Source organism: Moschus berezovskii, chromosome X (assembly GCF_049115385.1).
Source record: "Moschus berezovskii isolate FMDL1 chromosome X, NW_MosBer_1.0, whole genome shotgun sequence".
Classification (NCBI taxonomy): Eukaryota; Metazoa; Chordata; class Mammalia; order Artiodactyla; family Moschidae; genus Moschus; species Moschus berezovskii.
The window spans coordinates 52,131,702-52,203,790 of NC_142488.1; the positions used below are offsets into that span (position 1 = coordinate 52,131,702).

General features: G+C 43.4%; 2 protein-coding genes and 1 non-coding gene across 8 annotated transcripts in view; 2 read left to right on the forward strand and 1 right to left on the reverse strand.

Moving 5' to 3' along the window:
• LOC129563880 (melanoma-associated antigen D4) overlaps window positions 1–1,432 on the reverse strand; it is a 7,552-nt gene extending 6,120 nt beyond the window's left edge. For 2 of the 3 annotated variants that reach the window (XM_088833787.1, XM_088833789.1), the window contains exons 1-2: window positions 1,333–1,432; window positions 151–361 (exon numbers count right to left, since the gene is read on the reverse strand). In XM_088833787.1, the coding sequence (XP_088689913.1) occupies window positions 151–360 (210 nt within the window). In that variant the 5' untranslated portion in view covers window position 361; window positions 1,333–1,432. Of the gene's footprint in view, window positions 1–150; window positions 392–1,332 lie in introns of all 3 variants that reach the window. The other variant, XM_088833788.1, reaches the window with a different exon arrangement.
• A 21,061-nt stretch (window positions 1,433–22,493) lies between these two features.
• On the forward strand, window positions 22,494–30,045 carry LOC129534981 (melanoma-associated antigen D4). Of its 4 annotated transcripts, none has more exons than XM_055393520.2 (13): window positions 22,494–22,593; window positions 23,565–23,775; window positions 24,128–24,961; window positions 25,323–25,529; window positions 25,639–25,702; window positions 25,943–26,022; window positions 26,422–26,513; window positions 27,161–27,240; window positions 27,329–27,371; window positions 27,782–27,844; window positions 28,792–28,906; window positions 29,220–29,662; window positions 29,835–30,045. In XM_055393520.2, exons 2-12 carry the CDS (start codon window positions 23,566–23,568, stop codon window positions 29,652–29,654), a joined length of 2,223 nt encoding a protein of 740 aa, XP_055249495.1. In that variant the 5' UTR covers window positions 22,494–22,593; window position 23,565; the 3' UTR covers window positions 29,655–29,662; window positions 29,835–30,045. The 4 variants fall into 4 exon arrangements, with proteins under 4 accessions (XP_055249495.1, XP_055249492.1, XP_088689908.1 ...); XM_055393517.2 differs by having other exon boundaries at window positions 29,220–29,650; XM_055393519.2 differs by having other exon boundaries at window positions 22,506–22,593; window positions 23,535–23,775; window positions 29,220–29,650.
• Window positions 28,419–28,545, forward strand: LOC129535349 (small nucleolar RNA SNORA11). The gene has a single exon (XR_008681624.2). It is a non-coding gene; the product is annotated as a small nucleolar RNA SNORA11 (small nucleolar RNA).
• Window positions 30,046–72,089: the final 42,044 nt, after the last annotated feature.

The following is a 72,089-nucleotide window of genomic DNA, read 5'->3' on the forward strand; positions in this document are numbered from 1 at the left end:
CGCTGCTCCCAGTAGGAGAGGGAAGGTTTGGGTAAGCTGGGCAGTCCCTTCCCCTTCAACTCCAGCCCTCACCGGCCCCCTCCTCCCATCCTCCCTGACGTCACAAGAGAGAAGGCCCAGGGCTAGCAGGTGGCCGAGGAGGGCCCTCACCGCTAAGATGCGAAAGCCTGGACCCAAGCTCCCAAAGGCTCTGAGGATGCGGATGTCAAAGCTGGTGAGGGCGCCGTAGCCTCCGAAAGCACCAAATTCTTCATAGTCGTTGCCTTCAACCATGTCTTCCTCCCCGACTTCATCACTACCCTCGTCCATGTCTTCAACGTTGTACCCTTCAGATTCCTTGCGGTAGCTTCCCTCTGCCATGCTGGGGGTCCCAAGGAGAACAGAGCTCAGCCTGAGAGGGATGAGGAGGCCTCTTCAGGGGGAGGGGGCGGGATCCAGCAGGAGGCGGGATCTCTCAGGAGGTGGAGGGCTGCAGTCACCGGGTTCCCAGGCAGTGTAAGGTTGGGGCGGGGGTGAGGGCTGCTGGGGTAGATTCCCTCAGAGACAGAGCCCTAGGAGAAGGACAGAGGAGGTCGGAGGAGACCCTGCACTGAAAGGGCAGTTTAGGTCACACAGGCTCCCTAGACCAGCGGCTGGATTGGAACAAGGGGTAGACTGGCGGGCTTGGGTCCAGAGAGTCCCATAAGAGACGCTTTGAGAGAGGGGAAATAAAGCGCCTCGATTTAATGGCTGGAGCAGGGGACCAGGATGCTGGGGAGGAGAAGACATGAGAAGGCTCAGACAACGGGGACCGCTGGAAGCTCTGGGAAAGTGAATCCCAGGGACCCTCTAAGTCGCGGTGGCGGGGATTCGGCTGATTCAGGTCTAGGCTGGGCTCATACAGGAGCGCTCAAGATGGATGGAGTGGGGGGCGGGGTGGCGGGGAAATCCTCGGACTAGGTGAGGCTCGAACTGGAAGTGCTGGAGGTCTCAAAGGCCAGGATCGCAACTCGGGGAAGGGGGCAAAGCGGTCAGTGGGGCTGCACCGGTCTCAGAATGGTTGGAGTGGGGGTGGGGCCTCCGCGCTAAGGCAGCTCAGCACGGAGCACACGCGTCTGTTAAAGGTGTTCAGATGGTGGGCTCCGGTGTTAAGCAGGGCTCGAATCGGGGAGCCTGGGTCTGGTGGACGTGGTGGGGGGCGGCTCCTTTGTTGACCACGGGTCTAGTGGGGTTCAAGTTCTGCGTGCTTGGGCTTTGTTCACATCCGGGGGCGGGGGTGGGGTGGGGAGGAAGGGCACAGCGTACCGGGTTCCACTTGCCCTCTCCCGGTCCTGTGTGGGGCTGGATCCTTACCTTCCCTGGGGCTCCAATGGCGTCCGTCCTCAGCACCAGGAACCCCGCAGCCGCGCCCTCGCCTACTGCTGCCAGCACAGCAGCTCCCACCACCCCGCCCCTTTTCTCCCCGCACCCCCCCACCCCCCGCGGCTGGGCAGCCTGCGCATGCGCGGACCCCTCCAGCCGGCCCGCTCTCCCAACAAAAGCCTTTTCCACCAGGTCCCCTGTGCGCATGCGGTTCGGCCAGTGGGTGGGCGGGGTGGGGTGGGGGCGTTTTCTCCCTCCTGCCAGATTCCCCTCACCATCAACCCCTCCGCCCCCGCGACACCGACGGGGGACGCGGGCACGCACGCCCTGTATTGCGGTTCCAACCCATCCATCATATACCCTCAGTCCCCCCACTTTTGCACAGTGCTTCTCAGCGCTGCCCTCCCCCTTGCCTCTAAGCTCCTCCGGTGTGGTCTGGAATACTTCCCCAGCATGAATGACCCCTAGGTCACCAATACAGAGGTCTCTAGCCCGGTCGGTAACTGCAACAGGAGAAATGGAAATGGCGAGAGGACACCAGTTCCCTGTGTGTTCTCCTCCACTATCCATCTCTAGGGCCCCCAGACACACTGGGAACATCTGCTTCCCCAACCACTCTTCGGGCCGCTTGTGTGTGCTGGGCATTATCTTCCTCTCACAGCAGCCCTGGGAGGTGGATGTCAGCACCCCCATTTTACAGATCAGGAAGCTGAGGCACAGACAGACGCATTGCCGTGAACTCACTCGACAAGGCCACAGAGCCAGTGAGGTGAAAATGCAGCATTTGGGCTCGGGTCTTCTGACTCCGAAACCCGTGCTCCATTAGCACTGGCCCCGGGGCCGAAGCACCCTCCCCTCTTCAGTTTGAGCAGCAGATCCGCTCCACCTCCCCTGCCCTGTCAACATCTGTCCCAACAAACCGGGTTTCTGTTCTCTGAGACCTAAGCTCATGCTCTGCATCCCAGGGGGAACAGGTGGGGGGCCCCAGGCCCACCCCTTGCCTGCCCTATGTGGGTTCATCCAGGTGTGCGAATTGCTCCTTGGGGTCCACTCCCTGCTCTGACTGGCAGGCCCCTTCGCTGTGAGTGGCACAAATGGGTTGTCCCTGAGGCCTTCCTGGTGCCCACTGGAGCGGCCAGGACAATCAGGCACTTGTGTGTCTGAGTCATGGCAAGCCCTGATTCAGAGTAAATGTTTGGCCTGGTTCCTTCCACGCCTGGGGCCTGGGGCAGCTGTGGTCTTGTGGATAGAAGCTCTCGGCTGGACTTCCAAATTCCAGGGATGGAGTGCTGGGTCAGTCTGTCGCTAGCTGTGTGAGCCCACTCGGGTCACTGGACATCTCTGAGCCTGGTTTCTCAACATGCAAAATGGGAAGCAAAAGGAGAACTTACTGGTGTCCCACCCAAGGGCGTACATGCTCCAGAATGACTGAAGAAAATGCTATGCTCCCATTTCAAATTGCACCTCTTTTTTTTTTTTAAACAAACAAACATAGTGGACTTTTATATTCGTTTTTATATCAGCCTCTCCAGGACCCCTGTGTCTGAATGGAAGCTATTGCTAGCACCAGAGCTTTCACTCTCCAGTGACCAACATCAATTCTGCCTGGCTGGATGGCTTTCCTCAGCTGTTGCATAGCAACCTTCCCTGTCAGCTAGCTGCTTGTGTCTCTCAGCCCTTCTTGTGTAACACGTTTCTGTACGACGTGACCAGACCTTTGAAGTGAAAGTCTTGACGAGCCGCTGTGCGCTAATAGAAAATGCTATGTTCCCTTCTCATTTTGAAACTGTGCTTTTTTTTTTTAATAAAAAACAAAATCCATAGTGGACTTTTACACTTGCTTTATTTTATTTTTATTCTTATTTTTTCTCTTTCTTTTTTTTATGGAGTTGTAATTGACATTGACCATTGTACTACTTGCCATCTCCATGTGGGTGTCTCAAGGGCTCCTCACAGTGAGTCTGTCTCACTGTGGTATTGGGATTGCCACCCATCCCACACACTCACATCCCCCATCTCTCTTGTTTTTAAAACTCCTGTCTTCACAATCTCAGTCCATGGCACCATGATGCACACAGCTACTCACTCCAGAAAAGGGAAGTCAACCACCACCACTGCCCTTTTGTCATACACTGCACCCAGGTGGGAGACCTCTGCAGCTCTCCAGCACTACCTCTCTGTGCAGCTCTCACCCCTCCATTACTCCCAGAATATTCTAGTCACATTGGCCTCTTGGAATTCTCAACTCTGTCTCCTTCACTCATTGAGCTCTGATTGTGTTCAGTCTTTCTGTGCTGCAGCCTGGGAACTCTATCCAGGCAAGAAGTTGGGGTTGGGGGGAATTGGACAACCCAGGGGATCACCTTGTTAATTTCCCTTATGTTGGGGGGTCCCCTTATCCTGTTGTGGCTCATGGTGCCATGATGCAAAGCTTTATAACATTTTTGATTTATAGATGTTTAGGTGGCAGAGCAAATCAGATTCCTGTTAATTCATCGTGGCCGGAAGCATGATAAATTTTTCTTACATTCAAATGTTTTAACTGTGAACTGTGCTTTTAAAATGTATCCACTCTGCTACGCATAGTCTCATTCTGTCTACGTGACCCACAGGAGTAAGTAACACATAGTGTGCATGCATGACATTTTACTTATCTGTTCCCCCAGGGACAGGCAATCATATTTCTCATCTAAGGTAATAAACACCCATTCAAGATTTCTCAGCAGGGGTTTGTCATATTGCGTTTCAATGGTCGCTTTTTAAGAAAGAATTTTTTGAAGAAAAGTGGAGAGACTAGTAGAGGGCAAGGATAGAAACATCCAGAAACCAGAGTATCTGTTGTTCCATCATACTGATGAGAAATAATTGTGAGTTGTTCAAGGGAAATGGCAATGCTTGTTCCCCGTTCATTCCTTGTTATCACTTTGTTAATTTCCATTATCTTGAGGACCCCTTTTTCTGTGTGGTACATGAAACCATGATTTAAGCTTTATAACATTTTTGATTTATAGATATTTATTTGACAGAGCAAATCAGATTCTTGTTAACTTTGTAATATCTGGCAGTATAAGTATCCATCCTGGCTTTTAATTTTTTTTTCAGTTATTGTTACGCTTTTACAATTTTATCCAAATTGCTATTGTCAACTGTAAATTGCTAGTGTCACTTGCTGTGAGCACTTGCCATCTACCTCTACAAGGATTAAATCATGTGTTTCTGCAGGTGACCTTCAACATGTCCCGAAATAGTTCAGGTTGGCGATCAGAACTGAGGCCCTCTGTGCTTTGGGAAAACTCCTAGAACAGGTCTTCATATAGTTAGGCATTTTCACAAGTTGATTTTATGAGACCAGTCCTTGCATCTTCTCATATCCAGAAAAGCACTAACTCTCTTCATCTGACATCAGCTCCTCATGACCAGCAGAAAACTTTTGTAAAGATAAGTACTTGATCATATGAAGTCCCCTTTCACCAAAATCATGTATATTGACCTTCTCCACCATCTCTTTGCAGCAGTTTCTCAGAGCTATCTGAGGTGCTATCTCCTGTGCTATGGCTCTCAAATAAAACTTGCCCCAAATAAAAGTTAATGTACAACTTTTACATTGTGCAATTTTAAAAGTCAACACTATGTAAAGTTAATGCATGAAAAGCATTCATGATATTTTTCAATCTCCTTACCCCAGGGTTTAGGTTTTACCTTTATTCCTAGACAAGTATAAAATGAGAGAAGTATAGACTCATCAAGAGGACCAAAGGCAAGAATTAGAGGACACTTCATAAGGAACAACGTAAGTCAGAAGAAAGTGGCATACCATGTTTAAAGCAATAAAACAATAAACATCTACTCAGAATTTTATGCTCAATGAATATGTTTTAAAATGATGTTGAAATAAAAGGTTTTATACATATTCAAGCTGAAATAATTCATCACCAATAGATTTGCCCTATAGGAGATGTTACAGGATGTCTTTCATGCACAAGAAAAATGACTATAAATGGAAATATGGTCTACACAAATGAGTAAACAATACTGAAATGGTAGATATGAAAATAGATATAATCGATTAATTTTTACATTTAAGAATAGTCTATTATTAATGACGTAAAGCAAAAATTCATAACAATACATTATTACTGTGTATGTATGTGCTTAATTGCTCAGTTGTGTCCTACTCTTGCAACTCCATAGGCTATAGCCTGCCAGTCTCCTGTGTCCATGGGATTCTCCAGGCAAGAATACTGGAGTGGGTTACCATTTCCTTCTCCAGGGGATCTTCCTGACCCAGGGATCAAAGCCAGGTCTCCTGCATTGACGTCAGACTCTTATAATAAGTCATGTGAAATTAATTTCTTGGGAAATAATAGCACAAGGACTGGGGGGGTGGAATATAAGTGTACATAAGATTCTAAATGTACTTGTGAAGTGGTATAATATTATTTTAATTCAGATTGTTATATACTAAAGAAGCATGAAATGTAAATACTAACGTACCTATCAAAAGAATTATGGCTCAGTTCAGTTCAGTTCAGTTCAGTCGCTCAGTCGTGTCCGACTCTTTGTGACCCCATGAATCACAGCACGCCAGGCCTCCCTGTCCATCACCAACTCCCGGAGTACACTCAAACTCATGTCCACAGAGTTGGTGATGCCATCCAGCCATCTCATTCTCCATCGTCCCCTTCTCCTCCCGCCCCCAACCTTTCCCAGAATCAGAGTCTTTTCCAGTGAGTCAACTTGTCGCATGAGGTGGCCAAAGTATTGCAGCTTCAGCTTTAGCATCAGTCCCTCCAATGATGGGAGATAATGAAATCATGAAATGCTCATTTAATTTAAAATGTTTTAAAGAGATAAAATGAAACAACAGATGACCAAATAGAAAAAAACATGGCAGCCTTAAATCCAACCATATCAATAACAAAATACAAATTGTCTAAACATACCAATTAAATTTAGAGGTTGAGAAATCGGATTCCTTTTTCTTTTAATTGACCTTATTTTTAAAAGCAGTTTTAGGTTTGTATCAAAATTGAGCAGAAGTTACAGAGCCATCCCATATACCTCCTGCCCCAACAGAGACAGAGACTCCCCCCACTATCAACATCCTGTGCTAGAGGGGTGTACTTCTTACAATCAATGAACCTGTATTGACATATCATTATCACCCAAAGTCCACAGTTTACATTCCGTTCCGTCGCTCAGTCGTGTCCGACTCTTTGCGACCCCGTGGACTGTAGCCTACCAGGCTTCTCCGTCCATGGGATTCTCCAGGCAAGAATACTGGAGTGGGTTACCGTTTCCTTCTCCACAGTTTACATTAGGAATCACTATTATACTTACTATGGGTTTGAACAATATGTAGCCAACATTATAATATCATACAGATTAATTTCACTGCCTTCCAAATCCTCTTGCTCCACATAGTTACCCCCCACTCTCTCCTAAGTGCTAGCAACCACTGCTTTTTAAAAACTTATCTGCATAGGTTTGCCTTTTCCAGAATGTCATATAGTTGGAATCATACAGTATGTACCATTTTCAGATTGGTTTCTTTCACTGGGTAATATATATTTAAGCTTCTTGAATGTCTTTTTAGGGCTTGATAGCTCATTTCTTTTTAGTGCTGAATTATAGTCCATTATCTCACAGTTTGTTCATCCGTTTGCCTACTGAAGTACATCCTGGTTGCTTCCAAAGTTATGGCAATTATTGATAAAAGTGCTGTAAACATTAATATGCAGATTTTTGTGTGGACACAAATTTTCAGCTCATTTGGGTAAATACCAAAGACCATGGCTGCTGGATTACAAGGTTAGAATAAGTTTAATTTTGTAAGAAACTCTCAAACTGTCTTCCAAAGTGGTTGTATGGTTTTGAATTCCCACCAATAATGAAAGGAGAGTTCCTGTTGATACACATCTTTGCAGGCATTTGGTATTGCCAGTGTTCTGGATTTTGGCCATCCTGATGGGTGTGTAGTGGTATCTCATTTTTTTAAATTTGTATTTCTCTAATAACATACAATATGGAGCATGGAAAATTGGATTTTAAAAAGATCCACCTATATGCTGTTACATGAATCCCACTTTAAATGTAAAGGTACATATAGGTTAAAAATAAAAGTATGGGAAAAGGTGTATCAGGCTACTAAAAATCAAAACAGGGTTGTAATGGATATATTAATATCAGATAAAGCAGATTTCTTAATCAAATATATTGTCAAGGATAAGAAGATTTATAAGAAGATAAGATCGTCTATATTTATGATTGCCTGTGCTGTTCTTAGTCGCTCAGTCATGTCCAACTCTAGGACCCCATGGACTGTAGTCTGCCAGGCTCCTCTATCCATGGGAATTCTCCAGGCAAGAATACTGGAGTGGGTTGCCATGCCTTCCTCCAGGGGATCTTCCCAACCCAGGTATTAAACCCAAGTCTCCTGCATTGCAGGTGGATTCTTTACCATAGGGCCAATTCATCAAGAGGGCATAAAAATTCTAGATATTTATACATCTATGAATGGAATTTAGAAATAAATGAAAGAAAGGAAAATCCACAATTAGGGTCAGAGATTTTAAGTCAAACAAGTTGACAAAAAAATCAGTTAGTGTATAGAATACTTGAAAATGCTGTCACTCAAATTAATCTAATTAACATATATTTTTAAATTTTATTGGGGTAAAATTTATTTACAATGTTGTGTTAATTTCAGGTGTACAGCAAAGTGACTCTGTTATACAAATACATATATCTATTAGATTCATTCCTCATTAGGCCATTATAGAGTATTGAGTAGACTTTCCTATACAATAGGTCATTATTAGCTATCTATTTTATATATAGTAGTGTGTATGTGTCAATCCCAATCTTCCAATTTATCCCTCTTCTCCTTACTTGCCCCCAGTAACTATAAGTTTATTTTATACATATGTAACTCTATTCAGTTTTGTAGATAAGATCATTGTCTTACCTTTTTATAGATTCCACATATAAGCAATATCATGATATTTGTCTTGTACTTCACTCAGTATGATAATTTATAGGTTCATCCATGTTGCTGTAAATGGCATTATTTTGTTCTTTTTTAAAGGTTAAAAAATATTCCATTGTATGTATGTACCACATCTTCTTTATCCATTTCTCTGTTGATGGACATTTAGGTTGCTTCCATGTCCTGGTTATTGTAAATAGTGCTACAATGGACATTGGGGTGCATGTATCTTTTCAAATTATGTTTTTCTCTGGATTTATGCCTATGACTTGGATTGCTGGATCATATGGTAGTTCAATTTTATTTTTTAAGGAACCTCCATACTGTGCTCCATTTTAAGGACACAATCCCCAACAACAACAACAACAAAATATTGTTTTCATATGTACATGAAAATTTACCATGATAGACAATATTCTGGGCCATAAATACATCTTACAAATAAAAGGATTAATATCACCTAAAGGATTTTCCTGAAGGACAATGAAATTAAGTTAGATGTAAATAACAGGAATGTATCTGCAAAATTCCCCAAATATTTGCAAATGACATAGCATACTCTTCAATAATATATGGGTGAAAGAAAAAAGAAGTTTACAAAGTAATTATAACTTAATGAAAAGTGCAACTTATTAAAATTTGTAGGATGCATTTAAAGCGGTCTTTAGAAACCAATTTATAGCACAAAATGCTTATAGTTTTTAAAGTTAGAATTAAATCAAGTTTAATATATATTAACAAGAGCAAACCCAAATACAATTAAAACTGAAATAGCAGAAGAAAGTAAATATGGGAAAGTGTAGAAATCACTGAAGTAGACAACAACAACCAAAAAAAGGACAGGAAATTAAAGAGATCAAATCTGATCTTTATGAATATAAATACAATTGACAAGCCTCTATCCAAAATAATTAGAGAAATAAAAAAGAGAATGCATGAATATCAAAATTAGGAAAGAGAAAATTACTGTTAATTATATCACTAATATTAAAAATCTATGTCAATATTCAATAACTTTATTCTAGTCAATGGGCATTTATGCAACAGAAACAATCAAGAAAATGGAATTTTAAATACCATTTCCAATAGCAAAAATACCATTTACTAGTGCATAAAAAGAAGAATTACATAAGGGAGATGTGACAAAAATTGAGCGACTCTTTACTTGGAAACATTAAGACATTGCTGAGAACAATTAAAGAGGACCTAGATAAATGGAATATATAATTGTACATTTATATGGAAATACAAAAAATTTTCAAATAGCCAAGCAATTTTAAGAAAGAAAAATGAAACTGAAGGTATCACAGGCTGTGATTTCAAACTATACTACAAAGGTACATTCATGAAGATACTACAGTACTGGCACAAAAGCAGACATATGGAAAAATGGAACAGAATAGAGAGCCAAGAAATAAAGCCACAGTTATACGGGCAATTAAACTATGACAAAGGAAGTAAGAATACATGATGGGGAAAAGTCAGGTTTTTCAATAAATGGTGTTGAGAAAACTGGAGAAATAAATGTGAAAGAATCAAACTGTTAATTTTCTCACAGCATATATAAAAATAAACTCAAAATGGATTAAAGACTTAAATGTAAGACCTGAAACCATAAAACTTATAAGAAAAACATTGGCAGTACAGTTTTTAATATCATTCTTAGCAATATTTTTTAGGATACACTACCTAAGGCATAGGAAACAAAAGCAAAAATAAACAATTGGAACCACATGAAACTATAAAGGTTTTGCACAGTGAAGGAAACTATCAACGAATGAAAAGGCAGCCTGCTCAACTGGAGGGAGGAGATATTTGCAAACAATATATTGGATATGGGGTTAATATACAAAAATATATAAAGGACTGATACAACTCAACATCACAAAAGAAAAAAGAAAACCCTAACAACTCAATTAAAAATAGGCAGAGGAACTGAACAGATATTTTTCCAAAGATGGCCAAGAAATGTATGAAAAAATGCTCAATGTCAGTAACAATCAGGGGAATACAAGTCAAAAAGATGATGAGATATGACCTCACACTTGTCAGAAAGATAACCATCAAAAGACAACAAATAACAAGTGTTGGCAAGGATATGGAGAAAAGAAAGGGCTCCTTGTGGACTCTGGTGGAAATGTAAACTGGTGCAGCCAATGAAATACAAAGTCCTCAAAAAAATTAAAAATAAAACTACCATATCATTCAGTAATCCCATTTCTGGGTATTTTTTCAGAGAAAACAGAAAAACTAATTTGAAAAGAACCCTATGTCCGTTGGAGCATTATTTACAACGGCAAAGATATGGTAAAAACCTAGATGCTCATCAACAGATGAATGGATAAAGTAGATGTTGTATATTTACAATGGAATATTCAGCCACTAAAAAATTGCCAATGGATGTTGGCAACTTGATCTACTCTAGTTCCTCTGTCTTTTCTAAATCCAGCTTGAACATCTGGGAGTTCACGGTACACATACTGTTAAGGCCTGGCTTGGAGAATTTTCAGCATTAGTTTGCTAGCGTGTGAGATGAGATGGCATGTCCAGAAGTGGTATGGACCTAACAGAAGCAGAAGATACTAAAAAGACGTGGCAAAAATACACAGAAGAACTGTACAAAAAAGATCTTCACGAACCAGATAATCATGATGGTGTGATCACTCACCTAGAGCCAGACATCCTGGAAGTTAAGTGGGCCGAACCATCACTATGAACGAAGCTAGTGGAGGTGATGGAATTCCAGTTGAGCTATTTCAAATCCTAAAAGATGATGATGTAAAAGTGTTGCACTCAATATGTCAGCAAATTTGGAAAACTCACCAGGGGCCACAGGCCTGGAAAAGGTCAGTTTTCACTCCAATCCCTAAGAAAGGCAATGCCAAAGAATGCTCAAACTACCGCACAATTGCAGTCATCTCACACACTAGCAAAGTAATGCTCAAAATTCTCCAAGCCAGACCTCAACAATATGTGAACTGTGAACTCCCAGATATTCCAGCTGGTTTTAGAAAAGGCAGAGGAACCAGAGATCAAATTGCCAAAATCCACTGGATCATGGAAAAAGCACAAGAGTTCCAGAAAAACATCTATTTCTGCTTTATTTACTATGCCAAAGCCTTTGACTGTGTGGATCACAATAAACTGTGGGAAATTTTTAGAGAGATAGGAATACCAGACCACCTGACCTGTCTCTTGAAAAATTTGTATACAGGTCAGGAAGCAACAGTTAGAACTGGCCATGGAACAACAGACTGGTTCCAAATAGGAAAAGGAGTACGTCAAAGCTGTATATTGTCACCAGGCTTATTTAACTTATATGCAGAGTACATCATGACAAATGCTTGGCTGGAGGAAGCACAAGCTGGAATCAAGATTGCTGGGAGAAATATCAATAACCTCAGATATTCAGATGACACCACCCTTATGGCAGAAAGTGAAGAAGAACTAAAGAACCTCTTGATGAAATTTAAAGAGGAGAGTTAAAAAGTAGGCTTGAAGCTCAACATTCAGAAAACTAAGATCATGGCCTCCGGTCCCATCACTTCATGGCAAGTATATGGAGAAATCATGGAAACAGTGGCAGACTTTATTTTGGGGGGCTCCAAAATCACTGCAGATGGTGACTGCAGCCATGAAATTAAAAGACACTTGCTCCTTGGAAGAAAAGTGATGACCAACCCAGACAGCATATTGAAAAGCAGAGACATTCCTTTGCCAACAAATGTGCGTGTAGTCAAGGCTATAGGTTTTTCCAGTGGTCATGTATGGATGTGAGAATTGAACTACAAAGAAAGATGAGCGTGTCAGAATTGATGCTTTTGAACTGTGGTGCTGGAGAAGACTCTTGAGAGTCCCTTGGACTGCAAGGAGATCCAACCAGCCCATCCTAAAGGAGATCAGTCCTGAATGTTCATTGGAAGGACTGATATTGAAGCTGAAACTCCAATCCTTTGGCCACCTGATGTGAAGAGCTGACTCATTTGAAAAGATCCTGATGCTGGGAAAGATTGAAGGGGAGAGGAGAAGGGGACAACAGAGGATAAGATGGTTGGATGGCATCACCGACTCAATGGACATGAGTTTGAGTAAACTTTGGGAGTTGGTGATGGACAGGGAGGCCTGATGTGCTGCAGTCCATCGAGTTGCAAAGAGTCGGACACGACTGAGTGACTGAACTGAACTGAACTGAGATAAGTGCAACTGTGTGATAGTTTGAACATTCTTTGGCATTGGCTTTCTTTGGGTTTAGAATGAAAACTGACCTTTTCCAGTTCTGTGGCCACTGCTGAGCTTTCCAAATTTAATGGCATATTGAGTGCAGCACTTTCACAGCATCATCTTTCAGGATTTGAAATAGCTCAACTGGAATTCCATCACCTCCAGTAGCTTTGTTCGCAGTAATGCCTCCTAAGGCCCACTTGACTTCACACTCCAGAATGTTTGATTCTAGGTGAGTGATCACACCATCATGGTTATCCAGGTCATTCAGATATTTTTTGTATAGTTCTTCTACGTATTCTTGCAACCTCTTCTTAATATCTTTTGCTTCTGTTAGGTCCATACCATTTCTGTCCTTTATTGTGCCTATCTTTGCATGAAATGTTCCCTTGGTATCTCTAATTTTCTTGAAGAGATCTCTAGTCTTTCCCATTGTATTGTTTTCTTCTATTTCTTTGCACTGATCACTCAGGAAGGCTTCATTATCTCTCTTCTTGCTATTCTTTGGAACTCTGCATTCATATGGATATGTCTTTCCTTTTCTCCTTTGCCTTTCACTTCCTGAGAAATCTGTATGCAGGTCAAGAAGCAACAGTTAGAATGGGACATGGAACCATGGACTGGTTCCAAATTGGGAAAGGAGTATGTCAAGGTTGTATATTGTCACCTTGTTTATTTAACTTATATTCTGAGTACATCATGCAAAATATCAAACTGGATGAAGCACAATTTGGAATGAATGAAGATTGCAGGGAGAAATATTAATAACCTCAGATATGTAGATGACACCACCCTTATGGCAGAAAGTGAAAAGGAAATAAAGAGCCTCTTGATGAAAGTGAAAGAAGAGAGTGAAAAAGCTGGCTTAAAACTCAACTTTCAGAAAGCTAAGCTCATGGCATCTGGTCACATCACTTCACGGCAAATAGATGGGGAAACAACGGAAACAGTGACAGACTTAATTTTCTTGGGCTCCACAATCACTGCAGATGGTGACTGTGGCTATGAAATTAAAAGACGCTTGCTCCTTGGGAGAAAAGCTATGACCAAACTAGACAGCATATTAAAAAGCAGAGACATTACTTTACTGAAAAAGGTCCATCTAGTCAAAACTATGGTTTTTCCAGTAGTCATGTGTGGATGTCAGAGTGGAACCATGAAGAAAGCTGAACACTGAAGAATTGATACTTTTGAACTGTGGTGTTGGAGAGAACTCTTGAGAGTTCCTTGGACAGCAAGGAGTTCAAACCAGTGAATCCTAAAGGAAATCAGTCCTGAATATTCATTGGAACAACTGATGCTGAAGCTGAGGCTCCAATACTTTGGCCACATTATGCAAAAAACTGACTCATTTGAAAAGACCCTGATGCTGTGAAAGATTGAAGGCAGGAAGAGAAGGGGACGACAGAGGATTAGATGGTTGGATGGCATCACTGACTCAATGGACATGAGTTTGAACAAGCTCCAGGAGTTGGTGATGGACAGGAATGCCTGGCATCCATGGGGTCGCAAAGAGTCAGATACAACTGAGTGCCTGAACCGAACTGAATTGAGTCAAAAGGTACAAACTTCCAGTGACAAGATAAACTAGTACTAGTGATGTAATGTACAACATGATAAATATGATTAACACTGCTGTACATTATATATGAAAGTTATGAAAGGGTAAAACCTCAGAGTTATCATCACAAGGAAAAAGCTTCTTCTATTTCTTTACCTTTGTATCTTTATGATATGATGGATGTTCACTAAACTTATTGTGGTAATTGTTTCGTGATATATATAAGTCAAATTATTATATTGTGTATCTTAAACTTATACAGTATTGTGTGCCAATAATATCTGAAAAAAAACTGTAATAAAAATAGGAAAAGGATATATATTAAACAAAGTAGGGCTTCCCTGGTGGCCCAGACAGTAAAGAATCTGCCTGCAATATATTCTTGCATGGAGAATTCCATGGACAGAGGAGCCTGGTGGGCTACATTCCATGGGGTCACATAGAGTTAGACACAATGGAGTAACTTTCACTTTCACTTCATTAAACAAACTAGAATACTTTGTCTCCTTGAGAGGCATAGATATGAACTGGAATAAGGTTTTCTCAACTGTCTGACCCTAAAGTATTCCCATCTTCCCTTTGCTTGAACTAATATGGCACTCTCTTAGTCCCTTCAGGAGCCACACTTCTTACTGCCTTATAGACTGTATAGTGCTGCTCCTGGGAAATCTGAAGTGATAACTCTTCATCTTCTCCTGTTCACTTGTCTACCTCATACTTATTTCTGAGGTCTTAACTTAAATATCTCGGAGAAGGCAATGGCAAGCCACTCCAGTACTCTTGCCTAGAAAATCCCATGGATGGAGGAGCCTGGTAGGCTGCAGTCCATGGGATCACTAAGGGTCGAACACGACTGAGCAACTTCACTTTCACACATTGGAGAAGGAAATGGCAACCCACTCCAGTGTTCTTGCCTGGAGAATCCCAGGGACGGGGGAGCATGGTGGGCTTCCGTCTAAGGGGTCACACAGAGTCGGACACGACTGAAGTGACTCAGCAGCAGCAGCAACTTAAATATCACTTCTTCAGGAAGATCTTTCCTGGCCAGAAACCATTTCATCCTCTATTTAAATTACTCATCCAATTAGAAGAATCAATATTATTAAAATGACTGCATTACCCAAAGCAATCTACAGATTCAATGCAATCTTTATCAATTACCAATGGTGTTTTTCACAGAATTAGAACAAAAAAATTTGAAACTTGTACAGAAACACAAAAGACCTTGAATAGTCAAAGCAATACTGAGATAGAAGAATGGAGCTGGAACAATCACGTTCCCTGACTTCAGACTATACTACAAAGCTACAGCCATCAAAACAGTATGGTACTGACCAAAAAAACAGACACATAGATCAATGAAACAGTATAGGAAGCCCGGAAATAAACTCACATACTTATGATCCATTAATCTATGACACAGGGGACAAGAATATACAATGGAGAAAAGACAGTCTCTTCAATAAGTGGTGCTGAAAAAAAGTGGGCAGCTACATGCAAAAGAATGAAATTAGAAGAATCCCTAACACCATACATAAAAATAAACTCAAAATGGTTTAATGACCTAAATGTAAGACCTGACATTATAATACTCCTAGGAAAGAATATAGACGAGACATTCTTTGTCATAATTCATAGCGATATTTCCTTAGATCAATCTCCCAAGGCAAAAGATATGAGAGCAAAAATGACCAAATGGGAACTAATAAAACTTAAAATCTTTTGCACAACAGAGGGAACCATCAACAAAACAAAAAGACAACTGATGGACTGAGAAAAAATATTTTCAAATGATGCAACTGACAAGGGACTAATTTCCAAAATACACAACAGTGTATATAAATCAATATCAGAAAACAACCCAATCAAAAAAATGGGCAGAAGACTTAAATAGACATTTCTCCAAAGAAGACATACAGATGGCCAAAAGGCACATGAAAAGATGTTCAACATTGCTAATTATTAGAGAAATACAAATCAAAACTATAATAAAGTATCACCTCACACCTGTCAGAAAGGCCATCATCAAAATGTCTACAAATAGTAAATGCTGGAGATGATGTGGAGAAAAGGGAACCCTTCAATATTGTTGGTGGGAATGCAAATTGGTACAGCCAGTATGGAGAACAGTATGGAGGTTCCTTGAAAAACTAAAAATAGAACTATAGTGTGACCCTGCAATCCCACTCCTGGGCGTATATCTGGAGAAAACTATAATTTGAAAAGATACATACACTCCAATGTTCACTGCAGCACTATTTAAATAACTAAGACATGGAATGAACCAAAATGTCCATCAACAGATGAATAAAGAAGACGTGTTATAAATTTATTATGGAATACTACTCAGCCATAAAAAAGAATAAAATATTGCCATTTGCAGCAAATGTAGATTATCTAGAGATAATCATGCTAAGTGAAGTAAATCAGATAGAGAAAAACAAATATCATATGATATCATTCATTTTTGGACTCTAAAAATTGATATTAATGAATTTATTTACCAAACAGAACTAGACTTATAGACATAGAAAACAAACTTATGGTTGCCAATGGGAAAATTGGAGGGTAGGGGTAAATTTGTAATTACCAGATACACTACTATATATAAAATAAATAACAAAATCTTAATGTATAGCCTATGGAACTATATTCAATTTCTTGTAATAATCTATAATGCAAAATAATCTGAAAAAATATATATGTGTGTAATTGAATCACTTTTCTGTACAATTGAAACATTTTAAGTCAACTATAATCCAATAAAAAATAACAATTAAAAATAAATGAACAAATAAAATTAATAAATTACTTTTCCTCTTCTTTCTTAGCACGTTGAAAACTTCCTCCATTGCACTTATCAGTATTTGTCATAATTAATGTATTTGTGTATATATGTTTAAAACACTTTTTGAAACCCCTGCTGCCCATTCCAGTGCAAGTCCAATGGTGAAATTTGCCATTGTCTGTTTTGTTCTCCACTGTATATCTTGAGGATCTAGCCCAATGTTTGTTCCCTTATAGGGTCTCAAATATGTTTGTGGGAGGAATAAATGAGCGAACAGAGGAATCAATGAATTGAGAAACAGAATGAAAAGGATGGAAGAATCCATAGAGGGACTGGGTATGAAAGTATTAAATATATATCCATGGTCTTCCCATATGCAGTTGCACATGGGCCCAGCAATGGGAAAACAGACAGGGATATGCCAGGGAGAGCCAGGAAATGGAAGATACATAGATGTGGAATGGGAGTACAGGATGGAGGGAGAAGGGGGGACTGAGTAGAAAAACCAGTTAGAGGACTGAAAAAACATAGGAAAGAGGGAGACAGACAGGTAGCAGCAGAAAGCGGGGGAGGATTCAGAGGAGCTCAGGAGAGATGGAGAAGAGAGACAGCAAGTGGGAGCATAAAGTGACACGCAGAAAGCAGGCAGAAAGTAAAGGAACATGTCTCCCCAATAACACACCTTACTGGGTAGTGATCGAAATAATGAATTTCGTACATTCCTCCTTTTCATTCTAGTACCACCAGCTCTTAACATTGGCCATGAAAAATTAGAGCTGTTTGTAAAAAAATGAGGGCAACAAAGGTCCGACTGCATTCATTGCTTCTGGTGAAAGCCTAGTGTCTGAGGTCTTAACCAGTGATAAGGCTACAGGGAAAGGGACAGGGACAAGTAGACACTTCTCATTTTGAAGCAAGCTCCATTCAGGAGTCTGTGTGGGAAGCACATCCAGGGAAGGTAATAGACTGATGTATGCAATGGTTTTGTAGTAAGGAAAATGGAAATATCAAGTCCTTTGTATATATACCATGAAAAATTCCCCATTGTGGGGGCACTGGCAAGAAATTGAATCCTCTCAGGAGCAAAACAAGCATTCTAGGTGGGATTTGCCCTGCTGCTGTATTGGGAATTTATTATATCAAATATCTAAAATGAAATAGAGAATTTAATATCACAAGCCTTGAAAAGGTTGTAACCATGATCACTCAATCCCAAGGACATTCTTGCATATGGTGTTAGAGTAATGAGACTCAGTGGAAATAAAACAGCCATATTTTGACATTTAAATGCCAATATTTCCAAAGCTGTATGAGCTTCCCTGATGGCTCAGACAATAAAGAATCTGCCTGCAATTCAGGAGACCCAGGCTTGATCCCTGAGTTGGGAAGATCTTCTGGAGGAGGAAATGGCAACCCACTCCAGTATTCTTGCCTGGAAAACCCCACGGGCAGAGAAGCCGAGCTGGCAAAGAGTCAGACATGACTGAGTAACTAACACTTTCATGTTTTATTGTAATTCACCATGGGCCTGAATTGTTTCCTAAGCTGATAGAGGCTTACAGGCAACATCCTGAGGACTTGTGTGGACTTAAACAGAGAAGGGCTAGCCACACTGACTCTACCGGACACACCGATCTTAGTTCTGCCATTAGATCTTCCCTCCCTTCCCCTGAGAAAATGACTAAAAGTTTACAGTGAGCCCAGGTGGGCACCTTTGTGTGATGGTGTATGCAGCACGGGTATGGCCTCTCAATGAAATATTTAGGGAAGACAGAGAGAAGCAAACAGGATGAGAGTCAATGACAGTGCAATATCAGTTTCCCAATAGTTAAAAGCAGTCCTAGGACAGTTAACACAGGCCTCAGGGCTTCCCTGGTGGCTCAGAGGTTAAAGCGTCTGCCTCCAATGCGGGAGACCCGGGTTCGATCCCTGGGTTGGGAAGATCCCCTGGAGAAGGAAATGGTAACCCACTCCAGTATTCTTGCCTGGAGAATCCCATGGACGGAGAAGCCTGGTAGGCTACAGTCCACGGGGTCGCAAAGAGTTGGACACGACTGAGCGACTGAACGGAAGCAAGAGGCTGATCAATCAGTACAGTGAGGCTTATTTAGGGACTGGTCATCAAGGGAAAGTTATTATTAGATAAATTTTTTTAACCTTTTTTTCAGGGATGAAGGTGGTGAGTGGTGAGAAACCAGAAAGAATGGTGTATAACATTATGAATATACAATTTAATAATAGCTAAAAGGCTTTTCCAAAAATAGCAGAAGTGCTATGTGTTGACTATTTCACAGCAATTGTAAAAAGTACATCAAATAAGATATGCGGAAATAGTTGTGAAGATGACCTGTAAAGTCCAATTTTACCTGTTAGTGATAAAGCTGGGATAGCAGAAGCCAGTGAGTTGGCAAAGGGATGTTTGCCCATTTGGGCATCCTGAATGCCAAGGTCAAAGTACTGAGAGAGAAAATGAGGCCAAAAGGAGGACAATCTGTTTACCATAAGAAACAGCTTAAGAATCACAAACTTGCTTGATGTTATATGAGGTTAGTGCATGAACCACTGAGGAAAAAACAGACATGAGGAACCACTGGAATTCAGGAGACCTTGACCAACACTGCTATCAACAGACATTCTGGATGCCATTAGACAGTCTTACGCATCACTGTTAGCCCTAAAAATGCAGAGAGAACAGTCATACAGATATAAACTCAGAAAAGGAGAACAGATACTTTAAGACAAATTAGAACAAAATTCCACTGCAAAACAACTGGGGAACAAGCTTCGTCATCTCCCTGGTAACCCTTGAACAACTCACAATTATTTCTCATCAGTATGATGGAACAACAGATACTCTGGTTTCTGGATGTTTCTATCCTTGCCCTCTACTAGTCTCTCCACTTTTCTTCAAAAAATTCTTTCTTAAAAAGCGACCATTGAAACGCAATATGACAAACCCCTGCTGAGAAATCTTGAATGGGTGTTTATTACCTTAGATGAGAAATATGATTGCCTGTCCCTGGGGGAACAGATAAGTAAAATGTCATGCATGCACACTATGTGTTACTTACTCCTGTGGGTCACGTAGACAGAATGAGACTATGCGTAGCAGAGTGGATACATTTTAAAAGCACAGTTCACAGTTAAAACATTTGAATGTAAGAAAAATTTATCATGCTTCCGGCCACGATGAATTAACAGGAATCTGATTTGCTCTGCCACCTAAACATCTATAAATCAAAAATGTTATAAAGCTTTGCATCATGGCACCATGAGCCACAACAGGATAAGGGGACCCCCCAACATAAGGGAAATTAACAAGGTGATCCCCTGGGTTGTCCAATTCCCCCCAACCCCAACTTCTTGCCTGGATAGAGTTCCCAGGCTGCAGCACAGAAAGACTGAACACAATCAGAGCTCAATGAGTGAAGGAGACAGAGTTGAGAATTCCAAGAGGCCAATGTGACTAGAATATTCTGGGAGTAATGGAGGGGTGAGAGCTGCACAGAGAGGTAGTGCTGGAGAGCTGCAGAGGTCTCCCACCTGGGTGCAGTGTATGACAAAAGGGCAGTGGTGGTGGTTGACTTCCCTTTTCTGGAGTGAGTAGCTGTGTGCATCATGGTGCCATGGACTGAGATTGTGAAGACAGGAGTTTTAAAAACAAGAGAGATGGGGGATGTGAGTGTGTGGGATGGGTGGCAATCCCAATACCACAGTGAGACAGACTCACTGTGAGGAGCCCTTGAGACACCCACATGGAGATGGCAAGTAGTACAATGGTCAATGTCAATTACAACTCCATAAAAAAAAGAAAGAGAAAAAATAAGAATAAAAATAAAATAAAGCAAGTGTAAAAGTCCACTATGGATTTTGTTTTTTATTAAAAAAAAAAAGCACAGTTTCAAAATGAGAAGGGAACATAGCATTTTCTATTAGCGCACAGCGGCTCGTCAAGACTTTCACTTCAAAGGTCTGGTCACGTCGTACAGAAACGTGTTACACAAGAAGGGCTGAGAGACACAAGCAGCTAGCTGACAGGGAAGGTTGCTATGCAACAGCTGAGGAAAGCCATCCAGCCAGGCAGAATTGATGTTGGTCACTGGAGAGTGAAAGCTCTGGTGCTAGCAATAGCTTCCATTCAGACACAGGGGTCCTGGAGAGGCTGATATAAAAACGAATATAAAAGTCCACTATGTTTGTTTGTTTAAAAAAAAAAAAGAGGTGCAATTTGAAATGGGAGCATAGCATTTTCTTCAGTCATTCTGGAGCATGTACGCCCTTGGGTGGGACACCAGTAAGTTCTCCTTTTGCTTCCCATTTTGCATGTTGAGAAACCAGGCTCAGAGATGTCCAGTGACCCGAGTGGGCTCACACAGCTAGCGACAGACTGACCCAGCACTCCATCCCTGGAATTTGGAAGTCCAGCCGAGAGCTTCTATCCACAAGACCACAGCTGCCCCAGGCCCCAGGCGTGGAAGGAACCAGGCCAAACATTTACTCTGAATCAGGGCTTGCCATGACTCAGACACACAAGTGCCTGATTGTCCTGGCCGCTCCAGTGGGCACCAGGAAGGCCTCAGGGACAACCCATTTGTGCCACTCACAGCGAAGGGGCCTGCCAGTCAGAGCAGGGAGTGGACCCCAAGGAGCAATTCGCACACCTGGATGAACCCACATAGGGCAGGCAAGGGGTGGGCCTGGGGCCCCCCACCTGTTCCCCCTGGGATGCAGAGCATGAGCTTAGGTCTCAGAGAACAGAAACCCGGTTTGTTGGGACAGATGTTGACAGGGCAGGGGAGGTGGAGCGGATCTGCTGCTCAAACTGAAGAGGGGAGGGTGCTTCGGCCCCGGGGCCAGTGCTAATGGAGCACGGGTTTCGGAGTCAGAAGACCCGAGCCCAAATGCTGCATTTTCACCTCACTGGCTCTGTGGCCTTGTCGAGTGAGTTCACGGCAATGCGTCTGTCTGTGCCTCAGCTTCCTGATCTGTAAAATGGGGGTGCTGACATCCACCTCCCAGGGCTGCTGTGAGAGGAAGATAATGCCCAGCACACACAAGCGGCCCGAAGAGTGGTTGGGGAAGCAGATGTTCCCAGTGTGTCTGGGGGCCCTAGAGATGGATAGTGGAGGAGAACACACAGGGAACTGGTGTCCTCTCGCCATTTCCATTTCTCCTGTTGCAGTTACCGACCGGGCTAGAGACCTCTGTATTGGTGACCTAGGGGTCATTCATGCTGGGGAAGTATTCCAGACCACACCGGAGGAGCTTAGAGGCAAGGGGGAGGGCAGCGCTGAGAAGCACTGTGCAAAAGTGGGGGGACTGAGGGTATATGATGGATGGGTTGGAACCGCAATACAGGGCGTGCGTGCCCGCGTCCCCCGTCGGTGTCGCGGGGGCGGAGGGGTTGATGGTGAGGGGAATCTGGCAGGAGGGAGAAAACGCCCCCACCCCACCCCGCCCACCCACTGGCCGAACCGCATGCGCACAGGGGACCTGGTGGAAAAGGCTTTTGTTGGGAGAGCGGGCCGGCTGGAGGGGTCCGCGCATGCGCAGGCTGCCCAGCCGCGGGGGGTGGGGGGGTGCGGGGAGAAAAGGGGCGGGGTGGTGGGAGCTGCTGTGCTGGCAGCAGTAGGCGAGGGCGCGGCTGCGGGGTTCCTGGTGCTGAGGACGGACGCCATTGGAGCCCCAGGGAAGGTAAGGATCCAGCCCCACACAGGACCGGGAGAGGGCAAGTGGAACCCGGTACGCTGTGCCCTTCCTCCCCACCCCACCCCCGCCCCCGGATGTGAACAAAGCCCAAGCACGCAGAACTTGAACCCCACTAGACCCGTGGTCAACAAAGGAGCCGCCCCCCACCACGTCCACCAGACCCAGGCTCCCCGATTCGAGCCCTGCTTAACACCGGAGCCCACCATCTGAACACCTTTAACAGACGCGTGTGCTCCGTGCTGAGCTGCCTTAGCGCGGAGGCCCCACCCCCACTCCAACCATTCTGAGACCGGTGCAGCCCCACTGACCGCTTTGCCCCCTTCCCCGAGTTGCGATCCTGGCCTTTGAGACCTCCAGCACTTCCAGTTCGAGCCTCACCTAGTCCGAGGATTTCCCCGCCACCCCGCCCCCCACTCCATCCATCTTGAGCGCTCCTGTATGAGCCCAGCCTAGACCTGAATCAGCCGAATCCCCGCCACCGCGACTTAGAGGGTCCCTGGGATTCACTTTCCCAGAGCTTCCAGCGGTCCCCGTTGTCTGAGCCTTCTCATGTCTTCTCCTCCCCAGCATCCTGGTCCCCTGCTCCAGCCATTAAATCGAGGCGCTTTATTTCCCCTCTCTCAAAGCGTCTCTTATGGGACTCTCTGGACCCAAGCCCGCCAGTCTACCCCTTGTTCCAATCCAGCCGCTGGTCTAGGGAGCCTGTGTGACCTAAACTGCCCTTTCAGTGCAGGGTCTCCTCCGACCTCCTCTGTCCTTCTCCTAGGGCTCTGTCTCTGAGGGAATCTACCCCAGCAGCCCTCACCCCCGCCCCAACCTTACACTGCCTGGGAACCCGGTGACTGCAGCCCTCCACCTCCTGAGAGATCCCGCCTCCTGCTGGATCCCGCCCCCTCCCCCTGAAGAGGCCTCCTCATCCCTCTCAGGCTGAGCTCTGTTCTCCTTGGGACCCCCAGCATGGCAGAGGGAAGCTACCGCAAGGAATCTGAAGGGTACAACGTTGAAGACATGGACGAGGGTAGTGATGAAGTCGGGGAGGAAGACATGGTTGAAGGCAACGACTATGAAGAATTTGGTGCTTTCGGAGGCTACGGCGCCCTCACCAGCTTTGACATCCGCATCCTCAGAGCCTTTGGGAGCTTGGGTCCAGGCTTTCGCATCTTAGCGGTGAGGGCCCTCCTCGGCCACCTGCTAGCCCTGGGCCTTCTCTCTTGTGACGTCAGGGAGGATGGGAGGAGGGGGCCGGTGAGGGCTGGAGTTGAAGGGGAAGGGACTGCCCAGCTTACCCAAACCTTCCCTCTCCTACTGGGAGCAGCGGGGAGGGGAAGGGTGCGAGGAGGGGCGGAGCGGGGGAAGTGTTGGGAGGGCCTGGGGGCTGGTGGGAGGCTGGCCAACACAGGGGGAGCTATCTGTGTAGAGCTATCTGCCTTCCCCTCCCCTGCCATGCCCTGCCCTGCCCTCCCCTCCCCTCCCCTCCCCTGCCCTGCCCTGCCCTCCCTTCCCCTCCCTGGTCTTGCAGAATGAGCCCTGGGAACTGGAAAACCCTGTGCTGGCCAGAACTCTGCTGGAGGCGTTTCGGATGGATCCAGAAACACTTGCCAATGAGACGGCTGCCCGTGCTGCCAACGTAGCCCGGGCCGCCGCCTCTAACCAAGCTGCTCGGGCCGCTGCCACTGCTGCCCGTGCCACCTACAATCAGGTGGTCACTAACCACCACCCGGTGGCCACACACCAGGCGTCAGGAGGCGATACCCAGCCCATGGCATCTGCTGCCCAGGCTCCGGCAGCCACCCCTGAGACCAGCATCGCTTCTCCGCACAGCTCCCAGATGCTAGTCAATAGCGAGATGGCTGCCCCTGGGGCTCCAGCAAGGTCCCCACAGCCGCAGACATCCTCCCAGGCCCAGGAGGCTGCGGCCGAGGGCCCTAGTACGGCCTGTGCTTTCCCCCAGGCCTCGCGTGCAAGTGAGATGGATGCCACCCGGCCCACGACAGCCTTCCCGGGTCCGAACGACGCCTTTGATTTCAGCCAGCCGGCAGGTGTCAGTGGCGTGGCCTTCCCACGCCCCAAGAGACCTGCCCCGGCCCAAGAGGCTGCCACCGAGGGCCCCAGTGTTGCCTCCAGGGGCACCCAGGCAGCCTCTGCCGCGGAGGGGGCGGCCACCCGGCCCAAGACGACCAAGTCCGGGAAGGCTCTCGCCAAGACTCGCTGGGTGGAGCCTCAGAATGTTGTGGCAGCAGCTGCCGCCAAGGCCAAGATGGCCACGAGCATCCCTGAGCCTGAGAGTGCAGCTGCCACTTCCCAGCAGAGTGCGGAGCCCTGGGCCAGAATGGGAGGCAAGAGGACAAAGAAGGTGAGACCTCCCTGCTGTCTCCCACCCGCCTTGCTCCCCTGCTTTCTCTGCCCTCTCAGCTCTCTGCCTCCTCCCCTCCCTTCCTCTCCCTCTTCTTCCCTCTCCCTCTTCTCTCAGCTTGTACATGTTTCTCCAAGCCAAGTTTACCAGCATGTTTTTACTCCACGTAGTCCCTACCCTCGGGTCTGGAGGGAGAAGCGGTTGGCTCAGTGCCTGGCACTTAGTAAGCACTGGGCACGTGTCATCCGCGTGTCATCTACTACCCTTATTTCCAAGTACCTGCTCTGGCTAAGATGTGTGCCAGGCGCTTTTGCACAGGGAGCCTGGTCGCCCTGAGTCTCTCCTCTGTCTAATGGTACAGTCCAAGCACCTGGATGACGAATATGAGAGCAGCGAGGAGGAGAGAGAGCCTCCTGCGGTCCCACCGACCTGGAGGGCATCGCAGCCCCTGCTGACGACCGCGCGGCCTCAGATGGCCCCTCGGCCCCCCATGGCCCTGAGGTCCCAGGTACCCTCAAGGCACGTGCTGTGCTTGCCACCCCGCAATGTGACCCTTCTGCAAGAGAGGGTAAGAAGGAAGCCTGCCCTTCCCCCTATCTCCCTCCTCTCCTCCCTTGTGGGCCAGTTCTTTGAGGTCACCCACGCCTCGATCTCCCCGTGCGCTCTTCCTTCTCCAGGCAAATAAGTTGGTGAAATATCTGATGATTAAAGACTACAAGAAGATCCCCATCAAGCGCTCAGGTGGGCAGCCTCTGCCCCCTCCCTGAACTCTGTCCTTCCCCGCCCTCACCACCCTGCCCTGTGGGCCTCCCACCAGATGCCCTCTCCCCACCACACACACACAGCTCAGGCCTGGCCAGTGGCTCCATTGGCACAGTGTGGGGTCCTCAGTGTGCTCCCCTCAGCGGGGCTGACGGAAAGGCTGTAGCTCTGTGGCTGCTGCTCAGCCCTGGTGCTTTGCCCACCCCTCCCGTCCTACAGACATGCTGAAGGATGTCATCCGAGAATATGACGAACACTTCCCTGAGATCATTGAACGAGCAACGTACACTCTGGAAAAGGTGGGTGTGGGGCCGGGGGCAGCTCTGTGGAGCAGGAGCAGCAGGGACCCCTTGCCCACCTGCCCGCTCTGCATCCCCTCAAGGCCCAGGGGCCGGACTGCGTGCTCTGGAGGGAAGGCCTCCCTGGCCTCTACAGCTGGGAGCTTCCTCTGCAAGCCTCCTCCCCTCCTTCCTCCCGCTTGTGCCCTCTGAGCGCCTGTGGTCTCCTGAGGTGGCTCCCGTTGTCTCAGCCAGTGGCGATGCTCCCACAGGGCGCTTCCTCCATGGCCTCCCCTCTCCCTCCTCCCCCAGGGCTTGGGGTTCCCCGCCAAGAAAGAGTTCTAACAGGGAATTGATGACCGCCTGCCGGACACCCAGCCTGGATGTTTGATCTCACATTGCATTTTCTCCCCGCTGTAGAAGTTCGGGATCCACCTGAAGGAAATCGACAAGGAAGAGCACCTGTACATTCTCGTCTGCACACGGGATTCGTCAGCCCGCCTCCTGGGAAAGTGAGAAAACACAGGAGGCCGGTGGCCTTCCTTGGTGGTGCCTGCCCCCTCCTCTCGAGAAACGGGAAAGTAGGGCTGGGGGGGCCTAGCACGGCTCCCACCCAGAGTTAGCAGTGCTGAGCAGCTAAGGGCAGGCAGGGGCAAGTAGCCTGGGGCGAGGCTTTGCGGCTCTCTGGGTTTCAGCCCTGCCCACCCTTCCCCGCCCCTGTCTTCCTAGGAAAGCAAGCTTCTTGATTGCCTCTCTCTGCTAAGGGACCGGCCAGGGCTTGGCAGAGTGGGCCTCGGGCAGGGGGCAGGGAGAGGGGAGAGCCGGGGGCGGGGGTTCTCCAGTGGAGTCGGGCTCCAGATGCAGTGGGCAAAGGGCAGGGAAGGTCAGGGTGTGCCTCTGGACTCAGGGTTGCCAATCGTCTGCTCCCCGCCTAACCCCGTCCTCGACAGAGCCCTGGGAAGAGGTGTTAGCATCCACATTTGATGGATGAAGGGCCTCAGTCTCAGGCCGAGGAAGGAATTGTCTGGACCAGGTATAGCAAGCCATACAGAGTGGGAGGAACTGCCCTGTAGCCCAGCAGTGTGGGAGAGGCTAGTTGGGTGAGCTGGCTGTGGTCACCTGGGCAGATGGCTCAGGATCCCTCTTTCTACGCCTTCAGGACCAAGGACACTCCCAGGCTGAGTCTCCTCTTGGTGATTCTGGGTGTCATCTTCATGAACGGCAACCGTGCCAGCGAGGGTGAGTGGCTGGACAGGCAGCTGGGGGGTAGCCCGTCCTCTCACCTCCCTCCATCTGCTAAACTCCTGTACCTCGTCTCTTCTCACAGCCGTCCTCTGGGAGGCCCTCCGCAAGATGGGACTGCGCCCCGGGTATGACTAGGGTCTCTTGGCTCCTGCTCCTCAGTGTGTCCTTGGGCGCAGGAGGCCCCAGGATTGCAGTGGCCCAGCGGTCTCTGTGGGGTGTGGCATCCTGGGCTAGGGAGAGCGCCAAGGGTCCACCAGGGTGCGTGGGGAAATGGTCCTGGACCCCAAGCCCTCTTCTGCCCCGTGTGCTCTCTCTGTTCCCACGTGAGACCTCAGAGACACCATCGGACCTGGGGGCTCCATCCAGCCCCTCCTTGGGGCCCTGCTGACAAGTGGCTGCCTGGCCTCTGCTGCCAGCCCAGGCGTCCATGAGGACGCCTCACAGGCTAGGAGGCCCTCAGTCCTGCTGGGAGCGTTCCTGCCCAGCCCAGGCCCTGTCACTCTCTCTAGTCACACATTCCTTTCCTTGCACGCAGGGTGAGGCACCCATTCCTTGGTGATCTGAGGAAACTCATTACAGAGGACTTTGTGAAGCAGAAGTGAGTATCTTTGCCCCCCACTCAGGCCTTCCTCGTGTGCTGCTCTGGCTGAGGAAGCCATTCCCCGGCCCACGTCTTAACACCAGAGGGATGGGTGTCTGGTGTGAGTGTGGGGTGGGAGGATGCGAGTGTGGGGGGCGAGGGGACAATTCCAGGGAGGCCTGGGGAAAGGGAGCACTTGCGGTCTGTAAACACCGGGTGGGACGGTACAGCCCCCACCACCTTCAGCACCTGCCCTGTAGGCAGTGTCCCGGCTTTTCATCTCAGGGGCCTGGGACTCCGAGAGTGGAAACCTGATCACGGCCCTGACTGGAGTAAGGCGCATCTGGGCCTGGAGCCTGGCCCTGCTGATTTTCTAGCCCAGGCTCACCCCATCGTCAGTGCTTGGAGATCTCTTGTGCCCTCACAAAGGCCCCGTGTGCATGTTCACCTGCCGCCCCACAAACACACGTTCACAGATGTTTGGGAGTATGCGTGGAGTCCCCTACTCTTGGTTGACTGTTTCTTCCCATACAGTCGTTTTCTAGGATGGATTCTCCCAGGGTTCAGTCAGGTCACGGACAAGCCCCATGGCGGGTTGTGCTCAGAGCATGGAGCCTGAAGAGATGGCTCCTGCTTACACCGGACCCAACAGGAATCTGGGTTATCGTGACAAGGGGCACAAAACTCGTGGCCTTCCTCTGAACAAGTACCCTACACGTGCCCCCTGCACCTCCCCATGTCTACTGGGCAGGACCAGGGGCCTAGGGGTGTGAGCCCCTCCATTTAGGAGGCAGAAACCCTGGGAGCCGGTGTGGAAGCAGGGGCAGGTGCTGCGGGGCCAGGGCAGGCCTCCTGCAGCAGCCGAGCTGCAGCCTCGGGGCTGGGAAGGGACTACCTGGGAGCCACTGGAGCAGCCACAGGTGTGCCTGTCTGGGAGCAGAGGTTTGTTGTCCTCTCTCACGCAGGTATCTGGAATACAAGAAGGTCCCCAATAGCAGTCCACCCGAGTATGAGTTCCTCTGGGGTCTGCGCGCCTGCCATGAGACCAGCAAGATGAGGGTGCTGAGATTCATCGCCCAGGTAAAGGCAGAGCCTGTGTTCTGGCTGCACCTTCCCATACCTGGTTTGTGTCTTGGTCCCGGCCTCCTGACGCCATTTGTCCGGTGAGGACACCAAGGCCCAGCAAGGTTCCCGAGTCACTGACACCAGTTCACAGACTGTAGGGAGTGGACGGGGTGAAATCCCAGGTCTGGCACCGAACGACGGGAGCCCGATTTCAGTCGTGTGGGTCTTTAACATGATTTCACAAAGCGCTTCAGTGAGTGAAAGGCGGGAAGCGGGTGCTGAGCGAGGTGGGGTAAGTGCTCACATGGTTGCTATGCTTCCATCGCAGTATCAGAACCGAGACCCCCGGGAATGGAGGGCTCATTTCCTGGAGGCTGTGGATGATGCTTTCAAGACAATGGATGTGGATATGGCCGAGGAGCATGCCAGGGCCCAGATGAGGGCCCAGATGAACATCGGGGAGGAAGCTCTGATCGGACGGTGGAGCTGGGACGATATCCAGGTGGAGCTCCTGACCTGGGATGAGGACGGAGATTTTGGCGACGCCTGGTCCAGGATCCCCTTCGCTTTCTGGGCCAGATACCATCAGTACATTCTGAATAGCAACCGTGCCAACAGGAGAGGTACCTGGAGGGCTGGTGTCAGCAGTGGCACCAATGGCGCGGCCAGCGCCAGCATGCTCGATGGCCCCAGCACCAGCTCCACCATCCGGACCAGAAACGCTGCCAGAACCAGTGCCAGCTTCTTCTCCTGGATTCAGTAAGATTGGAGGTCATTACCCAGGACTCTGGAGGCTGGGGTGGGGAGGGGCTGGGAGGTGTCAGGGGCAGGCCTGGGGTGTCCTGGGGGAACGAGGGCAGCCCGACAAGACACTCAGTCTGTCCTTGCTGTCCCTCACGAGCATTGACACCTCTACTCCGGCTTTTGTGTCTCCCGGTTCCAGGCAGCCCTGAGGAGCTGCGGCCGTCCCCCGCCGAGCCAGAGTGCCTCCGCTGCCCGGTCCCCGACAGAGCACTCCAGGCCCGCTTCTCCCCGCCCATGGAAGGTGGCATGCAAGATGACGCACTCTATGCCCTTCCTGCTTTCATTGTGTGCTTTTCTCGTGCTGTCGTGTTTTGGGTATCTGTGTTACATTAAAGTTGCAGAATCAGTCAGATGTTTCCTCCTTTTCCTGGGCAGCTGTGGCTCTGAGCAGCCCGCAGTCAGGCCCTCGGGGACAGGCGGGGGCCGCCTCTGCCTAAAAGACAGGCAGGTGTGGGTGCGCTGGGAAGGGCAGCGATGCCCCTGAGGGGGGGCGACCATGGGTTTTCAGAGGCTCCAGTCCACAGCTTCACGATCTCCTACACTGTGTGCCCCTAGTCAAATACAGTGGCGGTTCACAGGAGCAAGGGTGGGGTGGAGGGCTGTGAGCTGGTGCCACTGTCCCTCCCACCAAGGGACAGGCTCCACAGACATCCCCCAGGACCTACCTGCCCCACCCCATCTCTGGAGTCCCTGTCCAGGATTCCTTCCCTCATCAGCCACACAACTTTAGGACCTCATCCCTCTTCTCGAGTCCTAAGGACAGCGAGGTAGGCCTCACAGTGACATCCTCACACCTCCAGCAGGTAGAGGAGACACCATCATAGGCAAGACAGCCTGTTTCATGGGAGAAAGCTGCAGGCAGAGCTGGACAGCCCATCGCCCATGACCATGACCCGAGGCCCTTCGGGAGGCTCCAGGGTACTTCTCCATGGAAGCAGGGCTCTCCCAGTGAAGCCAAGGCCAGCCTAGGTCCCGGTGTCTTCAAGGGCTGTGTGATCCCTGAGGGGTCTGAGGCTAAACTTTCATTCCCCAGGCAGACGACAGTGAGGGCAGAGACACTTTGGAACTCTGGGAAGGACCCCGTAGCAGGAAGGGGCCATCTGGGGCTTTTCTGGGTATCTCAGTGATGCCCACAGCCTGGAGGACAAGGCTCCAGGTTAAGAGGAAGGAGAGAGTAGTGTAAAGGCCGCAGCCCACCTGCCCAGCCACCCATTGCTTGCCTCTTTGCCCCAAGAACGGGCTCTACTCCCTCAACCAGACCTGGATCCTGACCCAGACCCAGCTGGATCGTGTTCCAGACCCACTGGAAGGCAAAAACACCCATCACTTGGCTCAAAAATGAGGAAGCATTCCAAGCAAGCGGCAGGAGTCCACCACTGGTGCAACCCTTCTGAGCGATGGCCTGGGCCGTACCCCCAGGAGGCAGGCTCTGTGTCGACCCCTCCCTTAAAGACAGGCTTCACGTGGGTTTCTGCCTTATTTGTTGGTGCTTTGCTGTCTGCCTCCCTGGCTGCTGGGTTGATGCCTCGCCCCGTGGACACTCTGTGATTCTGACAGAGATTCAGTGCCCTCCCAGGTGCAGGTATCCGGGTTGATGGTCCTGATTTGGGGAACCCCGCTCTGGCGTGATGAATGACACTGAACTATTTCTGGCTCCCTCAACCTGGGACCTCCCAGGACCCTACTGTGCACTCAGTAGGTACCTGCCATCTCACGGACGAGGTCGGGGCACTCACCACAAGCCACAGGTGTGAGCGGGAGCACTGTGTGCTGTGGGCACCTGAGATGAGGCAGCTCATCTGGAAAGGAGGCGAGAGCAGCTCTCAGAGGCAGGATGCTGGGGAAGTCACCACCTCTCCGGGCCTCCAGGCTTGCACCTCTCTCCCCTTCCACCCCCTTCCCCATGGATATCTTCACCTAGCTCCTGCCCCTCCACACCGAGCAGGGGGCAGTGCTGAGAGCTGGGGTGGGGGGTGTGTGGGAGGGGGAGTGAAGAAGTGAGCAGAGAGGCAGCCTCAGGGGCAAGGAGGAAGGTGGGTCCCAGGGATCGGGGACAGACCCTGAGTCCCCCAGCAACTGACGATTGGCACCACGGAGGTGGCCACCCTTGAACCGCAGGGCAGACATGGGACCAAGGCAGGCCTCCCTCCCGCCCCCAGCCTCAGCCCTTCCACGGGGTCCCCCACCACAAAGGCCACAACAGGTCTCAGCCAGTGTTTTCTGAGGCCCTACTATGCGCCGGGGCCTTGGCCGAGGTGGACCTGCACCTTGGCAGCTCCCGCAGATTTCTCCCCAGCCCAGGCCTGTGCCCTCTGACTCCTCAGACACTCGTTGATGGACAAGCATTCACCGACTGATTCACTTGTGTCCAGTTCCTGACAATTCGCATGCAGTGGCTCGCATGGCCTTGACGTCAATCACCAGATAGCCTCAAGGGAGCAGATGACCAGGCACATTCCATGGATGAGGACCCTGAGGCTCTGAGAGGGAAGACACTTGCCCTGAGTCCCACAGCCAGGATGTGGCAGTGCTGGGACTGGAACCCAGGATGCTTTGAGCCCAAATATGTGCTCTGACCACTGCAGTCTGTTGCCACTGCCTTTGAGGGATTCACAGTGCCGTGCGGTGACACCCCCACCTCTCACTCCTCTCTGCAAACACCCACCCTCCTGATCCCCCAGGAAACATATACAGCTTTCCATCTCCCTTCAATGAGCCAGAACCCCACCCCTCATGGCCTCCCTGCCCCTGAGGTCACCCTAGGCTTTTGGGGCCTGCCACAGCCCACCCAACCTCCTGGCACATCCTCACTCCTGTGGCCTGGAGAGGCCAACACTTCAACATCCTGGTCAGAAATGGACTCTCACACCTGAGGGGGACACGACAGTCCCTTTCCAGGCCACTTGCCCTAGTGTGGGGTTCAGCAACCATATTCAATTTACTCTGAAAACAGTTGACTTTCCAGGGGTTACAAATTTCGAAAAGTGAAAAGGGGTGTACATTCCCAATGAACACATGAAAGTCGAAAATGGAAAAGTCGGTGGATGCTTAGAGCTGATGAGAGTGTGGAGCACATGAATTCCTGTACACTGTCCAGAGAAGTCTTCATTTCCAGAGGCCCCTGGAAAACAGGAGGGATACATCCGTTGGTTTATCAAAAAAGCAAGAGAGTTCCAGAAAAACATCTATTTCTGCTTTATTGACTATGCCAAAGCCTTTGACTGTGTGGATCACCAAAAACTGTGGAAAATTCTGAAAGAGATGGGCATACCGGCCCACCTGACCTGCCTCTTGAGAAATCTGTATACAGGCCAGGAAGCAACAGCTAGAACTGGACATGGAACAACAGACTGGTTCCAAATAGGGAAAGGAGTATATCAAGGCTTCTATATTGTCACCCTGCTTATTTAACTTATATGCAGAGTACATCGTGGAAACGCTGGGCTGGATGAAGCACAAGCTGGAATCAAGATTGCCGGGAAAAATATCAACAACCTCAGATATGCAGATGACTCCACCGTTATGGCAGAAAGTGAAGAAAAACTAAAGAGCCTCTTGATGAAAGTGAAAGAGGAGAGTGAAAAAGTTGCCTTAAAGCTCAACATTCAGAAAACCAGGATCATGGCATCCGGTCCCATCACTTCATGGGAAATAGATGGGGAAACAGTGGAAACAGTGACAGACTTTATTTTGGGGGGCTCCAAAATAGCTGCAGATGGTGACTGCAGCCATGAAATTGAAAGACGCTTACTCCTTGGAAGAAAAGTTATGACCAACCTAGACAGCGTATTAAAACACAGAGACATTACTTTGCCAACAAAGGTCCATCTAGTCAAGTCTGTGGTTTTTCCAGTGGTCATGTATGGATGTGAGAGTTGGAGTATAAAGAAAGCTGAGCACCGAAGAACTGATGCTTTTGAACTGTGGTGTTGGAGAAGACTCTTAAGAGGGCAAGAATCAGTGCAGAATGGTGTTCCCAGGAAATGGTGTCCAACCTCAGCTGGAGTTTCACATTCTTGCCAAAAGTACACTGTGCTCTTCTGTGTGTGGGTGGGTTTCGGAAGACTGCAGAGGCTGGCGAGAGTCCCCTGCTTGCTGCCCACAAAAAGGACATTGCGTGACTGATAAAGCCTTGAAGATTTTCATTATCAGAGGTCCACGGCTTGGACGTTGCTTATTTGCAACCCGAATTCCTCCAAATCAAACTAATACTCAAAGATTATCTTCATCAGTTGTACTGGGATTTCATTGTCCAGCAATAAAGTGTCCATTTAAGTGTACAGGTCCAAGGCCTTTGATAAATCCACCATGTAACTAGCACCCCAGTCAAGAAAGAGAACATTTCCATCACCTAATAAAGTTCCCTTCTGCTCTCTCCCAGTGAATCCCTACCATCCATGTGCAGCCTGAGGCAACCACTGATCTCCTTTCTATTTCACTTATAGGTTAGAACGCTCTTCACTAGAGCCTGTAACACACATCAGTGTGCAACATGTAATCTTCTTGGTCTGCCTGCTTTCCCCTCTGCCTCAATGCTTTGGAAATTCATCCATGCTGTGGCACAAATCAGCAGACTAACTTAAAATTGTTCCAATTCACAAGCTGATTATCTCTGTTGAAATGACGCAGATATAACAGAATCTCCCAGAACTAGTAAGTGAATTTACCTAGAGTGCAAGATACAAGATTAGAACAAAATCAACCACATTTCTATATCCGAGCAAAGAAGTGTTGGAAAATGAAACTGAAGAGAGTGCTACCATGTACAACTCACAAACACCGGCGATCCTGTGTCGTGAATCTAACAAATGACACACACTATTTGCATGCTGTAAACTGCAAAACAGTGAACAAAGAAATTGAAAATAGCCTTACTAAATAGAAGAATATACCATGATCATGGATTGGCATGCTTACCACAGAAAAGATGAATGTTCTCCCCTCAATTTATCTATAGATTGAATGCAAGTCTAATAAAAACCCTGGCAGCAAGTTTAGCAGGTGTAGACAAGTTGATTCTAAAGCTTATGAATAAAGCAAAAGAAACTAAACTAACCCAAGCATTGTGAACGGAAGCATAAAATGGGAAGACTCATATTATTATCTCATTTAAAACGTATTAACCCACACAGAAATTGCTTGCATTCCTACACCTTAACAATGAAAGGTGAGAAATATAAATCAGGGATACAATCTCATTTACCACTGCAACGGGAAGAATAAGATACCTAGGAATAAACCTGCCTAAAAAGTCAAAAGACCTGTACTCATCAAAACTATAAGACACTGATGAAAGAAGTCAAAGAGGACACAATCAGATGGAGTGACATAGTCAGACGGTAAAGGGTCTGCCTACAATGCGGGAGACCCGGGTTCAATCCCTGGGTCGGGAAGATCTCCTGGAGAAGGAAATGGCAACCCACTCCAGGATTCTTGCCTGGAAAATGCCATGGACAGAGAAGCCTGGTAGGATACAGTCCATGGGGTTGCAAAGAGTCAGACACGACTGAGCGACTTCACTTTTTTCCATATATACATATAAACACACACACACACACACACACACACACACACTATGTTCTTGGACTGTAAGAATCAATATTGTGAAAATGACTATATAACCCAAAGCATGTTACTGATTCAATGAAATCCCTATCAAATTACGAACGATATTTTTCACAGTTTAGAAGAAAACATTTTACATTTTGCACAAAAACATGAAAGACCCCAAATAGCCAAGAGAATCTTTTGAAAGAAAAAAATAGAGCTAGAGGAATCAACCTTCCTGACTTCAGACTACACTACAAAGCGACAGTTATCAAGAAAGTATGGTACTGGCACTTAAAGAGAAATAAAGATCAATGGAACAGGATAAAAAGCCCAGAGATAAACCCATACACCTGTGGTCACCTAATCTATGACAGAGAGGTGAAAATACACAATGGAGAAAAGACACCCTCTTTAAAAAGTGGTGCTCGGATAACTGGACAGCTACATGTGAAAACAGCAAAATTCTGTAAAGCAATTATCCCTCAATAAAAAATAAATTAATTTAAAAAAATGAAATCAGAACACTCCCTAAAACCATGCACAAAAATAAACTCAAAATGGATTAAAGACTTCAATGTAAGCTCAGACTCCATAAACTCTTAGAGGAAGGACTTCCCTAGTGGTCCAGGGGCTAAGACTCCATGCTCCCATTGCAGTGGACCAGGGATTGTTCCCTGGTAAGGGAAGTAGATCTCACATTCCACAGCTAAGTTCCCACATGCCACAACTAAGGCCCTGAGCAGTGAAAAATAAAGAACTATTTTTCGAGTAAACTATAAAAAGACTCTTAGAAGAAAACATAGACAGAACACTCTCTGACATATCACAGGAAGATCTTTTATGACCCACCATCCAGAGTAATGAAAACAAAAACAAAAATGAACAAATGGGACCTAATTAAATCAAAAGGCACAGGCAACCATAAATAAGACAAAGAGACAACCCACAGAATGGGAGAAAATAATGTGCAAACGTAGCAACTGACGAGGGATTCATCTTGAAAATACACAAACAGCTCGTGTAGCTCAATATAAAAAAAGAGAAACAAACAATCCAATCAAAAAATGGGCCAAATACCTACGTAAACATTTCTCCAAAGAAGACATACAGACGGCCAGCAAACACAGGAAGAGATGCTGAACTTCACTACTTAGTAGAGAAATGCAAATCCAAACAGCAATGGGTGTATAACCTCATAGCAGACAGAATGACCATTATCAAAATATCTGTTGCTGCTCAGTCACTCAGTCATGTCTAACACTGCGGCCCCATGGACTGTAGCCCACCAGGCTCCTCTGTCCACAGGATTTCCCAGGCAGGCATGCCATAGTACATTGCCTTTTCCTTCTCCAGGGGAGCTTCCCAGCCCAGGGATCAAACCCGTGTCTCATGCATTGGCAGACGGATTCTTTACCACTGTGCCACCAGGAAAGCCCTTCAAAACAACAATCAGGTATCGCTTCACACTGGTCAGAATGGCCACCATCTAAAAACCTACCAATAATAAACATTGTAGTACTGCGGAGAAAAGGACGCTCTCCTACCCTGTTGATGGGAATGTAAATTGGTGCAGCCACATGGAGAACAATAGGGATGTTCCTTAAAAACTAAAAGTAGAACTACTAGGCGACCCAGCAATCCCGTTCCTGGGCATATACCCCCCGAGAAAACCATGATTCGAAAAGATCCATGCGCCCCAGTGTTCATTGCCACAATATTTACAGTAGCAACCTAAATGTCTATCGACAGAGGAATGGGTACAGAAGATGTGATCCATATATACAGTGAAGTATTACTGAGCCATAAACGTGAACATAATTGGGCCACTTTCAGAGACGTGGATGGACCTAGAGACTGTCATACTGAGTGAAGAAATTCAGAAAGAGAAAAACAGATTATCTTATAATACCACTTATATGTGGAATCTAGAGTCATGACCCAGATGAACTTATTTGCAAAGCAGAAATAGAGATACAGAGGTAGAGAACAAACATCTAGATATCCAAAGGGATGACTGGAAGATTGGGACTAACACATATCCTCTACACTGCATAAGATAGATAACTCAAGAGAACCTACCGTATCACACAGGGGACTCTACTTAATTCCCTCTGGTGGCATGAATGTGAAGGAAATCCAAAATTAGAGGGGATATGTATATACATATGGCAGATTCCCTTCGCTATACAGCAAACCCTAACACAAAAATTGTAAAACAACCATCCTCCAATAGCAATTAATAAAAAACCTTATAAAGGGGGCTCCAAGAAAAAAAATACATCCTTATAAAACTGCAGTAAACCAACGTGAGTGTGACAATGGTGAAGCAACAGACACACAAATAAATAAATAAGAGGGACGACTCCAGAACTAGCTTCTTCCAATATAGCCAATTGGTTCCGGACAAAGTTGCAAAAGCGGTTGAATGAAGAAAGTATTGTCTTTTCAGAATATGTGTGTGAAGATTGGGATGCCCATCTGAAAGGGAGCCTCATACCTTATGCTGCTGCTGCTACTGCTGCTGCTAAGTCACTTCAGTCGTGTCCGACTCTGTGTGGCCCCATAGACGGAAGCCCACCAGGCTCCCCCGGCCCTGGGATTCTCCAGGCAAGAACACTGGAGTGGGTTGCCATTTCCTTCTCCAATGTGTGACAGTGAAAAGTGAAAGTGAAATCGCTCAGTCGTGTCCGACCCTTAGCGACCCCACGGACTGCAGCCTACCAGGCTCCTCCATCCATGGGATTTTCTAGGCAAGAGTACTGGAGTGGCTTGCCATTGCCTTCTCCGTACCTTATGCTAAAACCCACTAAAAATGAATCTTAGATATAAACCAAGAACATGAAACTGTAAGACGTTTAAAGGAAAATAACACAAAATCTTCAGCCTCGAGTTTGGCAACAATGCCTTAGCTATGACTCCAGAAAAGCTCCCTTCCTCTGTCAAAGATAACGTCAGGAGTTTGAGAAGACAAATCGTAGGCTGGGAGAATGTATTTTAAAAGTGCATAGCCAACAAAGGTCTTGTATCCAGAACATATAAAGAACTGTCAAAAGTCAACAGAAAGAAAATAGTGGAAAAAATATTTGAAGAGATACTTCAGTGTAAATAATACATAGGGACAACTGAGCACGTGAAGGTATGTTCACTTCCCGGGCTCTCAGGCAAGTGCAAATGAAAACTCAGGTGAAATACCAGTCTTCCTATCTTAAAATTGCCAAAACACAACAAAATGAAGCAAAATGAACAAAGAAGCGAGCAAAGAAAGAAACAAACAAGAAAGCATCGGACAATACCAAATGATGCTAAGGATGGGCAGCGAGTGGACTGGCCACAGGATGCTGGTGGGAATGCAGGGTGGCACAGGCACTGTGGAAAGAGATTTATTGCTTCTTATGAAGTTAAACTTATGCTTAGCCATGTGACCAACAACTGCACCCCAAAGTATTTCCCCTAGAGAAATTTAACGTGAGTTCACACAAAAACCTGTTCAGGAATGTTATAGCAATAGCTGTGTTCATAATCAGCAAAACAGAGCAACAGCCCAAACAAATGTCCTTCAGCAAAGTGCGTCATTTTCATATTATTGAATGCTATTCAGCCCTAGAAAGGAAAGAACTATTCATGCAGTCAAGAATGTGGATGAAACTCAGTAACGTTATGCTGAGTGATAGAAGCCAGCCTCAGGTTACTTTTAAATGGCTTGATATGTAGGATGGTCTTGAAAAGGCAAATCTGTATTGTCACAGACAGTAAACTGGTGGTGCCCTTGGTTAAGTGTGGGAGTAGAGCATGACTTCAAAACGATAGCACTGGGGACGTCTTGGGGGTTGCAGAAATGCTCTGTATACTGATTGTGATGGTGGTTACAAGAAGCTTCAGAAGTGCTGAAATTCCTAAAATTGGATGTCCAGAAGATGATGATGCCACCAAACATTAATTTAAAAATAAAGTTAAAGAAATAATGATAACATAGTCCTTCAAACGAACCAACCAACCAACAAAAAGCTATCAGAATTCTCCAGCAGTGGCCTGCACAATAGAAAATACTGAATGCATTTATTTAGGATAAATGAAAACCACGTCCAATATGAGCACAGATCAACACAAAGGAGCAAACATCTATACAAATGCTAAATATGTAGGGGACTGGGAGGGGAATGGTTTCTAAAAGATTAAGGTAACTGAATGTTTCTAAGAGCAATAACAATGCATTATCTGGGATATAATCTATGTTTTAAGAATTGTATGGAAACAAAAGCAAATGGACAGGATTATAAAAGTAAAGGTGTTGGTGTGGGTAAAGAATCTTATTCTTTGAAGGTGAAAAGTCTAAATTTACATATATATAGTATATTCTCTACAGGAACCACCTACACATAAAACAAAAGGAATGAGTAATAAATATGTACATTAAAATGGAATACTGAGAACTACATCAGCAGTACAGAAGATGGCAAGGGAATTGGGTGAAAGGAAAAAAGGAACAACTTAAGGAAATATGGACAGAAAGAAGGGTAGAAGAAAGAGAAAGAAAGAAAAGGAGGAATGAAGGAAAGAAAGAAAAGAGGGAAAGAAATTGACTTGAAATCAGATGATGGATTTAAAGCCAATACTATTTCTACTTAAACTATATGCGGATATTCTGAACTTTCCAAGTAAAAGGTTGAGATTTCTAGATAGAATAGGTGCAAGATTCCATAATTTGTTCTTAAATAGAAACTCAGTTTAGAGACAGAGGCAGGTTAAATGGAAAAGGGTTGGAAAAAATAGGCCATATGTGAAGGCAAATTGTAAGACAAAATGAGAAGGTATGATAAAGGATAAGGTCGACTGTAGGATCAGTGATAAACAAGCATATTTAATAATGGGGGGAAGGGCTAATTACTCAGGAAAACACAACTGTCCTCAAAGCACTGGGACAACTGAACTTTAAATTACATAAAGGGAAAACAGACTGAACTTAAAAGAGATCTAGATAGACAAATGCATTTAACATTTGGAAAATTCAAACATTGTTTCTGAGATTCTGATATAGTAAGTAGGCAGAAGGCCAGTAGTTATAAAGAAAACTTTAACAACATTCTCAACTACTCAGACCTAACTATAGTACGTTCCTCTCAATAGCAGCAGAAAACACATCCTCTTCAAAGGCACATGGGACAGGCACCAAGAAAGAGCCTCACATCCTCTCATCGGATTAGAACACAATACTCCATCAATTAAGAAGGATTAAAGTCATGTAGAGGATGTCCTCTGGGCACAAGGAATAAATCAAGAAATTCATAGCAAGAAGCTTTCTAGAGAATCCCCAGACCTTGTAATTTAACAAAGATTCAAAATAACACACGATCAAAGAGACACTAGGGAAATTTGAAAGTATTATCAACTAAAGGGAAATTTAAACACAACATATCAACTTTGGTGTGATTAAGTTAAATCCTTGGTTAGAGAGAAATTTGCTCTTTGTGTGATTATATTTAGAAAGAGGAAAGGGCTACCATCAAGGAACTACAAAACTGAGATGCCATCAAAGAAGTCAAAATTAATCTGAGAGGAAGTAGAAGGAAACAATAAAGATAGCAATGAAATGCAAAACAAAGAAGTAATAGAGAAAATACAATGGAGTCAATAGCTGATTCATTCAAAACATTTATACAATGTGTAAACTGGATGTAGACTAATCAAGAAAAGAAAGTCACTAAGACACAAGTGGCCAGTATAAGGAGCCACAGAAGGGATATGACTTCAGAGTGCAAAAATGCTAAAATGACAGTAAGGGAATAATTAGAAAAACTGTAATAGAAAGACAACATAGAAAAAAAAAAAGAACCAATTGTTAGAAAGACACAGTTTTTCAAAGCACACTCAAGAAAACAGAGAATACCTGAGTATCCTTACATCTCTTAAAGAAATAGAATTTTTGGCTAAAATCTTCCCCCAAAGGAAACTCCAGGCACAGTTGGCCTCACTGGTCTGGTCTATGGACAATTTCAGGAAGAAATATCACCGATGTATACAATCCTGTCAGAAAAATGAAGAGAGTGTGACACTTGGCGATTCTCTCTCTGAAGCTATGATCCTTATACCAAACTATCCCTATACCAAAACCACACAAAGACATTACAAGAAAATATAACTGCAAACCAATATTCCTCAAGAAAATAGACACAAAGATTTGTAACAAAAGGTTAGTAAATAAAAAACAACAGACATAAAAGAAATTTTTCTGACCAAATGGGGTAACTCTCAAAGTGAAAGTCTTCTTGAACATTTGGAAATCAATATATGAAATCAATCATATTAATCTCTCCAAAAAAGAGCGGTGCCATCGTCTCAAATGATGCACATCCTAGGCAGAACAATGGCACCCAAATGCATTGATCTCTGTAGCCTGTGAATTTGTTACTTTACATGGCAGAAAATACTTTGCAGATGTCACTAAGTCGAGGATCTTGAGATGTGGAGATTATCCTGGATGGTCTGGGTGGGCCAGTGTAATCACAAAGGTCCTATTTATAAGGGGCGGTAGGAAAATGAGGCTGAAGAGTAGGAGATGTGATGTCAGAAGCAGAGGTCAGAGAGGAGAGAAGCTGGAAGAGGCTAGGCTGCTGCCTTTGAACATGGAGAAAGGGGCAGGATCCAAGGAGTGGAGGTGGCCTCTAACATAGGAAAGGCACGGGACAGAGTCTTCCCTAGCAGCCTCAGAGGAACATAGCACTGTGGACACAGTGACTTTGGCCCTGTTAAAACCCATTTCTCACTTCTGACCTCCTTCTGACCTCCAGAATGGTAAGATAACAAGATTGTGCTGAACTATGCCAAGCATGTGGTAATTTGTTATAGCTTCGGGAGAATACTAATATAATTCAGAAAAAGCACTTAACAGAATGTAACATTCTACTCGGGCTTCCCTCGTGGCTCAGATGGTAAAGAATCTACCTGCAATGCAGGAGAGCTGGGTTCAATCCCTGGGTGGGGAAGATCCCCTGGAGAATCGCCTGGCAACCCAGTCCAGTATTCTTGCCTAGAGAATTCCATGGACAGAGGAGCCTGGTGGGCTACAGTCCGTGTGGCAGCAAAGAGTTGCACATGAATGAGCAACTAACACTTTCACTCTTCCAATAAGCTACCCAGATTAAGCGTTCTCTGGAAACTGGAGACAGGAGAGCGTCCCTAACCTGATAAATGTCACCAAGAACACACTTCACAGTTACAGTGCTGAAGACTTTCCCCCCAAGATCTCTTGTCACTCCTGATCGGCACTGGACTGGCAGTCCTAAGTAGGGCATTAAGGCAAGATTTTAAAAATATACTTGAAAGTATACAAAGTGAAAAGGGAGGAGTAAAACTGTTTTTGTTCATAGAGGAAATAATCAGTGCATGGAAAATCTTTAACTAGCTTTTTAAAAACTTGCTAGAATTACTACCGCTCAGATAAGCAACTTTTCAGGATATGAGGTCAGCAAACAAAAATCAGTTACAGTTATCTGATGAATTTATTTTCAGAGCAGCAATGGAGAAACAGACATAGATAACAGGCCTATGGGCACGTGGGGAGGGGAGGCGGGGGGTGGTGAGATGTATGGAGAGAGTAACATGGATACAGACATACCGTATGTAAAATAGATAGCCAATGGGAATTTGCTAGATGACTTAGGGGACTCAAACAGGAGCTCTTTGACATCTAGAAGAGTGGGACGGGAAGGGAGATGGAAAGGAGGTTCGTGTGGGAGGGAACATGGGTGTACCTATGGCTGATTCTCATCGATGTTTGACAGAAAACCACAAAATTCTGTTAAGCAATTATCCTTCAATTAAAAATAAATAAGTAAAATAATATCTAAAATAGCTTCCAAGTGAAATTACACAGAACAAATATACAAGCTATATGTAGAATATCAAAATATATCATAACACAATCAATTATAAAGAAATCAATTGTAGTCATTTAATGGAGAAACAATTAGAATTTTAAATGAATTTATAATTTATGCAAAACATGAACCACTTGCAGGTGAAATTAACAAAATGTGAGTGGAGTACAAAATGATGCACAGTAAGCATTGCTGAGAGACATTCACAACTAAGTAAATACATGGAGCATGTGTTTGAATTTTCAGAGCCAATAGTGTTAAGAAGCAAATTGTCCCACAGTTGATCTATTGATACAGAGCACGTCAAATGACCAGAAAGCAACAAGATAATTCTACAACTTTCACTGACATACGAAGGATTGGAAGAGTCCAAATAACACAGAAAGAGGATTACATATTTGGAATGCTCACATTGGCTATCTTTGTAAATCACTGCAAAGGTACAATCATGGGACTTCCCTGGTGGTCCAGTGGTAAAGACTCTGCACTTTCAATGAATGAAGAGCCAACCAAGGGACATGGAAATAATGAATATGAAGTATAAGGCAAATATGTGGATGTATCTAAGTGATACTGGTTTTATAACCTTATACTAAAAATAATGATCTCTTGAAGTTAAAACCATATGTGTTTGTGTATTTATATCTGTGAGGGATTAAAAATCATGAAAGCAGCAATATTAAAGTAAGGAGAGGGTAAATATGGACCAAGTGTTCTAACCTATGCACAATTTTGGGGATGAGAAAAGGGACCGATTTATTTCAGATTTTGAGGAGTTAAGATTTCAAGTTGTAGTCTCCCAGTAACCACTAGACTTGGATTACTGTTGATATGGAATGGTTTGTTTTGGAAGAGAACAGAGAGCGTTCTGTCATATTTGAGATTGCACCCAAATACTGCATTTCAGACTCCTTTGTTGACTATGAGGGCTACTTCATTTCTTCTAAGGGATTCTTGCCCACAGTAGTAGATATAACGGTCGTCCGATTTGAACTTGCCTATTCCGGTCCATTTTAGATCACTGATTCCTGAAATTTCAAAGTTCACTATTGCCATCTCCTGTTTGATCACTTCAAATTTATACCTTGATTCAAGGACCTAACATTCCAGGTTCCTATGCAATATTGTTCTTTACAGCATTGGACTTTACTTCCATTACTAGTCACATCCACAACTGGGTGTTGTTTTTGCTTTTGCTCTATCTCTTCATTCTTTCTGGAGTTATTTCTCCCCTCTCCTCCAGTAGCATATCGGGCACCTACAGACCTGGGGAGTTCATCTGTCAGTGTCGCATCTTTTTGCCTTTTCATACTGTTCATGGGGTTCTCAAGGCAAGAATGTTAAAGTGGTTTGCCATTCCCTTCTGCAGCAGGCCACGTTTTGTCATAACTCTCCATGATGACCCATCCTTCCTGGGTGGCACTACATGGCATGGCTCATAGTTTCACTGTGTTAGACAAGTCTGTGATTCATTTGATCAGTTCGGTTAGTTTTCTGTGATTGTGGTTTTCATTCTGTCTGCCCTCTGATGGATAAGGAATAAGAGGCTTGTAGAAGCTTCCCCGATGGGAGGGACTGGCTGCGGGCGAATCTGGGTCTTATTCGGGGTTGTGTTCCCACCCTGTTGTTTGGCCTGAGGCCCAACTATGGTAGGGGTAATGGTGGTAATGGTGGCCTCCTTCAAAAGGGCTTATGCCAGCACTGTTGTATTCGGTGCCCCTGACCCTGGGGGCAACACAATGATCTCCGTTCCTTTACAAGGCAAACATTTTGATATCACAGTAATCCAAGTCTATGCTCCAACCATGAGAACCTGAGGTTGAACGGTTTTATGAACACATACAAGACCTTCTAGAACTAACACCGAAAAAAAAGTGTTCTTTTCATCATAGGAGATTGGAATACAAAAGTAGGAATTCAAGAGATACCTGGATTAACAGGCAAGTTTGGCCTTGGAATATAAAATGAAGCGGGGCAAAGGCTAACAACTTTGCCAAGAGAACGCATTGGTCACAACAAACACCTTCTTCCAACAACACAAGAGACGACTCTACATATCACATCACCAGATGGTCAATACTGAAATCAGATTGCTTATATTCCTTGCAGCCAGAGATGGGGACGCTCTATACAGTCACAAAAACGAGACCAGGAGCTGACTGTGGCTCAGGTCATGAACTCCTTATTGCCAAATTCAAACTTATATTGAAGAAAGTAGAGAAAATACTAGACCATTCATATATCACCGAAATCAAATCCCTTACAATTATACAGTGGAAGTGACATATAGAATCAAGGGATTAGTTCTTATAGACAGAGTGCCAGAAGAACTATGGACAGAGGTTTATCACATTGTACAGGAGGCAGTGATCAAAACCACCCCCAAGAAAAAGAAAGGCAAAAAGGCAAAATGGCTGTCTGAGGAGGGCTTACAAATAGCTGAGCAAAGAAGAGAAGCTCAAGGCAAAGGAGAAAAGGAAAGATATACCCTTCTGAGTGCAGAGTTACAAAGAATAGCAAGGAGAGATAAGAAAGCCTTCCTAAGTGTTCAATGCAAAGAAACTGAGGAAAAAAATAGAATGGGAAAAACTAGAGAGCTCTTCAAGAAAATTCGAGATACCAAGTGAACAATTCATTTAAAGATGGGCACAATAAAGGACAGAAACAGTATGGACCTAACAGAAGCAGACGATATTAAGAAGAGGTGACAAGAGGTTCAGGAGGGAGAACTCATGTACACCCGTGGCAAATTCATGTCAATATATGGCAAAACCAACCAACATAATATTGTAAAATAATTTGCCTCCAATAAAAAATAAATAAATTAAAAAAAAAAACAATGGATAACCAACAACAACAACAAAAAAGAATACACAGAAGAACTACGCAAAAAAGATCTTCATGATCCGGATGACCACGATGGTGTGATCACTCCCCTAGAGCCAGACATCCTGGAATGCGAAGTCAAGTGGGCCTTAGGAAGCATCACTACAAACAAAGCTAAGGGAGGTGATGGAATTCCAGCTGAGCTATTTCAAATCCTAAAAGATGATGCTGCAAAATTGCTGCACTCACTATGCCTACAGATTTGGAAAACTCATCAGTGGCCACAAGACTGGAAAAGGTCGGTTTTCATTCCAATCCCCAAGAAAGGCACTGTCAAATAATGCTCAAACACAATTGCACGATTGCACTCATCTCACACACTAGCAAAGTAATGCTCAAAATTCTCCAAGCTAAGCTTCAACAATACGTGAACCATGAACTTCCAGATAGATGTTCAAGCTGGATTTAGAAAAGGCAGAGGAACCAGAGATCAAATTGCCAACATCTATTGGATCATAGAAAAAGCAAGAGAATTCCAGAAAAAAACATTTATTTCTGCTTTATTGACTAGTCTAAAGCCTTTGTGTGGATCACAACAAACAGTGGAAAATTCCCAAGGAGATGGGAATACCAGACCACCTTACCTGCCTCCTGAGAAACCTATATGCTGGTCAAGATGCCATAGTTAGAACCGAACATGGAACAACAGACTAGTTCCAAACTGGGAAAGGAATATGTCAAGGCTGTAAATTGTCACCCTGCTTATTTGACTTATATGCAGAGTACATCCTGCAAAATGCCAGGCTGGTTGAAGCACAAGCTGGAGTCAAGATTGCAGGGAGAAACATCAATAACCTCAGATATGCAGATGACACCACCCTTATGGCAAAACGTGAAGAGGAACTAAAGAGCATCTTGATGAAAGTGAAAGAGGAGAGTGACTGCTGGCTTAAAACTCAACATTCAAAAAACAAAGATCATGGCAACTGGTCACATCACTTCATGACAAATAGACGAGGAAACAATGGAAACAGTGACAGACTATTTTCTTGGGGTCCAAAAATCATTGCAGATGGTGAGCGTAGCCATGAAGTTTAAAGACACTTGCTCCTTGGAAGAAAAGCTATGACCAACCTAGATAGCCTATTAAAAAGCAGAGACATTAGTTTGCCCACAAAGGTCCATCTAGTCAAATCTATGGTTTTTCCAGTAGTCATGTGAGAGTTGGACCATAAGGAAGGCTGAGCGCCAGAGATTCGATGCTTTTGAACTGTGGTGTTGGAGAAGACTCTTGAGAGTCCCTTGGACTGCAAGGAGATCCAACCAGTCAATCCTAAAGGAAATCAGTCCTGAATATTCATTGGAAGGACTGACAATGATGCTGAAGCTCCAATCCTTTGGCCACCTGATGCAAAGAACTGACTCATTTGAAAAGAACCTGATGCTGGGAAAGATTGAAGGTAGGAGGAGAAGGGAACAACAGAGGATGAGATGGTTGGATGGCATCACTGACTCGACGGACATGAGTTTGAGCAAGCTCTGGGATTTGGTGATGGATAGGGAAGCCTGGCATGCTGCAGTCCATGGGGTTGCAAAGAGTCAGACACGAGTAAGCAACTGAACTGAACTGTGTAATCACTAAAAGAATAATAAAGACTGAATAACTATCAAGGTGATAGAATTGGGAAACAGAAAGAAAGTGAAAATAATCAAAGAGAAGGCAAAACGTAAGAGATAAATGAGCACAGAGAAATGGGAATAGAATAGAAGGTAGTAACGAGGTAGATATAAAGTTAAGTATAACAATAATCTCATTAAAGGTAAATACTCCAGTGACAAAAGCCAACAAAGATTAACAAGCCAAATGAAGAAGGAGGAGGAGGAAGTGGAGAAGCATCAGGCAGAAGATGGAAAAGAAGGCAATGTACGCTTCACGGTATACGCTACTTCAAATACAAGCATAGAGAAAACTAATGTTATGAATTGGTAAAATATGTACCTGAAAAATATTGATCAAAACAAGCTGGTGTATCTCTATTTCTATCAAAACTTTGGCCTCCGAGGCCAAAAGGCATTTACTTAGGTAAATGTTATAATTATTAACTTAAAAATCATAAATTACTCAAATTCACCAAGAAAATAAAACACTTATGAGTCTGTTTTCACTGAATAATGTGGTTTCAGTATATGATGCAAACCTTGGCACAGTTGCAGGGACATATATATTACTCCACCATCATAGTGGGAGATTTCAGAACACTTCTCTCAGTCAATGATACAGCACATACATTAAAAACTTTGCCAAGACGTGAGAGATTTGAAAAGCACAGTGAACACACATAGCAATATTTATTTATACGTTCTTATCACATTCAACTCCACAACTGCAAGATACACTGTCTTTTCAATGCTAATGATGTTTACCAAGGAAGACCACATGTTGACCATAAAGCAAGTCTTCAGAAAATTTCAAGACAATGAAATAAGAGTATATTCCCCGACCAAAATGCTATTCAGCTGTAAGTTGATTAACAATGATAATTAGAAAATCCCCTGCATGTTTTAAAATTAATATCCTTCTGGGGATTTTCCTGGTTGTACAGTGGCTAAGACTCCAAGCTCCCAATGCAGGGGCCTGGGTGTGATCCCTGGTCAGGGAACTAGATTTCATATGCCACAACTAAGAATCTGCATGCTGCAACTAAAGAGATCCCTCATGCTGCAACTAAACATCCCGTATGCCACATCTTAAGACTGAGTGTACAGCCAAATTATATATATCCTTCTAAATTACGCAGAGCTCAAAGAAGAAAGCAATGAAATTATTAAAAATTCTGAACTGAATACTAAAGAAGATTTGTAGGATCCAGCTTCAATACGTGTACTAGGGAAAAAGAAAGGAAAAAACAATCAGTGACATGTGCATCATCTCAGCAATGTGAAAAGATAGCAGATTCAACGCAATGAAAGCAGAAGAGATGAAATAGGAATAAATTATCCAGTGGTTTGCTGATTTATGATCTAGACAATCACAAAACAATAACTCAAGCCTGTTTTATAGTGTTTACTGATTTCTGCGGTATAAATACTCTCACCATGGTGATTTCAAGCTGCCTGTGTGGTTGTTGCTGGAGACGGAGATGAGGGGAGAAGCACAGCAGCTCACCGATATGCAGTATTTGGACCATGCAGACACAGGAGATCTAAATAAGCTCAAGAGCAAAAGGAAGAATAAAATGTAATAAAATAATTCAGAAGTACTACAAACAAAGATTATACTAGCCAAGTTTAATTCTTGGTAAGGGCCACACAATTGATGATCACCTCATGCAAGCTTGAACAAAAAAGAGAGAAGTTATCTAAAAATCAATGTCTGGAATGAATGAAGAGACATGGTTATAGATATAATAAATATATTAGATAATTAGTCAAAATCATGAACAACTTTATGCAAAGAAATATGAAGAGTTAGATATGACGTACAAGTTTTGAGAAAGCACAACAAGATAGTATCAAAACAAACTAAAACTCTGAATTGTCCCATAAATACTAAATGCATCGAATCTGAAGAAAACAACAGCAGAAACAACTTCCATATTCCGATGATCTCACCAACCAGTTCTACAAAACTTGAAAGAAGAAAAAAATAGCAATGTTATATACAAGGCAGAAAGTATAAAGAACAACAATCACTTCTCAGCTCGCTCTATGAAGCCTAGACATTATGAGAAATGAAATATATAGGGTAATATTTCACATTAACATAGAAGGAAAAATCACGAATAAAACACTGACAAAACCAATCCAGTCATATATTTTAAAAGGATAATATATGACAAGCAAGTCAAAACTACTGTAAAAATGAAGTGGTTCAACACTTGAAAATTAATGCATTGAATAGAATTAACATCCTAAGGATAAAATAAGCGTGCATTTCCTATAGATGCAGAAAAAGTATAAAAAAGAAACATCTAAGGATGTGGAGACGGAGAAGGCAATGGCAAGCCACTCCAGTACTCTTGCCTTGAAAATCCCATGGATGGAGGAGCCTGGTAGGCTGCAGTCCGTGGGGTCGCTAAGGGTCGGACACGACTGAGCGACTTCACTTTCACTTTTCACTTTCACACATTGGAGAAGGAAATGGCAACCCACTCCAGTGTTCTTGCCTGGAGAATCCCAGGGATGGGGGAGCCTGGTGGGCTTCCGTCTATGGGGTCACACAGAGTCGGACACGACTGAAGTGACGTAGCAGCAGCAGCAAGGATGTGGAGAAAAGGGAGACCTTGTGTACTATTGGTGGGAATAAAACTGGTAGAGCCACCATGGAAAACAATATAGAGCTTCCTCAAAATATTAAAAATTAAACTAGCATATGATCCAACAATCTTACTTCTGAGTATACATCCTAAGTAAAGGAAGTCACTATCTTGAAGAGGTATCTGAGCCTTCATGTTCATTCAGCACTATGTACATTAGCCAAAGCTTGGAAACAACCTAAGTATCCACCTACAGGTAAATGAATAAAGAAAGTGTGAGATATATAGTGGAATATTATTCAGTCCTAAAAAAGAATGAAAACCTGGCATCTTGACAATATGAGTGGACCCTGAGGGCAGTATGCTAAGTGATATAAGTCTAAAGAGATAGATGAACACTGCATGTTTTCACTTATATGTGGAATCTAAAAAAGTTAACCTCATAGAAACAGAGTAGATTGGTGGTTGCCAGTGGTTCGAGAGTGGGGGAAATGGATGATGCTTGTCAAAGGCTACAGGCTTCTTGTTAAAAGAAGAAAAATTTCTTGGGTTCTAACACACAGCCTTGTGATTATATTTAACAATACTCTATCACGTACTCTTGGTTGTGAGGTAGTAAATCTTAAATGACCTCACCACACACACACACAGACACACACACAGACACAGACACATACACACACACACACACACACACTGTAACTGTGTGATAAAATGGAGGTGTTAACTGATCTCATGGTAGTAATCACTTCACAGTTCATACATGGATGAAATCATCATGTTGTGTCACTTAAGCTTACACAATTACTCCAATCAGAATATCTTATATTTTAATTTTTTAAAATTATGAAAGTATGATAGCACATTTATAGTAGACTTGGAAAATACAGAAGAAGGTTATATATATTTTCACCACATATTACAATTACTTTCTTTAAGTAGATAAATTAAGATTTTCAGTTGGCATTTCAATATCAAACTCTCAAAAATTAATAGAATGAATATATAGAGAAGTAGAAGTATATTATAGATCTGAAAAGCACTGTGAACCAATTCAATATAACGAAGATTTATAAAATTTTCATACAACAGGAGGATGCAAATTCTATTCAAGTTCACATAGACTGTAAAGTCAGAGACACTGGAACGTGTCTAGGGACATAAAGCAACGTGCAAAAATTTCATGGTCTAAGGTTTTGAAATCATACAGAGTCTGTTCTCTTATCGTTGTGGATTATGTTAGAAATCAATATCAAAAGGTATTTGAAAATAACCCATATAATTCCAAGTGCAATATGACATTTATCAAGAGAGATCGTCGACTTAGCCATCTAAAGCCTCAGTGAAGTTGGACTGAAAAAAACAGTGGATGATTGCAGAGAAGACAGAATATCTTTTAAAAGCCTACAAAATCCACCTCACTTAGTGATGAAATGTTGAAAGTTTCCCCTCCGAGATCATGAAAAAGACCAGGCCATCCAAGTACAGCCTTTAACGATTCAGAGGACATAGATATGCATGTTCACTACAGTAACATTTTCAATCCTGCAGGACTGCAAACTACTGAAATGCCCATTAGAAATAGAAGCTATTGGGCTTCCCCAGTGGCTCAGTGGTAAAGGGTCCAACTGCCAATGCAGGAAACCTGGGTTCAATCACTAATCTGGGAAGATCCCACATTCAGCAGAGCAACTAAGCCCATGTGCCACAACTACGGAGCCTGTGCTCCAGAGCCCAGAAGCTGCAACCACTGAGTCCAGGTGCCACAACTACTGAAGCCCGTGTGCCCTAGATCCCATGCTCCACAACCAAAGAAGCCACTGCGACGAGAAGCCATGCAACACAGCTAGACAGTAGCCCCCACTTGCCACAACTAGAGAAAAGCCTGCACAGCAATGAAGACCCAACCCATATAAATATAAATCAATATAATTATAACAGAAAAAGGAATATAAGGCATATGCAGTTTTGGTATGGTCATACATATTTAAATACTATTCTCTAATGGAAATCAATGAACGACAACTAACACCACGACAGAAATGAATAGCAATATATAAAAATATATCAAAAGAAAGGTAGATTATAAGAATATATATTTAGCGAGTGCAAGAGGGATGAAGTAGCAGTTCAGGATTTCCAGATACAAATGTCTCCATATAAAATACATAAGCAACAAGGACATAATGTATAGCACGGGGAACTCTATTCAATGTCTTTTCATAATAAACCATGATGGAAAAGAATGTATATATGTATATATATATATATATATATATGTAGAATTGAATTACTTTGAGTACACTAGAAACTAACACAGCATTATAAATCAACTGTACTTCAATAAAAAAAATTTTAAAGGATAGGTATTTATGATGTGTGCGCCTGTGTATGCATAGTTGCTTCAGTCGTGTTTAACTCTTTGCAACCCTATGGACTGTAGCCCACCAGGCTCCTCTGCCATGGGATTCTCCAAGAAAGAATACTGGAGCAGGTTACTATGCCCTCCTCCAGGGGATCTTCCTGACCCAGGGAGCCAACCTGCATCTCCTGTGGCTCCTGCATTGCAAGCAGATCCCTTACTGCTGAGCCACTGAGGAAGCCCATTTATTAAGTGCAATGTTTCACAAAAAGGCAAAATTAAGGTGCTAAAAGTCAAATACTGGTTAGATTTGCTGAGGTGGAAGATAGCAGTGAGAAAGTAGAGGCTTCAGGTTCCTTCAATATCGCATCACGTGACCAAGGTTGCCGTTACTCACTCTTTTGTGATGCAATAATTTACAGATCAAAACATTTACATTTTGTGCAATTCCATTTTTTTGTGCTGTATTCTATGGAAAAGTTAATAAAGATATTCATATAAATAGACTCCCAGAAGAATACATAAAGAATAGATTCTTTTGGTGATTTTTTGACCACTATCAACCATAAAATGCCATTAAAAGTATGAATTGGCAACAGATATATTTGTGAACAAAGATGTGCCTCTGAAATAACCTATGGCTTGAAGAAGGAAGCATCAAACTTAGAAATTATTTTGAACTCATATGGAAAACTTGGAGACCATTGCCCACTCTAATTATGAAATCTCTATTCTTGGGATGGTTAGAGTACCCAGGAAGAGCCTCCTGCGTCCATGGGGAAAAGGCAAGGTGCCAGCACTCTGTCTTGCAAATTGGGCATGAGATTGAGGATTGATCTTTTATGTACAGTACATTTTCTACTTAAATCCTTGTGTTGGGTTTGGATGCCTGCTTTCACCTGACCCCGAGGTCCCACCTCCATAAATCTGCTGATTCACTCCCTCGAAATTGTAAGTCTCTACGCAAACTCCCTAGTGTTTGGAGAAAGCAGTTTGTCCAGGCTACAGATTGTTGAGAGGGGCTCTGGTGTCTAAATGTTTCTTAACTAACCTAAGAGCAATCGTGCAATTTACAACCCCGACCACTACCCCTAAATTGTAGGGGTACAGGCCACTGCCAATCTCACAGACAGTTGGAAGGTCTGGTGAGGGGGGGTTAAAGAATGTTGCTTGGGGCTTTCCTCGCTGCTGGGCTCTAAATCTGCCAAGTCAGATAGTACTCATCTGTCTGCTTCCACTTTCTAATACTTTATAATTATTATTGTCTTCTTGCCCATCCTTTTTGTCCTTGTGGGGTTAAGCCTCTAAGAAAAAAGATCTGGCCAGGCCAAAGGGAGAAAGAAGGAAGAGATGGAAGAAGAAAGAATGAGCAAGAGAATGGGTGAAGGGCATGAACAAAGGTGCCTCTGGGGAACTTGGAAGTAGGAACGAGGATGCAATGACAAGATGAAACAGCTCCTTACCTGTTTTGGCCTGTTCACTAGTCAGATTCAAAGAAGTGGGCATCCCATTAGATTTAATGTTCCCACTTTCAAGAGTGTGCTGGACACCTTATGTGAGGGTCCCACCATGCTGCAAAGGAGGGTAGTGCCCCCAACGTGAAACAGAAGGCAGTAAAACATAAAGAGGCAATAAGACGATGTGGGTGGCAAATGCTGATGACATTTACTTCACTGAACCCACCAGGGAAATTAGGTCCCCTATTGTTCACATTTATAGCTTCTTGTTCTTTAATTCCTTATCACTTATTCTAATTTGCAGTGCAACAATGAAGTCGGTCCAATGAGTTTGGAAGCTCAAAATACATGGCCCATATTAGGCCAGTCATTATTGAGTGAATGAATTATTAGTCACTTCATACAGAGGGGCAGGGGAGAGGGGGTGAGAGGAAGAGCAAAATATAGAGAGAAGTAGGACGGACAAAGAGCAAGGCACAGTGGAATACCAGAATGAAAACCTAAGGAGGGGAAGAAGAGGCGAGGGATGAGGAATACAGAGTGGGGAGAAACTGAAAGACATTCAAATAGGAGAGAGCGAGACAGGAGAGGAGAGATTAGAGGGAGATGATGTTTGTTGAAGGGATCATAGCCCAGTTTTGCCCACAAGAGTGCTTGGGCCAGCCAGCATGATGTGGGGAATGATATCTGTATTCACGTGCATGTATGTGCCTGCACATTTGCGTTTTCTGTGTAATAATTGCAGGGATCCTCATGCCTGTGGAAATTGAAATTGTTTTGCTCATATTGAAAAAATTTGCTCAAATCTCTACTCCCAAGAGCCTTTATATCAAGACCACCTTTGCTTCCCACCCACACTGTAATGCATCACTCAGCTTCAGTTTCCATGGTAACCAAGGTAATGTTTCCTGTCACGTCTAGGGACTAAGCATGAAACAAAGAGAAAGGAAAAGAAATGTGTGCACTCTCTCTTCCTCTGAGGTACACAGATACTATTTAGGGATTAAAAAAGCACATGGTATTTAATTCTACCTTGGCCTGCCCCCACTTCCCGGGGAGGAAGATATAAGTTTTAAAGCTGCGCAATATGAATCTAGGATTTCTACCTCTCCATGATGTGCTTACATAGTTGGTAGACATAGGCTTCCTTGGCCTTTAGCCACCGTCTTGCCCACAGTTTTTGTTAACTCCAAACCATGCCCACAGATTCCAGGACTCCTGCTACCCAACTCACTCTCCCTGTTCTCACCTTGTAGCCTCTATTTCATGATATAGGTTTCCAGCAGCCCCAATTTTCTAGGAGAGAGCTTGCTTCTAGCCAGAATTCAGATATACTACTCCCAGAAAAGTTCTATATTTCCCAGTAGGGAAGTCATTCAGGACAGATGACTACCTCCTCTCCTCTTTATTCTGGGAGACTGCTATCTAGACCGTGAGACTAGTTGATTGAGCTCCCACTTCCTGCCTCAGCCCTGTTCCAACAGGGCTTTGCGAAGACTGAGAGGACAGGGGTCTCTGCCAGCTTCCTGAATTTGAAAAGCAACAGAACTAAGCAAGCATCTCTTCCCTACCCACTTATCCCAAGTAGCCTATTATCTGCTTTGCATTTTCCCCTCATTTCAGAGACTGGACAACCAGGCTCCCAGGCAGGATGTGAGATGTTTCAGGGCACCAGTTTGGGAAGAAAGAGAGCACAAAACCTTGGATATGTCCCCATCTACCACTCCCTTCTCTCACAGTGCTGTAGGATGTCCTTAGAAGTCCATTTGTACAGCCCTACTATCATTTCCAGGGTCCCAACTGCCCACCACTTCCTGTGTTTTACAACAACTCACTCTAATGTCTTTCACTGGAGAAGGAGATGGCTAACCACTTCAGCATTCTTGCCTTGAGAACCCCATGAGCAGTTTGAAAAGATAGACGATAAGACACTGCAAGTGAATTACCCAGGTTGGTAGGTGCCTGATACACTACTGGAGAAGAGCAGAGAAACCACTCCAGAAGGAACGAAGAAGCTGAGCCAAACCAAAAACAATGCCCAGGTGTGGATGTGTCTGGTGGTGAAAGTAAAGTCTGATGCTGTAAAGAACAATATTGCATATGAACCTGGAGTGTTAGAGCCATGGGTCAAGGTAATTTGGGAGTGGTCAAACAGGAGATGGCAAGAGTGAACACCGATATTTTAGGAATCAGTGAACTAAAATGGAGCAGAATGGTCAATTTAATTCATATAACTATTATATCTACTACTTTGTGCAAGAATCCTTTCGAACAAATGGAGTAGCCATCATAGTCAACAAAGAGTCTGAAACGCAGTACTTGGGTGCAATCTCAAAAACAACACAATCGTCTCTATTCCAAGGCAAACTACTCAATATCACAGTAATCAATGTCTGTGCCACTAATGCTGAAGAAGCTGAAGTTGAATGGTTCAATGAAGACCTACAAGACCTTCTAGAACTAATGCCAAAAAAGGATGTCCTTTTCATCATGGGTGATTGGAATGCAAAAGTAGGAAGTCAAGAGATACCTGGAGTAACAGACAAGTTTGGCCTTGGAGTGCAAAGTAGAGCAAAGGCTAACAGAGTTTTGCTAAGAGAATGCACTGAACATAGCAAACACCCTCTTCCAACAACACAAAAGATGACTCTATACATGGACATCACCAGATGGCCAACACCGAAATCAGATTGATTATATTCTTTGTAGCCAAAGATGTTGAAGCTCTATACAGTCACCAAAAACAAGACAGAGAGCCGACTGTGACTCAGATCATGAACTCTTGATTGCAAAAATTCAGACTTTAATTGAAGAAAGTAGGGAAGACCACTAGACCATTCAGGTATGACCTAAATCAAATCCCTTACGATTACTGTGGAAGTGACAAATAGACTCAGATCTGATTAGATCTGATAGACAGAGTGCCTGAAGGACTATGGGCGGAGGTTCATAACATTGTACAGGCTGCTGCTGCTGCTGCTTCAGTCGTGTCCAACTCTGTGCGACCCCATAGATGGCGACCCACCAGACTCCCCCGTCCCTGGGATTTTCCAGGCAAGAACACTGGAGTGGGTTGCCATTTCCTTCTCCAATGCATGAAAGTGAAAAGTGAAACTCAAGTCGCTGAGTCATGTCTGACTCTTAGCGACCCCATGGACTGTAGCCTACCAGGCTCCTCCATCCGTGGGGTTTTCCAGGCAAGAGTACTGGAGTGGGCTGCTATTGCCTTCTCCGACATTGTACAGGAGGTGTTGTTAAAAATCATCCTGAAGAAAAAGAAATGCAAAAAGGCAAAATGGTTGTCTAAGGAGTTCTCAGCTTTACCAATAGCTGAGAAAAGAAGAGAAATGAAAAGGCAAAGGAGAAAGGGAAAGATATACCCATCTGAATGCAGAGTTGCAAAGAATAGCAAGGAGAGATAAGAAAGCCTTCCTAACTGAACAATGCGAAGAAATAGAGAAAAAAAATAGAATGGGAAAGACTAGAGATCTCTTCAAGAAAATTAGAGATACCAAGGCAACATTTCTGGCAAAGATGGGCCAATAAAGGATAGAAACAGTATGGGCCTAACAGAAGCAGTAGATATTAAGAAGAGGGTGGCAAGAATACACAGAACTACACAAAAAAGATCTGAATGATGCAGACAACCATGATGGAGTGATCATTCACCTAGAGCCAGATATCCTCCAGTGAGAAGCTGAGTGGGCCTTAGGAAACATCACTGAAAACAAAGCTAGTGGAGGTGATGAAATTCAAATGAGCTGTTTCAAATCTTAAAATATGATGCTGTTAAAATCTTGCACTCGATATGCCAACAAATTTGGAAAACTCAGCAGTGGCCACAGGACTGGAAAAGGTCAACTTTCATTCTAATCCCAAAGAAGGGCAATGCCAAAGAATGTTCAAACTACTGCACAATTGCCCTCATTTCACATGGTAGCAAGGTAGTGCTCCAAATCCTTCAAGCTAGGCTTCAATGTTGTGTGAACCGAGAATTTCCAGATGTACAAGCTGAATATAGAAAAGGCAGAGGAACCAGAGATCAAATTGCCATCATCCATTGAATCATAGAAAAAGCAAGAGAATTCCAGAAAAAAAAAATTCTACTTCTGCTACACTGACTATGCTAAATCCTTGGACTGTGTGGATCACAACAAACTGTGGAAAATTCTTAAAGCAATGGTAATACCAGACCATCTGACCTCCCTCCTTAGAAACCTGTATGCCGGTCAAGAAACAACAGTCAGAACTGGACATGAAACAATGAACTGGTTCAAAATTTGAAAGGAGTACATCAAGGCTGTATATTGCCACCCTTCTCATTTAACTTATATGCTGAGTACATCATGAGAAATGCCATGCTGGATGAAGCACAAGCTGGAATCAAAAATCCTGGGAGAAATATCAGTAACCTCAGATATGCTGATGACACTAGCCTTATGACAGAAGGTGAAGAGGCAGTAAAATAGCTTCCTGATGAAGATGAAAGAGGAGAGTGAAAAATCTGGCTTAAACCTCAGCATTCAAAAAATAATGATCATGGCATCTGGTCCCATCACTTCAAGGCAAATAGATGAGGAAACAAAGACTTTATTTTCTTGAGCTCCAAAATCACTGTGGATGCTTACTGCAGCCATGAAATTAGAAGACACTTGCTCCTTGGAAGAAAAGCAATGACAAACCCAGACAGCATATTAAAAGGTAGAGATGTTACTTTGTTGACAAAGGCCCACATAGTAAAAGGTATGGTTTTTCTAGTAGTCATGTATGAATGTGAGAGTTGGACCATAAAGAAGAGTGAGCACCAAAGAACTTATGCTTTCAAACTGTAATGCTGGAGAAGACTTTTGAAAGTCCCGTTGGCAGCAATGAGATCAAACCAGTTCATTTTAAATGAAACCAATCCTGAATATACATCTTAAGGCTTGATCCTGAAGCTGAAGCTCCAATACTTTGGCCACCTGATGCCAAGAGCTAACTCATTGGAAAAGATGTTGATGCTGGGAAAGACTGAAGGCAGGAGGAGAAGGGCATGACAGAGGATGAGATAGATGGTTGGAGAGCATCACCAACTCAATGGACATGAGTTTGAGCAAACTCTGGGAGATGGTGAAGGACAGGGAAACCTGGTGTCCATGGGGTTGCAAAGAGTCAGACATGGCTGAGCGACAGAACAACAAGAAGCATCCAATGTCTAAGGAATCTCATTTCCATTCCAATTGAACAACCCACACTTTACAGAACCCAAAGACTTGCCTATCCTCCTGACCCCAGGGTGTTTTTCAGATGTCTATTTGGTTTTGGAGAGGGAATTTTTGCCTCATATTCACTCTCAGTATCCACTTGCCAGCCACTTCTCTTTCAGAGGATCCCAGATCTGCCTGGATGCTGGTCTGCCTGGATGTCTGGGAGGAGAGTCCCTTGGAGATGGACCAAAGAGAAACCGTAATGCAAGCAAGTAGTGCTTTCCTGGGATGTCCTTTTCCTTAAATCCCTCTAAACACCACTCTGGACTGTACGATACAAGCAGATTTTCATAACAGGTGAAAGGTAACAAAAGGAAAGATAATTTGGACCAAAACTACTAGGAAATCAGGGCTAAGCATAAATGTTCATAAAGTCCAGTGAAAATCATGCATCTCCCACTTCTTCCCAAAAGTTAAAGCCTTTGGGGACGATTCCTTTCTGGGTTGATCTCTGTTCCTAGCTTTTCTTGAAGACTGACCTTTTCTCCCCCTTGAAAAGGAGAAAGTCATCCTTCACTGTAACGACTTCTTATTCTCCAAGCAGTGGGATCTGTCCACCTTTCACCCTCCTCTGAGTATGCACACACAGACACATGCCGTAGAACTATCAGTGGTGCACAATAATCCCTAACTCATACATTTCTCAGAATTGAAATTTGTTGATCTGGATTAACCATCTCAGTCTGGATCTCTTGGACTTCAAACCTTATTTCCTCATCTTCTGGCCATTCCTGGTGCACTAATCACTCATTCTCAATTTGGCCTTCCTTGGGGATGTAGGTATCAGCACATCTTTAAGTAGAGTACAAATCATGGGGCACGTGGGTCACAATTTTAACAAAGTCAGTGCCTCCTAGTGATCCAATTTTTACTCTCATCTTTTGAAAGATTTAACCCCTGCATATAACCACTGTTTCTCTTGCATCTGTATCTTCTCCTGCTCTAGCAGTTATTCCCACCAGCATACAATCAAGCTCCATTGTCCTCCACTTTAAACAATACCTTCTCTTAGTGACACTTCTCTGTCAATTCTTCCATTCATTTGCGGCCTTTCACAGCAAAACTTTCATTATAAATGGTCTCCACTTCCACACTACCCCCTCACACGTCTTGAATGCCTTTCTATCCTCTAAACTTTTTTTTCCCTTGTTCTCCAATAGCCAGCACGATGTCAAATCAAAGTATCATTCCTCCACCTGTGTTTAACTTCTTAGCACCTTTGAATTGCTGCCTACTTCCTCTTCCTTGAAACCTTCTGAATTTCATGAAATGGCTCTCTCCTGGTGTTCTTCCTTCCAGCGTGGATTCTATTCATTTTTTTGTTTGTGCCTTTTTTTCCCCTCTTTCTGTAAAGTTGTCTACAGGTTGACACCCTCTAGGTTGTGGCTTTGGGCTTTCTTTTCCTTCTTTTATACATTTTCTTTCTTAGAAATTTCTTATAACCAACTTGTATACATTAAATAGGTACAGCAATTTTTATGTCAATAATCCCTCAATAAAGCAGTCTAATAAATAAAATATTTCCTTCCCCTTATGACTATAAATAATATCTGCATCTGCCAATCTCTGTGTGAATCAGAGTGTGTTATTATGACCAATAGAGCAAGCCTCAGGATAGCTTCAGTTCAGTTCAGTCGCTCAGTCGAGTCCGACTCTTTGCGACCCCATGAATCACAGCACGCCAGGCCTCCCTGTCCATCACCAACTCCCGGAGTTCACTCAAACTCATGTCCATCGAGTCAGTGATGCCATCCAGCCATCTCATTCTCTGTCGTCCCCTTCTCCTCCCGCCCGCAATCCTTCCCAGCATCAGAGTCTTTTCCAGTGAGGCAACTCTTCGCATGAGGTGGCCAAAGTATTGGAGTTTAACCCAAAATAAATCTTACCCAAGGATATCAGTTGCTCACTTTGTCCATAGAGAGTTGGAGAGCCAGGATTGCAAAGCAAGAAGAATATAGGTGAGTCTGAGAGGTAGAACCAATCATGAAACTCATGCCTGAGGAATAGCCTAGTTTTGATACATCTGTTTGCTACTCTGGCAGAAAGTTTGCATTGGGGGCTATCTATCCTTTATCTTTTCCTGTTGGAAACTTTTAAATTTATTTGTTTCATAGATAACACACAATATCTATACTTTTATACTGATATGTATGCATGTATATATCTATGTAGATCTAGCAATAAATTATGAATACTATGGTTGCCTTTAGAAATTTTTTTTTCATTTTCTAAAATGCAGTGTGGTATACTCAAATACCATAAACTTCATTCTTTAAGGTATACAATGCAGTGATTGTTAGTATATTCAAGGAGCTTTGCAACTATCATCATAATGTAATTCGAGAACTTTTCTTTCAACAAGAAACTCAGTTTTTATTAAAGTCACTTCCTTTCTCTCCCCTTTCTCCAGTCCATGGGAATCTCTATTTTCTTTCTCGGACTTTGCATAAGGTTAACATTCCCATAGAAGGAATCATACAGTACATTTTTCCTTTTTAGCTGGCTTCTTTCATTACACATTGTTTTCTAGATTAATCAGTGTTGTTTCATGTATCAATACTTCATTACTTTAACTACCATATCTTTAACTATCATATCAGTTCAGTTCAGTTGGACAGGCATGTCCAACTCTTTGCGACCCCATGGACTGCAGCACGTCAGATCTCCCTGTCCATCACCAACTCCCGGAGTTTACTGAAACTCGTCCATTGAGTCGGTGATGCCATCCAACCTTCTCATACTCTGTTGTCCCCTTCTCCTCCCGCCTTCAATCTTTCCCAGCATCAGGGTCTTTTCAAATAAGTCAGTTCTTCGCATTAGGTGACCAAAGTACTGAAGTTTCAGCTTCAGCATCAGTCCATCCAATGAATATTCAGGACTGATTTCCTTTAGGATGGAGTGGTTGGATCCCCTTGCAGTCCAAGGAACTCTTAAGAGTCTTCTCCAACACCACAGTTCAAAAGCATCAATTCTTCGGTGCTCAGCTTTCTTTATAGTCCAACTCTCACATCCATACATGACTACTGGAAAACCATAGCCTTAACTGCACAGAAGTTTGTTGGCAACGTAATGTCTCTGTTTTTTAACACTCTGTCTAGGTTGGTCATAACTTTTCTTCTAAGGAGTAAGTGTCTTTTAATTTCATGGCTGCAGTCACCATCTGCAGTGATTTTGGAACCCCCAAAAATAAAGTCTGCCACTGTTGCCACTGTCTCCCCATCCATTTGCCATGAAGTGATGGGACCAGATGCCATGATCTTAGTTTTCTGAATATTGAGCTTCAAGCCAACTTTTTCACTCTCCTCTTTCACTTTCATCAAGAGGCACTTTAGTTCTTTGCTTTCTGCCATAAGGGTGGTGTCATCTGCATATCTGAGGTTATTGATATTTCTCCTGGCAATCCTGATTCCAGCTTGTGCTTTCTCCAGCCCAGCATTTCTCATGATGTACTCTGCATATAAGTTAAATAAGCAGGGTGACAATATACAGACTTGATGTACTCCTTTTCCTATTTGGAACCAGTCTGTTCCATGTCCAGTTCTAACTGTTGCTTCCTGACCTGTATACAGATTTCTCAAGAGGCAGGTCAGGTGGTCTGGTATTCTCATCTCTTTCAGAATTTTCCAGTTTATTGTGATCCACACAGTCAAAGGCTTTGGTATAGTCGACAAAGCAGAAATAGCTATTTATCTGGAACTCTATTGCTTTTTACATGATACAGTGGATGTTGGCAATTTGATCTCTGGTTCCTCTGCCTTTTCTAAAACCAGCTGGAACATCTGGAAGTTCTCCATTCACATACTGTTGAAGCCTGGCTTGGAGAATTTTGAGCATTACTTTACTAGCATGTGAGATGACTGCAACTGTGTGGTAGTTTGAGCATTCTTTGGCATTGCCTTTCTTTGGGATTGGAATGAAAACTGACCTTTTCCAGTCCTGTGGCCACTAGTGAGTTTTCCAAATTTGCTGGCATATTGAGTGAAGCACTTTCACAGCATCATCTCTTAGGAGTTGAAATAGCTCAACTGGAATTCCATCCCCTCCACTAGCTTTGTTCATAGTGGTGCTTCCTAAGGCCCACTCGATTTCGCAATCCAGAATGTCTTTCTCTAGGTGAGTGATCATACCATCGTGATTGTCTGGGTCATGAAGATCTTTTCTGTATAGTTCTATTTTGTATTCTTGCCACCTCATCTTAATAGCTTCTGCTTTTGTTAGGTCCATACCATTTCTGTCCTTTATTGAGCCCATCTTTGCAAGAAATGTTACCTTAGTATCTCTAATTTTCTCGAAGAGACTCTAATCTTTCCCATTCTATTGTTTTCCTCTATTTCTTTGCACTGATCATTGAGGAAGGCTTTCTCTTATATGGTTATACCTAATTCTCTTTATTTTTCATTCTTTGATGGACATTTGGGTTGTTTTCACTGCTTAGCCATTATGAATAAGGCTCTTATGAACACTATTGTGCAATTTTTTGTTTGACTTGTTTTCAATTTGATTCAGTAGATATTTAAGGATCAGATTGTTGAGTCAGAAAGTAACTCTAAGAGCTGACACCTGTCATGTGCAAACTGTTCCAAAAATTTCAGAGGGAGGAAAAGTTCCAAACTCATCTAATGGTCCACCATCACCCTGTTAACAGAACAAGACAAAGATACCACAGAAAAAGAAAATTACAGGCCATTAACACTGATAAACATAGATGCAATAATCCTCAACAAAGCTCTAGCAAACAGAATCCAACAACACTTTAAAAGGATCATCTTCCATGATCATGTGGGATTTATCCCAAGGATGCCAGGATCTTTAATATATGAACATCAATCAATGTGACACATCATATTAAGAAATTGAAAGATAGAAACCATATAACCATCTCAATAGATTCAGAGTAAGCTTTCAACAGAATTCTACACCCATTTATAATTAAAACTCTCCAGAGAATTGGCATAGAAGGAACCTACCTCAACGTAATAAAAGCCATATATGACAAACCCACAGCAAACATTATTCCCAATAGTGAAAAACTGAAAACATTTCCTCTAAAATCAGGAACAGGTGTGCCCACTCTTGCCAGTGTTATTCAACATTGTTTTGGAAGTCCTACCCATGGCAATCAGAGAAGAAAAAGAAATAAAATGAATCCAGATCAGAAAAGAAGAAGAAAAACTCTCACTATTTGCAGATGGCATGACACTATACATCGAGAATCCTAAAAGTGCCACCAAAAATTTCTAGAGCTAAGCAGTGAAGTTAGTATGGTCTCAGGGTATAAAGTTAATACACAGAAATCCCTTGCATTCCTATACACTACCAATGAAAAACCAGAAAGAGAAATTAAGGAAACAATCCCATTCACCATTGAAACAAAAAGAATAAAATACCTAGGAATAAATCTACCTAAAGAGAGAAAGGACCTGTAAGCAAACAACTATAAGACAGTAACGAAAGATCATGGATCACAATCAGATCATAGATCAGTCTTGTTGTGGCAAGTGGGCTTATGTAACTCAAAGAAGCTGTGAGTCATTCTGTGCAGGGCCACCCAACACAGGTGGATAGGTCATAGTGGAGAGTTCAGACAAAACGCGTTCCACTGAAGGAAGAAATAGCAAACCACTCCAGTTTTCTACCACAAGAACCCCCAAAACAGTATGCCAAAAATATATGACACTGGAAGATGAGCCCCCCCACCCCGCGATGCTACTGGGAAAGGGCAGGGGTCAATTACTAATAGCTCCAGAAAGAATTGAATAGGCTGGGCCAAAGTGGAAACAACACTCAGTTGTGGATATGTCTGGTGGTGAAAGTAAAGTCCGATGTTGTAAAGAACAATATAACATAGGAACCTGGAATGTTAAGTCCACGAATCAAGTAAATTGGATGTGGTCAAACAGGAGAGGGCAAGAGTGAACATCGACATCCTAGGAATCAGTGAACTAAAGTGAATAGGAACGGGCAACTTTAATTCAGATGACCATTATATCTACTACTGTAGGCAAGAATACCTTAGAAGAAATGGAATAGCCTTCACATTCAGCAAAAGAGTTCAAAATGTAGTATTTGGGTGCAATCTCAAAAATGACAGAATGATCTTGTGTAATTTCCAAGGCAAACAATTTAACATCACAGTAATCCAAGTAATCACTGTGGACAGTGACTGAGGCCATGAAATTAAAAGACTCTTGCTCCTTGGAAGAAAAGCTATGACAAACATAGATAGTATATTAAAAAGCAGAGACATTAATTGACTGAAAAAGGTCTGTATAGTCTAAGCTACTGCTTTTCCAGTAGTCATGTATGGATGTGAGAGTTGTACCATAAAGAAGGCTAAGCACCGAAGAACTTATGCTTTTTCAAATTATGGTGCTGGAGAAGATGCTTGAGAATCCTTTGGACTGCAAGGAGATCAAACCAGTCAATCCTAAAAGAAATCCACCCCGAATATTTATTGGAAGGACTGATGCTGAAGTTGAAGCTTTAATACTTTGACCACCTGATATGAAGGGTCTACTCATTGGAAAAGACCCTGATGCTGGAAAAGATTGAAGGTAAAAGAAGGAATCAGCAGAGGATGAGATGGTTAGATAGCATCACCAACTCAATGGATGTGAAGTTGAGCAAACTCCGGGAGATAGTGAAAGGCAGGGAAGCCTGGAGTGCTACAGTCTATGGGGTTGCAAAGAGTCAGACGTGACTTAGCAACTGAACAACAACAACAATGAAAGAAATCAAAGACAACACAAACAGATGGAGGGATATACCACGTTCTTGGATTGGAGGAATCAATATTGTGTAAATGACTATCCTATCCAAAGCAATCTATAGAGTCAATGCAATCCATATTGAATTACCAGTGGCATTTTTTCACAAAACTAGAGCAAAATATATCAATTTATATGGAAAAACAAAAGACCACAAATACCCAAAGCAATCTTGAGAAAGAAAAACAGAGCTGGAGGAATCAACCTCCCTGACATCAGACTATACTATAAAGCTATAGTAATCAAGACAGTATGGTGCTGGCAGAAAAACAGAAATACCGACCAGTGAAACCAGAAAGAAAACCCAGAGTTAAAACCATACACATGAAGCACCTTATCTTTGACAAAGGAGGGAAGAATAATGCAGAAAAGACAGCGTGTTCAGCAAGTGGTGCTGAGAAAACTCAAGAGCTATATATAAAAGAGTGAAATTAGATCACTTCCTAACACTGTACACAAAATGAATTCAAAAGGGAGTAAAGACTTAAATGTAAGACCAGAAACTAGAAAGCTCTTAGGTCTTGTATAGGTCTTCTCTTTCTTTAGGTATATTTATTCCTAAGTATTTAATTGTTTTCTTTGCAAGGGTGGATGGGATTTTTTCCTTAATTTCTCTTTCTGTTTTCTCATTGTTTCTGTATAGGAATGTAAGGGATATCTGTGTGTTGATTTTATATCCTGCAACTTTACAATATTCATTGATTAGCTCTAGAAATTTTCTGGGGGAGTCTTTAGGGTTTTCCATGTAGAGGATCATGTCATCTGCAAACGGTGACAGTTTTACTTCTTCTTTTCCAATCTGGATTCCTCTTATTTCTTTTTCTGCTCTTATTGATGTGGCTAAAACTTCCAAAACTATGTTGAAGAGTAGTGGTGAGGGTGAGCATCCTTTTCTTGTTCCTGACTTTAGAGGAAATGCTTTCCATTTTTCACCACTGAGGATAATGTTTGCTGTGGGTTTATTATGTTGAGGTATGTTCCTTCTATGCCTGCTTTCTGCAGGTTTTTTTTTTAATCATAAATGGATGTTGAATTTTGTCAAAGGCTTTCTCTGCATCTATTGAGATAATCATATGGTTTTTATCTTCTAATTTGTTAATGTGGTGTATCACATTGATTGATTTGCAAATATTGAAGAATCCTTGCACCCCTGGGATAAAGCCCACTTGGTCATGATGTATGATCTTTTTAATATCTGGTTTGATTCTGTTTACCAGAATTTTGTTAAGGAATTTTGCATTTATGTTCATCAGTGATATTGGCCTGTAGTTTTCTTTTTTTGTGGCATCTTTGTTTGGCTTTAGGGTGATGGTGGCCTCATAGAACAAGTTTGGAAGTTTACCTTCCTGTGCAATTTTCTGGAAGAGTTTGGGTAGGATAGGTGTTAGCTCTTCTCTACATTTTTGGTCGAATTCAGCTGTGAAGCCATCTGGTCCTGGACTTCTGTTTGTTGGAAGATTTCTGATTACGGTTTCGATTTCCATGCTTGTGATGGGTCTGTTAAGGTTTTCTATTTCTTCCTGGTTCAGATTTGGAAAGTTATACTTTCCTAAGAATTTGTCATTTTCTTCCAAGTTGTCCATTTTATTGGCATATAGTTGCTGATAGTAGTCTCTTATGATCCTTTGTATTTCTGTGTTATCTGCTATGATTTCTCCATTTTCGTTTCTAATTATGTTGGTTTGATTCTTCTCCCTTTGTTTCTTGGTGAGTCTGGCTAATGGTTTGTCTATTTTATTTATCCTCTCGAATAACCAACTTTTAGCTTTGTCGATTTTGGCTATGGTCTCTTTTGTTTCTTTTGCATTTATTTCTGCCCTAATTTTTATGATTTCTTTCCTTCTGCTAACCCTGGGCTTCTTCATTTCTTCCTTTTCTAGTTGCTTTAGGTGTAGAGTTAGGTTATTTATTTGATTTCTCTCCTGTTTCTTGAGGTAGGCTTGTATTGCTATGAATCTTCCCCTTAGCACTGTTTTTACTGAATCCCATAAGTTTTGGGTTGTTGTGTTTTCATTTTCATTCATTTCTATGCGTATTTTGATTTCTTTTTTTATTTCTTCTGTGTTTTTTTTGGTTATTCAGAAATGTGTTGCTTATCCTCCATATGTTTGTATTTTCCATAATTTTTTTTCCTGTAGTTGATATTTAATCTTACCTCATTGTGATCAGAAAAGATGCTTGAGATGATTTCAATTATTTTTTTCTATTTACCAAGGCTAGATTTGTGGCCCAGGATGTGATCTATCCTGGAGAAGTTTCCGTGTGCACTTGAGAAGAAGGTGAAATTCATTGTTTTAGGGTGAAATGTCCTATAGATATCAATTAGGTCTAACTGGTCCATTGTATAATTTAAAGATTGTGTTTCCTTGTTAATTTTCTGTTTAGCTGATCTATCCATAGGTGTGAGTGGGGTATTAAAGTCTCCCACTATTATTGTGTTACTGTTAATTTCTCCTTTAATATTTGTTAGCGTTTGACTTACTTGCCTAGAAAATCCCATGGATGGAGGAGCCTGGTAGGCTGCAGTCCGTGGGGTCGCTAAGGGTTGGACATGACTGAGTGACTTCACTTTCACTTTTCACTTTCACTTTTCACTTTCACACATTGGAGAAGGAAATGGCAACCCACTCCAGTGTTCTTGCCTGGAGAATCCCAGGGATGGGGGAGCCTGGTGGGTCGCCATCTATGGGGTCGCACAGAGTTGGACACGACTGAAGTGACTTAGCAGCAGCAGCAGCAGCAGCAGCCTTACATATTGCGGTGCTTATATGTTGGGTGCATATATATTTATAATTGTTATATCTTCTTCTTGGATTGATCCTTGATCATTATGTAGTGTCCTTCTTTGTCTCTTTTCACAGCCTTTTTTTCAAAGTCTATTTTATCTGATATTAGTATTGCTATTCCTGCTTTCTTTTGATATCCATTTGTGTGAAATATCTTTTTCCAGCCCTTCACTTTCAGTCTGTATGTGTCCGTAGGTTTGAGGTGGGTCTCTTGTAGACAGCATGTATAGGGGTCTTATTTTTGTATCCATTCAGCCAGTCTTTGTCTTTTGATTGGGGCATTCAACCCATTTACATTTAAGGTAATTATCAATAAGTATGATCCAGTTGCCATTTACTTTGTTGTTTTGGGTTTGAGTTAATAAACCTTTTCTGTGCTCCCTGTCTAGAGAAGATCTTTTAGCATTTGTTGGAGAGCTGGTTTGGTGGTGTTGAATTCTCTGAGCTTTTGCTTGTCTGTAAAGCTTTTGATTTCTTCTTCATATTTGAATGAGATCCTTGCTGGGTACAGTAATCTGGGTTGTAAGTTTTTCTCTTTCATCACTTTAAGTATGCCCTGCCATTCCATTCTGGCTTGAAGAGTTTCTATAGAAAGATCAGCTGTTATCTTTATGGGGAACCCCTGTTAGGTTAATTGTTGTTTTTCCTTTGCTGCTTTTAATATTTGTTCTTTGTGTTTGATCTTCATTAATTTGATTATTATGTGTCTTGCAGTGTTTTGCCTTGGGTTTATCCTGTTTGGGACTCTCTGGGTGGTTATTTCCTTCCCAATTTTAGGGAAGTTTTCAACTATTATCTCCTCAAGTATTTTCTCATGACCTTTCTTTTTGTCTTCTTCTCTGACTCTTATGATTCGAATGTTGGGGAGTTTGACACTGTCCCAGAGGTCTTGAAGTTGTCCTCATTTCTTTTAATTTTTTTTTCTTTTTACCTCTCTGCTTCATTTATTTCCACCGTTATATCTTCCACCTCGCTTATCCTATCTTCTGCCTCAGTTATTTTACTATTCGTTCCCTCCAGACTGCTTTAGATCTCAGCTATTTCATTATTCGTTATTAATTGATTCTTTTTTATTTCTTCTAGGCCATTTTTAAACTTTTCTTGCATCTTCTCAATCCTTATTTCCAGACTATTTATCTGTAACTCCATTTTGTTTTCAAAATTTTGTATCATTTTCACTATCATTATTCTGAATTCTTTTTTCAGTTAGACTCCCTATCTCCTACTCTTCTGTTTGGTTTGGTGGGCTTATATCATGTTCCTGTACCTGCTGAATATTTCTCTGCCTTTTCATCTTGTTTGCTGCTGCTGCTGCTGCTAAGTCACGTTGGTCGTGTCTGACTCTGTGTGATCCCATAGACGGCAGCCCACCAGGCTACCCCGTTCCTGGGATTCTCCAGCAAGAACACTGGAGTGGGTTGCCATTTCCTTTTTCGATGCATGAAAGTGAAAAGTGAAAGTGAAGTCGCTCAGTCGTGTCTGACTCTTAGCGACCCCATGGACTGCAGCCTACCAGGCTCCTCCGTCCATGGGATTTTCCAGGCAAGAGTACTGGAGTGGGTCTCCAGTGCCTTCTCTGTTTCATTTTCTAAGTCGCAAAGACCAATGGTGATACTTTTGGACTGAGATGTGTAAATTTTCTTTCTCTATGCTATCTTTTCACATGAAAATGATATGGTGACATCAGCTGTCAGTAGAATAAGGGATAAATGAATAATGAGGATCAGACATCACCTTACAAATCTATTATCTCACAACTTCTCCCTTCACCTTTCTATCTATTCTGTCTCTATCAAAGTTTACATCTACCACAATGAACTCAAAGATGTTTGAGAAATTTTAGATGAAATTTTTCTGAAAGTGGATTTGATAACAAGCCCTATAAGTTGATTTCTGAAACTCAAATAGTTTTAGAGGATAAAGTTTGATTTAGTAACAGTGTTATTTAAGGTTCTATTCATCTTCTGCCCAGTAAAAAGTGGTATTTAGTCTTTAAAGTAAATAATGAATCTTTGAGTCCCGAGATTGGAATCTGTGGGAAGGAAGAGGCTTGACTGAGGTTCAAGCACTGTGGTGATCTCCAGAACTCAGTGATAGTAGAAGGGCTTGGTGGGGCTCTAGGAGCAGGACTGATGGCTAAAGAATCATTTGGAATACAAAATGGATGGTCAAGCTCCATCATACTACAGGAACTCCAAATTTGGTTTAGAAAATAAAATCAAACTCATGACATTATTAAAGGAAAAAAGAATGCTATAGAAGTTAAAGCACTTTCACAAAGATGAACTTGAAATAATTACTGCTACGAAAAATTCAGAGTCTGGTTGAGTAAACAGGCTTCAGAGCAATACCGCAATACCTCTCTGATAGAGGTATAGACAATAATTAATAGAACCAGAGAGGAGAAAGCAACTTCCTGAAGGAGTCAGGAGTACTTGCACCTTGTTTGTAAGGATGACTTGGAGCTTATCAGTATCAAAGCTGTGGGAATAACATTTGAAGAAGGAATAGGATTTGCAAAAATGCAGGAGAGTTTATTTGACAAATGTTTATTGAGAACTCTGTGTTTTCTAAATACTATTCAAGACTCTGAGTCTATAGGGGGAGTGAATATGACATCTATCCAGATCATTAGTGAATTTATGCACCCTGCTCTAGGAAGGAAAATCACAAATCAGTTCTCATCATTTAAAAACACATGAGTCAAAGGACACATGAGGAAGGCCATCTTATCACCCAGTCAGTTTCTCATAGGGGAAGTTAATACCTTGGTATATTCACCATCATTCACAGCTTCATATGCCTGGAAATTAAGTTTTATCCATATATTCAAAAAAAATTGGGTTTCAGATGAATCCCTCACATTGATAAAATCTACCAAACTTTCATCTAGATGATCAGAGGTACATTTGAATGAACCATTGAAAAAAATTTAACACATATTAAATCATTTGAAAGCAAATTATTCATTTTACTTCACTAAAATTTTGTTTTTATGACCACTTGCTATTTTTGACAAGTGATATGGGATTTCCACCATGATAGTGACAGAAAGTTTTCATTCAAAAATACACTTACTGATGTATAATGATTTATCAAAGGAAAATATTAAGTCTTCTAAACACAAAAAATTAAAATTCTTAGCAAAGATATAGTACATGCAAGTGCAATATTTATATAGATTGGAGGTATTCAGCATTAGAATAGCATTTGCCATGATCAAATATGGCAAACGAGGAAATCTGGCAAACAGATGATTACTGAATTTCA

What these genes read in the sequence shown, in the direction of transcription:
- LOC129534981 (XM_055393517.2), top strand. Translation starts at nt 23,566, where the DNA reads ATGGCAGAGGGAAGCTACCGCAAGGAATCTGAAGGGTACAACGTTGAA. An exon ending in TCAGCCCGCCTCCTGGGAAA is followed by an intron (nt 26,514 to 27,160) that starts GTGAGAAAACAC and finishes CTACGCCTTCAG; the next exon opens with GACCAAGGACACTCCCAGGC. An exon ending in TGCTGAGATTCATCGCCCAG is followed by an intron (nt 28,907 to 29,219) that starts GTAAAGGCAGAG and finishes CTTCCATCGCAG; the next exon opens with TATCAGAACCGAGACCCCCG.